Raw genomic sequence first — 72,089 nt, forward strand, 5'->3', positions numbered from 1 at the left:
TGTGTAACTAATAGCTCAAAAAACTAGTTTGTTAGTAGAAGACCAAAAAATTAAGTGAACAAGACATTGCAGAAAATACAAAGGGAAAACTTTTGAATCAAATATTTAAGGAAAGTATTTTAGAAGAACATTAACAGTCAGCTTTTCTGACCAAGGGAAATCCAGGTTTCTGCTGTTAGATAATGGAAGTCCTGCTCCATTCATCTGAGACTTAGGATCTAGACAAAACTAGGTATTAGGACTCACTCTAACATCAACAAAAGCGGCTGGGTGCCACAACAGTTATTCACCTGACTTTAATTATCCAAAAGTTATAAGTTTAGACTTTTTATATAGTAATTTATTCTCAAGGGAAAGAAGTAGAAGCTACTTAAAGTAAGTATCCAGGACTCACTGAGATATGTTTTGCCAGTAAATTCATTCTATTTAAGTCTCTTGTTAAGAATCTGAGAACAGATCAGACAACAGTAATTCTAGTTTAAAATTAAATTATATGACCTCTGTTATACAGGAGCTTAGATTAGCATTTCAGAGTAGCCTCTTCTGCCCTTAAAGTAGATGAACATATTAATTTTAATATTCTTTAATACAGCCTGTGGTTGTAGGACACTATAAGTTAGTCTTGTTCTCTCAACATTACCTTGCAGGGGTAGAAAATTTTCATTGCCCTGCCAGCTTCAGATTTTAAAAACCTTGGTGATTGTGAATTGTTTATGTTGGTGATTATGAATTTATATCTCTAGTTTTGATCAGAAGCCTGACCCCCACGTGCTTAAAAAAATATATATATATTAAGCAGATATTTTCAGATATACATTCTTGTAGTAGAGTAGATATCTGATAGATCAGCCAAAATGGTTATTTCTGTTCTTGCTGTTTCTTTAGTCCTTTTATGTTGCTATTGGAACCTCAAATGGCATTAATCACTTAAAAAAACCCAATAAAGCAGGTATAGAGTATGGATCAGTGTTAGTGTCATGACTATATTTTGAGACTTCCAGGCCATTGGGACCAATAGGACAGGTAACACAAGCTTGGCATCAAACATACATACACTTAAAAGTGCAAACAATTTTTCATAGATTTTTTCTCTTGAAAAATTAGCATGTTTCTTATCTGTCCATAATTCTGACTAGTTTAATTAAAAAAAGAAAGGCAAGAAAACATTTAAATACTTCATTCAATCCAGAGGTTACTCGGGGTTATGGATGTGTCACTCCATGTACTGTTATAGACAATATCACACGACTCGCTTTGGCATAACGTAATTCAATAAAGACCCTCAAGGATTTATCTTTTTTGGAACTTGATATATTAGGGGACTTAATACTTGCCCCCAAAGCAAGGGACTTGCTCAAGTAGGCTCGTAGAGCTGCTGGGGTGCAACAAAATTCCAGTTATTAAAAGAAAGAGGACATTTCCTGGAACACAGAAAACACAGACAACAGAGACAGAAAATGATAATTAAAATAGACTGGAATCAGAATTTAGGCCATAATTCCTAGTCCAAGATGCCACAAAGGCCATAAATCCAGTTCCTGAGGTTGTAGTCTCAGGTTGGCATAGATTTATCAGGAAAAGTTACGTTGGGATGACAGTGGGAGATGTAGGCATTCTGTAAAATCTAACATTGCAGATGTTTTCCTTGGTAGATCCTGAACTGAAAAAATGAGCCAGAGTAGTAAGTTAAAAAGTTTAGAGGAGAAGAGAAAGAATATTGGAAGCAGTGTTTAGATATTTGAGAGGAAATGAAGACAGTAATGAAGAAGAATCATTCACAGCTTTGTGAAGATAAACTTTTTTGACGTTTTTATTTGTATCCTAACAGTCACCACAAAGATGTCTAGTGCGTTACACATACATTTAAACTGGTATAAATTTGGCTATCTGGTCTTTCAAGAGGAGAACTAAATCTGGTGGAAAGATATAAAAGTTTCGAAAGCTGGATCAATAAATTCAGAATTCTGTACATCCTTCAAAAGGACAATCATGCAGAAGAAAACTGCATAGGCCAAATGTAAGACAGGATAGGAAAGAATGATAAGTAAAGATGGCATGCAGAATATAGTCCCTACGTATGTGCATCTCCTTTTGAGATTTGTGTAAAAAGCAGCCCAAAATGTCCAAAGTCTACTCTCAACTAAGAAAACCTCCAAGTTAATGTCTGCCTTTTCTACTTTTGGTCCAGCTAAGTTTACCTTTTGGAATAAGAAAGCAGTTTTAAACGTTTCAGTTCAAGTACCTTGATGTGCTCAACATAAAGCATTCAGCAGTTCCGTGAGATAGTGTCACTTTGAAAAATGCTAGCTTCTGGTTGAAACACATAAGAATAAGAAACAAAAGCAAACAAATATCTAGTTATGTGAAGTCTTGAAAGAAGACCCAAGAAGAAAAAGAAACTTCAATTTCATATAAAGAGGGGAAGTGCCAGAGGAACTCAGATTACAGTTTCTTAGTGATACTATCAGAGTGTTGAATAAATGAGGTGACATTAAGCATCTTCATGTTGCTCAGCCCTGAGGGAGAATAATGTATGTGTGTTTTGTGTAGAAGAAAGATACCAAGAAAGAGAGGGCGACATATAAAAAACAAAACAAAACATACAACAACAAGAAACAAATTATTATAGATGGAACAAGACTTTTGAGTATCTAGACAGAAAACAAAGATCAACTATTATTCCAGATTGTGATGGACGGAAAGTCATTACAGCAAATTTGGATACAGCAAATTCAAATACAAGGAGTTGAAGACTTACACCAGGCTCTAGGCTTATTTGACAAAGAATTCAGTGATGTCAGTGTTGAATATAGGAAATCTGTGTTAACTTTTGCAAAATTCTGATTTTTTTAAAACCCACTATTTCACAGTATATGTTTTTTCTCTTCTTTGGAACATAGTTGAGGATGAGGAACTAAAAAAAAGTTCTTCCTTATATCTGTCTGTTTTAATGTTCTCCATCTTTTCTTTCTTTCTTACAGTTTTTCAGGGGCAAAAGACATTCCTTAAAATGCATTGCATTTTTTTTATCAATGCCTCCTTCTTTCCTTTCTTGCCTTCAGCAGGGTCTTTAATCTCCCCAGTCCCACATGCATATTGAAAACATTTTATATGCAATCTTGATGCCCAGATCATGTTGCTCTGAACTGTTGCTGACATTTAGATAGTTTTCTTACATTCACTGGCTGTTAAATTTGATTTTTTTTTCTGCCTCTGTGGCACCAATTTTAATTATAGTTTTGTGAAGCTCATCTGTATGTGGTTAGCCTGGTCTGCACCTTCCAGTTTGTGACAAAAATGAAATCAACTAGATAAATGACATGTGGTCTGGGGTGCTAAGAGCTAGTTATCTAGCTAGTTATAAGTACTACTAGGGAGGAGGGTATGCACTCCTCTACTGTTGTTTAATTGAATAATTTTATCCCTTTTAAAATTAGCAATACTTCTTTTCCCCCTACCAAAGCAATATAATTAATAAGAAGGGCAGAAGCTAAACAAGATCTCCAGGTTTCTTGTTTCCACCCTGTGCACTTAAGTTAAAAAAAAAAAGCATGAATTTTTGCTTACACAAGCTGTGTGATGTGCATAGTAATATGGCTAGAGTTCTCCATTTATATGTAGCAACCTTATACTAAATCACCTTATACTAAATCTTGTCTCCTTTCTTTTTTTCATCTTCATCTGTCCCTTTTTGGCTTGACCACCAATAAACACCTCAAAAGAAATGTGATGGAAAAAAAGAATCTTTCATGCAACTTGTGCACATTTTCTTTTTATAAGGAAAAACATTTATCTCCATGTTTCTGATACCTGTAGTTATTTATGAATATTCTTAAGTTTCTGCTTGTCTTAAGGTAAAATCTAAAGATCCAGCAGCATATTTTAATAACAGTAATTTTTGAAGTTCCTCCTACACCTTTTATTTTCTGCTATATCACTAACATTTTTTTTTGTAAAGAATTATTCCATATGCTGATATGCCACTTCTTTCCTTGCACTATCAACATTCATTTCTAATTAATATTAAAAGTGCTTGCTTGCTTATACAACATAATTAGACAAAACAACAACAACAGCAAAGGTTGAAATAAATCTGGCTTCCCTAGCTAGTTCTGTAGTGTTTTACACAAGTTGAGAATCTGATTCATATACTTAAAAGGAAAGTCCATTGTGGATTGGAAAGAGAGAGTAAACTTCTTCATGAAAAAGATTTTTATAATAGCCTTTGTCTCACAGTGATGTTTCACTTGAAAGGCTTTGATAACCAGCACTTTCTTCCAAACCTATTGTAACCCTTTTTCCAGGCTTACATGATATTTTAGAAGTTTGCATGGATTCTGCTTCTGAAAAGGGCAAGGGGGGAAATAGACTATGCAGTCTGAGGCCCACCTGTCATTACTGACCTTTTCATGGAAGAAGAGAATGAAACACCCTATAATGACAGAGCTGTTTCTTTCCTCAGAGTATCACATTTCTAGAATCTAGCATCCAGACTACCTAGGATGGGAAAGTAATGATGGTAGGTATGCTCATGTTAGACAGGTCAGATGATAATGTTGCACATGTATATTCCTGCTTGAAGTGTGAAATACTAATCAATCCATTATATAGGATATGTCTCTCTCTTTTTTTTTTTTTTTTTTCTTTTCCACCTTCACATTCACATAGTATGGAATTAGCATCATAAGAGTGCTACAGTAAATGTTAAAATCTCAACCTTTTCTCTCTGACTTCATAACACAGATGAAAAAAAATGGAGGAAATTTGAAAAACATACAAAGAAAACTGATAGTTTGTGCATTTTTAATTCATGGGACTTATATCAATAAACACACAGTGAACCCTACCAAATCTTGACAGCAGATTCTTTTTTAGTTTAAGATATTATCCATTTTCACATTTGATACGGGCAGTGCTTGCATATGGACATTACTTGCAGTAACGACTGTAATACAAGAGTAGATATCTACGATGCAGATCTACGATTATTTTAGACAACAATTGTTATTCTGAAACACACAGCTAAGTAAGGCTGAAAGAGCTCGAAAGAAGTAGGAGGCAGAAGTAATAAAGTCTGAAATGGATTCCAAGAAATATATCTGTTCTCTTTTGAAGGTGTGGTAAGGGCGCGATGGCATAGAAGGAAGATAGAATGAAAGCAATGAGCATATGAGATAACAGCAAGGAAAAACAAAGAGCAAAGAACTTAGATATGATCATATGGTCTCATCCATGTGTCTTATGTCAAGGCATACTGCAGTCACTGTGTTTGCATACATAACATATGTACATCACACAGATACAACTAGTTTTAAGGCAGCTAATTTAAGCATTGATTTTATGTAATATTATTGGCATAATCATAAAAGAGGGTAATGGAGAGTCTGGAAAAAACAGAAGAAAATGAGCTCAGCTGAGTAAAATTATAAATGTGATCTTGAGAAATGATAAGAAGGCTAACAGTATATTTGGAGGTCTTCTCCTCCAGAGCAAAGAAAACATAAACATAATTTACATTTATTAATATATTTTAAAGTAAAATGAGATAATAGTTTCCATCCTAGAGTTGGTATTTTGGGAGTTAGCCACCGAGGTTGAATTAGACTCCTAAATTTGATCCTGGATAAAATACAGCACTCTGTTTACCTATATTATTATGATTGATTGGAGTCATCTAACTTAGAATAAAACATACATTAATCAAATATATATGATACATGATATTAAGAATACAGTAAGGTGAATACAAGTGCCACAGCTATACAAAATCTACTTCCATGACTGTCTTTGTGACTGTGCATTTTGCAGAGTTGCTGTACACAGACATCTTTATCTCCCAGAACAGCTTCATGCTATATTCCTTTCCACACATTACTTCAAGAAACACACCAGGAAAAAAATAATGGTGTCTATGAGCCTTGTATCGGTAATGCTTTGTGCCCCATCTGCTTACAGTAAGTCATAGTTATCTAACGACAATGTTCCCATAGAAGTGCTGATCTTGTGCCTGATGAGCATCACTCAAAGATTGTTTTGCCTTGAGCTGCTGTATAATTTGGAATTTGTTAATTTTTTAAACAAAAAGTTTCATTTTAATTTCAGTTTCTTTTTGAATTCTGGAAAAAACAAAGCTAAGGAAAAGAGGATTGTTTATTCACAATATTTAATCTGTAGGAGGTCATTACAAGATGAAGAGGAGAACAAAAATTCTAAACAAGGCAACTTAACATTTCCAGTAGAATTACATCAAGTAAGTAAGCTCAAACTTGCACAATTAAATAAAGTGTGGGATGTGAGAGATGTGCTGTGAAAGAGAATATGTTAAATTATCCCCCTTTTATAAAAGTAAATGCACTAATTAAAGATAATTCAGAATAAATGTTGGCTGAGAAGAACAGTGTTAATGGAAGCCTCTTTTGTGGTTGAGGTAGCAATGAAGGCAGAAGTTATGCAGGACACGGTCTGGTGTGCCAGGTCACTTAGAAAGATAGGCAACTTGAATACTTGGCTTATTCTCAGCAGATATGATAAATGTTATAAAAATATGCCTTTTGATCAAATCAGTGTCTCCTGGTCTAACTTGTCTATGAATCCTCGTTACAGGATGTTCTTCAGGCAGTTGATGGATTAGGTCTAGCAAAAATGTTGGCTAAAGGATTGTCTTTCTTATTTTATCTTTGTGCTTCAGATAACCCAGGATTTTAAGATAAACTCAGGGACAACTCTTTTAGGAGGGAATGCAAATATTAAACAACTTCATTGTAACCTTAAAACAGAATTGGGTCTCTTGTGATGCCTTTCTTCAGAAAAAAAAAAAAAAAAAGCATCAACTATTCAGAAAATAGTGGGGAAAGAACTATTCAGGAAAACAAATAGTTCAATTCCTCAGTGTTTCAGTATTTTTTTTAGCTGTCAGACTTGCAGTTTTCTGCACAAATTTCTAGATGGATAGACTATTTAGAAAACTTTAAATGCAAATAAATATGGAAATTAATTTCCTTCTATGAAAAGATTGAATACAATGTATAAATAAACCCTATGAAGGCAGAAATCATAAATCAAATCCAATTCGAAAATAGTATTTTAGAAAGTCCTATGTGTTCTTAAGGAAATTTTGAGATTTTTAAGGTCCGTCTTATAACTTCCAAATGTCTGAAAGGGGAAAAATGGAATTAAAAAAATTACCTGGTGAAAACCAAAGTCCAGAAGTAAATGACTGGGGGCCCTTCCAGATGTCCATGCTTTATATAGGATAGATTCCATCGTGTGCTAGTAGAATAAATAAGGTAATTGTGTTTCTCAGCTTTATAAAAAGCCTTGATTAAATTCCTTTATCTTTTGAACTTATTTTGCACACAGTACTTTCTTCTTGGTTCTTGTAAAACTCAGATATGTTATACAAAAAGGTCTGTTGCTACCTGAAATTCCCTTGTGCCAGGTACTATGAAAGTACTTTGATGTGGCTCAAACAGTGTTTTGATTAAAAAAAAAAAAAACAAAAACAAAAACAACAAAAAAAACACTCAGCTACCATGTGTTGTTCTTCTGAAGAGACATGATACACTTACGCCATCATAAATTGAGAGGAACACTGTGACACTGCCTGAGACCTAGCTGTTGCTATCAAAAAAAGGCTTTGCTTTTTAGATCTCACAAGAAAATGGAGAAGAAAGAGAGGAGAGAAAGAGAGAGAGAGAGAGAGAGAGAAAGAGAGAGAGAGAGAGAGAAAGAGAGAGAGAGAGAAAGAAAGAAAGAAAGAAAGAAAGAAAGAAAGAAAGAAAGAAAGAAAGAAAGAAAGAAAGAAAGAAAGAAAGAAAGAAAGAAAGAAAGAAAGAAAGAAAGAAAGAAAGAAAGAAAGAAAGAAAGAAAGAAAGAAAGAAAGAAAGAAAGAAAGAAAGAAAGGAAGGAAGGAAGGAAGGAGGGAGGGAGAAAGGAAGGAAGGAAAGAAGGAAAGGAATTATATGATATGTCACAGACTTTTTGTGAATTCACTATTGTAACGAAATTTTAACTTAAGCTTTTCACTACGCTTGCATTATAAGCAATCTGCTCCCTATTCCTTCTGTTATTGCAGTCTTTAGATCAGTTTAGTGATTAATATTTTCATCGGCTGAGTATGTTCAAGGACTTTTAGAGTATCAACAAGGAGAGTCCTGGGTGATATCCACCCATGAATTTATTCCATTGTCTCCAGTGCATGGCAATAGGGGCCAAATTCAGGGGATAATTCTGCATCTGTGTATGCAGGTCACTTACTCAAGAGAGGTTGTGCTTGGCAAGCTATACGTAGTCCTCAAGATATGACATCTGAAACTGAAAATTTTGCTTTGTGTAGTTTGGGGGGGCAGTTAGAAGTGGGCCATGGAGAGTGGCAGGGCAAATTTCACTGTGATGTTGTCCTCAGCCTGCTGTTAAGCTGAAGTGATGTTGTAAAAGCTGAAGCAGGTTGTGTGGGATGTCTCTGCAACCACTTTAGAAACTCTGCAATGTGGATTCTGGAATCTGTGCAGAAAATGTGCTTGTGCAAATATAAAGGAGATTCATTATTTCTGCAACTTTTTAATCTTCATAATACTCAGACTATTATGTGAAACTTATCCTCACCCTGCCCCAACAAGGTATGAATCTAACTTCGGATGAGTTGCTGATGGCAGCATCCATTGTAATCATGCAGCTACATGATTCTTCAAACAGGGCACCTGTGCTATAGACCTTATAGACTTCTAGCAGCTTCTGATTATGTACAGTGTGGCTTTCTTTCACAGTCGTATGCCTGCAAATGTTTGATTCAGTGAAAGACAAAAAGATATTTACTTGTATTGAAAGGGTCTGGATCAAGCCTGAAGGCTGTTGTCATTTCGGCCAGCAGTAATTTTTGTGTTTAGTAGTATATCTTGTAAATTCTTCATTAACTCTATACTAAAAGTTAGACTTTTCTTCTATAGAAAAATTTTAAGAAACTAAAGTTTTGCCTGCACTTTTTACAAGGTCTAAGCTGGAGCTTAGAATAAAAATAGGAAAACAGAAATATTTTGAGTTTAATTCCATATGATTACTGGCTGGCTGTGACCTTGCAAAGGACTGAGCTTCCCTATACCAGCTGTGTCACTAAATCTAAATTGAAAGTAAATAGGGCACAAATGTCCACTTTTATTATCTTATATGACAAGTGTGACAACCTTTCCCCCTACTAATTTTCACTATTAACTGGTTATTTCTGAAATGTATAATATTTTTATACCAGTGTCCTTTTTGCTTCTCACACTATCAGATCCCTGAGCATAGGTTTTATTCCTGGGAATGCAGCCAGTCTTCTGGCAAATCACTCCAATGTACTTCAATATGAAATTGCCATAGCAAATAATATGGCCTCAAGTCCTTAGTTCTCCTAATTGGGCCATATGAGATGGTAATGCCTTTTTTTGTCAGGGCTTATTATTTTAAAATGTGAATATAAGGGGAAAGTCATCAGGATTCATTTTGATTTTATTTAATTTGTCTTGAGTGTTGTCAGAGAGCACTGAATAATTCAGTTTTAAGTCCTGAGGGAACAGACCTTATCATCTACATAAGCAAAAAGTAATTTTTCAGACACTTATGATATTAAGCATTAAGAACTATGGAAAAGAAATGTGAATATTAAGGTGTACAGAATTTATAAAAGACTTCTAATTTTTATAACACGTGTAATTAATATTTCCCTTTATTTCCAGTTAGTCACAATTAACCTTTGATTTCTTATGTGAATTAAAAGAACAGCTCTTTAAAATCTACCACGTAATTCTAGCTATTGAATGTTTGGATGACATACAACATATATTTCTGTTAAATGGATTAATTGGGATCTATACTCCACTAAAGAATACTATGTGAGTCAGTAGCAATTGCCTGCTTAATGCTTAAAGTACCAATACAAATAACGTCATGCAGCGTGTTCATTGTTGTACAAATAAGCTGTGAATCAATAAGGCAACGATTGTGTTTTATTTAGCCAAAGGTAGCTGTTTTATTTTCTTCTCCCACTCTGTTTATGAAAATGCATGCTTCTCGGAGCATAAACTAAAATATATCAGTGTTAAAAGTACCTGAACCATAAACAGCTATCAGATTACTGGACCAAAATGCAGTCAATATTTCTTTTTAAAGTGACAAGTCTTTAAATATATTTCACAACAGAAACAGATTCCATGCCACCCATGACTAAGAAAGGTGGGACTCAGATCATTGCCTGGATTATCAGTCATCATTGGTCTTTCTTTCCTTTGCGAGCCCTCAATTATAGGTAAAATGAACTATTTTTTTCCGAGGAGTTTTGCTATGTTGAACCATGTTGTCTGTAATGAACTAGATATATAAAATGCAAACTTATTCTACTTCTTACACCTACAGTGACTTGACCACCTAAAGAATATGTTTCTACTGATGGTAGTGGAGTTTTTCAAGGAACAACTTTTCTTCTAGTGCTGCAGATTCATTGCTATAATTTTATTTTGGCCCTGATATCTTGCACCTCAGTAAACAGTAGCATGTTCCTGTCTATGCCTGTGATATTGTCCTAAATCTCATAATAATACATGCTTTATTCTAAAAGCTTTTGGAAGCAAGATGCTGTCTGGGCGCCTCAGTTGTATTAAATAACAATAAAAATATTATAGTATTTGCCAATGTAAAGAAAAATTATATTTCTTTCTAATTTTTTTTAATGTATTATTTTAAAAGAATGTCAAGTGAAGGAATTGTTAAGAGGAAAGGGAGTAAAGGGAGAATTTAAGGATTAAAAGCTTATCTTTAATTTGAAAAATAAGTCCTCTTTTTGGGGACTTAAAGACTGAAGAGAGTGGCTATTGTGTTAATTAATGCAGCTAAATTAAATCATAAGTATTAAATACAAATTGCCCTTGTTTTAACAAGAACTTCACAGAGAATATGGAGGGATGCACAGTTCTTCTGCAGGAGTGGCAAGCAGTGAACACTAAGAGGTGACAGTTAGCAAGTGAGAAAGTTGAGAAGAGAAAAATTATCCAATGTAGAATAGAGATGCTTTAGCCTTGCACTTACCCAAGCTTATCAGTGTGCATCTATCTACATAAAATGATAAAGGAGAACCATGATGATTTATTTTAGATTGCATTAAATAGTAAAGGTCATAGGGAGATGGAGGGGCTTTTTCACCTGCTCAGTTGTACTCCAGTCTTTCAACTCCAGGCATGGGAGCCCCTTGCCCAGTGTATTTTCTGCACGTGGCAGCTCTACGTCTGTTGACAAGCATTCAGAGACATTACAAATAGCATCATTAACATTCATGGTGATTATGGCTCAGACAATATAAAGGTGTGTCTTTTACAAGTGTTATAGGAAATATTTTCATTCTATGAAAATATTGACTGTATGAGTACAGTTGCAGTCCCCCGAAACTTGCAAGACTGTTACATCTCCTAAAATATAGAAAATTACTGATGACATATGCATTTCATTTGGATTAAATCAGTATGCTTATAACTAAGTATTCCTACTAGAGCAACTTTTGTAACCAGTTATATAAGGATAATATTTTCACAAATCATGATTAAATTCATAATAAACAGCTACATTTCAGTAAGACAAAAAAAAAAGCCTTGAAAGTGATGGAATAATTTCACATCTAATGAGATGCACAATTGAAATTATGATTTTGAGGTATTCCACATTAAACAGTATTCATAAATGAATGCTGGAATATTTTTAATTTATTCCTAATTATTTTTTTTAATGTTTAACTGTAATTGAAGTTATTTAATGATTTAACAGAACTATGTTTTATACTGTGTGATTGCACACAGTATAATCAGGTGTAGGGGGACGTTGTACAGGGGGGTGCCTCTGACCGTTCTTAACCTGGACTGAAAAGGCTGACGTGCAGAATCACTGAATTTCGGTAAACAACTTTTAAGGAAGTGTCTCCTGTACTTGAGGAAGTTCCTAGGACTGAGATGCTGTTTTTAAATCTTGCGGTTAGACGCTTGGATATGGCTTAGCAACCTATGATATGTTAGCACATTAATGCTTGTAACCAATTACTGATGCTCTGCAGAGATGTTGCTATGCTAATTGCTATATATTGTGATATGTAACGCGGAATAAACGAAGTCAGTTCCAGCTTCTATGAAGTTGCTGTCTGGCATTCCTGACCCGCTCCAAGCTGCAACAATCAGGTGATTATATTGCACTATAATCAGGTGATTTCATGGAAAATCCTTCAAAATAACAACACATCTACAAACAAAGAAATGCCTCAAAATAACTTAATATGTTCAAGTTGCCTATGATATCTATATGTATGAACATGAATTGTGAATCCTTGAGTTCTGTTCAAATTTTATATTTTTTAACAAAGTTTTAATAAAAAAGATATATGGAAGTATTTTAGTAAAAGGACTGAGCTAAGATTGTTCTTTATTTTGTGTGACAGTTTTATTATTACTTGTTGCCATGCCATTGGAATCGAACGTATACCTTCCATTTTCCTCAGCATTACTTCCCAAACTTGGAAAGAGTGGCCATAAACATCCTCAAAAATATTTTTCATTTTTTTCCTGATAGATTGCTCCTTGGAAAAGTATACAAAAATCCCCATGTGTTGTTTTGCTGACTGATGTCTTGACAATCAGTATTGTCTATATTTGCCTTGTGATTTTTGCTTTCTTTTATATGAATGCTACACTGGTGTACTTTTTAATGCTGATAATATAGGATATTTAATGGTCTTAAGTACTCATTTGTTCTGTTTGTGTAGAATTCAACACATTGGGAGCCTATTCAATGTGTTATGTAAAAAAAGGTAAGAACTAACAATGTAATTGTATCTGTTGGAATTCATCTTTTGCCCATTCTTTACTGTTATGTCAGCAGATTTCTGAAGAGAAATAAAGTTGAGCAAATAAGACTTAAGAATCTTCCATTCCTTGTTTCAGTGCCCTTTCAGGTTCTTATCTGTAGAAACAAGAAAGCAGATCTCTTGAATTTTCTTTAATTATTACGCCATAAGCAAATTCAAGTTTAGGCAACCATCTTTGCACATTTCCAATGTATTTTACTGTAATATGCAATGGAAAAAAAATCCCTGCTCTTTGCTTTTGTAGTAATATAAAACTTAACCTGTACTTCTCTTTCAGCTCAGGTATGATACACATGGAATATAGTAAGGTATTTGACATAAACTCACAGAGCACAGAACATGCATCTCTGACAGTTTTGAAATTCTTGTTTTTTCTGTAAGAGTTGATACCTGAAATGAAAAATTCAATTCATGTACATTTGAATATTAATGAAAGCCAAGTGCAGTGGGGCTATGTATCAACTTTATAAGAGAAAATGATTAAAAAAAATCCCAGTTTGGAACTCTATTTTTCTCTTTCATTCATTTAGCTAACTTTGTCATTCATATACTTGAAACAAACTGAAAACATAGAATGAACTCTATTTAATACTTAAGTTAAAGCCTCCACCATGCTAGCTAAAGCTTGGACTGTATTAGAAAACTAATGCAATACTCTTTTGCTAGGGACAACATTTTAGTTTTGCTATTCTCTTGTCCATCCCTTTAGGTTTCTCAGAAATTTTTTGAAAAACCACTATTTACATGCTCTAACACAATACATTTAATCTAATATTTTTGCAGTTATTCTTTGCAAAGTATTTCTCACTTTCTCTAACAAGCCAATATCAGAGGTGACAAAGGTTGCTACCTGTTTACTCTTTCATTGTAAACTAATGGGAATATAAAATCAAAGAGGGAGAAACACAGAATCGCAGAATGCTTGAGGTTGGAAGGCACCTCTAGAGATCATTTAATCCAACCCCCCTGCTCAAGCAAGAAGGCTGGAAAAGAGAGCTGGACTGTGGTTATCAAATTAGGAGAAGGAAGGCTTTGTAAAGGAAGCGGAGGTCATTGTAATTATTCATATGCTTCACTATCAACACAGAATGTCATTGTTTTATTTGGAGACCCAGGACGAATGCTGAACCTCTTTTTTAGCCATATCAGCATATACATTCTCTCAGATTTGATTTAATGAAATAGATTCCAAGCTGACAACGAATTGGTCAAGATTACAGCCTGCTACAATATATAGTATATTATTAGGTCTATTACAATGCTATTATCTCCAGACCAGACCCTTGGACTAGTGTGAAGGTTAAAGGTTTTTGAATACTGCATTGTCACTGTCTTTCCTGAATAGGCCCTTGTAAGGGCCCTGGTGTGACTGCAGTCATCTGTCCACAGTGCCGAGCTCATTCTATCCCTATGGCCAAACAAAACCGAGAACAAAAAAGTCCTTTCTATTCAAATTTGGTAATTTCTCTTTTATTATTATTGCAGAGGAATGGAAAGGAAGCTGTGAATCACAAAAAAAAGGGAAGCAAGACAGCATGAGATGTGCTTGGCAAAGCATCACTTGTCCACAGCAGCTGCGTATGTAATTGTACTAAAGATGCCACCAGCTTCATAAAAAGAGAATAGACATTTTTTTATTGTTGCCAGCTGAAATCCACTTATGGGGAAACTAACTAAGATACCAACAATAGCAGCCATTTAGCACGGGGGACATTGTGGGGACAGAGTTTTGGCACACAAGACATCTCCCCATCAGTTATTTGAAAAAATATTGCCAGGTGATAACAGGCTTTCTCCCAATTGTTTTTTTTTTTTTCCTTTGCTTTAGCTCTGAATAAATCTTGCTGACATTATTTGCACTACTGTGTTCTTTGCATTTTTTTAATATCTAACAACTTTACCTGTAGAGAAACTTATGTACATACCACCCCATGATTGAATTTGCATATGTGCCTATATATGACACACACAATCTGTTTCTTATGCACTTCCTACTGAAGAGATGAGGAGGTTCCTATTGACTTGTAGGGACTTGGAGAAGCTAGATGCATACACATCCAGAAAAGGTCAGTGAGAATATTGGCTGATGTGATTATATTGTCAATCGTTTATGAACTGTCAATCTTTTATGAAAAACCATGGTGATTAGGAGTTTTTTGAGGAAAAAAGTCTAATACTAATTCATCTTTAAAAAGTTTGAAAGGAGGGCTGGGGAAACCTCACCTGAGTCCCTAGAAAGTTCTTGGAGTATGTCCTCTTGTAATAGACTTCCAGGCATGTAGAGGTCAAAAGGAGGTAGACTAGATGTTGTGACCAGGTCCCTTACAAGGAACATACCTTTTGTTCATTGATTGTGATTTCAGTAAACAGTAAGTTCAGTATAGAATATATATTAAAGCTTTCACATAAAGGGTTGTATTTCCTTTACGCAAGGTCTGCACACATAAAGGATTGTACTTCCTCAGAAAGTGGCTTTTTATGAGAAATTCTAAATAGAAATGAGTGGTGGAGTTCACTCATCTGTCTTAGATCACTTTAACTTGTTTATTACTCCCTAGGTCTTTCTAATTGAATTTTCATTTCAGTTCCTGAAATACATTTGGGAGTAAGAATCTAACACGAGAAGGAATAAAAACTCATTTTGTTTGAGCAAAATGAGCAAGCTCATTTTTTGAGCTTTACAGATGGGCACATCATCTGTGACATTAAATAGTGATTTCAATGGGAATGCAAGTGCCTAAGTAGGACTCACATTTATAAATACATTTATTGATTTGAATCCTCAATAAGTTTCTACCTCAAGTTGCAGAATATATTCTTAAACAATATATTCCATCTTAAAGAAAGAAATTTGTTTACCATCAGTTTGGTTTTAGGATATAATTTCACGGTGGAACTTTTCTAATGTATTGAATACTGTCTAGCTTTGTAAGCTTTATAAAAGATAATTACAAAGCTACTTGTGGCCAATTTTTCCCTTTATTACATTTTGACCAGAAGCATGAGCCTACACAGCATATTTTCCTCTATGTTAAAAGCTGACTTTAACTCTAGAAACAGGACATTCCCTAACATGATTGAGACAGCCCAATAGAATGTTTCTCTTCCAGTAGTAACCTCAGGAGGTGTTTGCTTCACCAAAGTGCTCCAACAGCATAATATTCCTGGGAGTATTTCATATCTCTTAAAGAATGTCGCTATAATGCTGATTCCAATATAAATCACTCATGTCTACTGATTCTACCTGTTCCCTGACAGAGAAGAATTGCTCTTCTCCGGCAATTTTTGTTACCTTAAGCAAATTTCTCTTTTAAGAGGCAGGATGTCTGCTTGGGAAAGCACAAGAAGTAGTAGTTAACAGTAGTAGTGTGTGTGGATGTCTTCATCTCACATATTTCCTGGAAAAGTAAAGATTCTTAGAGCTGAACTGAGGAATAATTGCATTGAAGTGTAATTTTTAGATGTGAAGCTGAATATCTGAAGAATTTACACCTATACCTACCAACAGGTTGAAGAAGTATGAAGGAAACTCCTGCATATTAGGTTTTATTCTAATATATACCTGTTTGCTTTTTCAGAAATAGACCTTATTTATAGACTTATTTACCTTATATATAGACCTTATCAGATTTATTTACCTTCTATATAGAAAGTTTAGAAATGGGAATGGAAGATTGTAGCAAATATTCATAAATAGCATTAACATTTAGCGCAACATGAAAAATGAACTATTGATAAGCAAACCCATAAAAACCTATAAAAAGTATAACAGCTACTTTAGAATCCAACAGAACAATAGAAGATTTCATAAAGAATAATTATGATACGATGTAAGGCTTTTAGCCTTACATTACCCTTTAATATCACAGTAAATAAAATATTTGGTCACAGATTTTGCTTTGTTAATAATATCTCAGTTATATTAAATATAATAAAATAGTTTATTAATAAAAATATTTATATTTGTAAAACAAAATAATGTAACAATATAATAACAGTATAAGATGCACACCAAAACACTCCAGTTCATTGTTGAGTATATTTTTTTGGACTAAATCCTGCTCCTACTTAGTTAAATGTGGCATTACTGTTTATGTCTTTGAGAGCAATATCAAGAATAACCTTTTATGTGGGGGGAGATGCGACAGAAAAAAAACAAAACAAAACAAACAAACAAACAAAAAAAAAAAACAAAAAAAGATTGAGTAAAAATTTTGTCCAGGAATTAATTGAATCATGGTTATGAAACCAGCCTCCTATTTCTTGCTAGCTAATTTGGTGAAGAGAACAGATTCTTATAATCTGGAGAAATCCTGAAATGAAAACATGTGCCGTCCTAGCATCAGAACAGCAGCAAGGCTCCTTGCACTCTGCAGACATAACAGCCGCCACACACAGAACTCCACAGTCATTTTCACCACAGGAGCATTTTTGCTTAACTAGAACAACAAGAACTTCAGCTATTTTGCACACAGCATATTCTGGAGAGGGATCTCATTTTTTGATTAAGTGCAGAAGACATTCGGTCCTGACTCTGACCTGAACATAAATGTTTTACTCGTATGTATCATAGCCACTTCCGTACTGTACAACTAGGATTAATTAAATGGGTCATTCGTATTCTTTAAGAGGGACCCAACACCAACTGAAGTAAAGGAAGAGTGTGAACCTTTACTCACTCTAATATGCTCTGATGAAGTACTTTCTGACATTATTGACTTGCGTGAATAATTGCCGAGGTAAAGGTGCCATGGTTCAGCTTTTAAGGTATGTTAATTGCATTTATCCTACTTTTGCCCACTGGAACTGAGAAATGTTAAAGTTTGAAGAAAGGATATCTTATGGGTTGCCAGTTCTCTTTGTATTGGCCATAGCCCATTACAAACAATCCTTACTAGAATCCTTTGTTTGATTTTGAAATATCACTGTCAACTAATTAAACAGATATGGAGAAAAAAGGAACATGTTTATTCATGAAAGTCATTTCTATACCTGAAGTGATTTTTTAAGCTGGTTCTGGATCAACAGAGAAGAATACAAAAACCTGAAAATACAGTACTATTATGTGACATCTTTCTGATGAGGACAATGTAGCCCACAATATCAGAATATATAAATCCAAGTTTGAACTCTTGTAAATAGAGCTATTCTGCTCTTATTCAGGCAATAGATTTTTCTTGTAGTGTAATTTATGGCATTCTTTCAATGAACTATAATCAACACAACAAAAACATGCTAAATCAGCAATCAATTTATTATGCACAGATTTTTAAGAAAGATCCAAAAGGGCATAGGAATCCCACTTTCTGGGACTTTCTCTAAAGATGAATATAAATCATTATTTCAATTCATATCTAAAAAAAAGAGTATTAAGAAGCCTAGTGAATAGGCATCTTCTAAAAAAATAAAGAGGTGAAATTGTTCAGTGCCACCTCAGAATAAAGTATGGCAGAGTGAGCATCACTGTTCTCATTTAAATTGCAACAAGCAGCTGAAACTAAATATCCAGACTAGGAGCTTCCCTAAAAAGATTAGGAATTTGAAAAGTGTTGATTTCCTAACGACAGTAGTTTTAGGTATAAACAGGAACATCAATATTATAGTTGACTATTGGCTTAACCATTGTGAACAGAGAAGAATGTGAAATTTTCTTTTGTTACTGTTTTGATTTTCTTATCATCTGGTCTTGCAGTGGTAAAGTTGAAATATTTGTGGCAAACACCTGTGGTGCTGCAATCCTTAAATTAACATTGACGTAAACCAGTAAGCAAAGCATAGTGTCATGCAGAGCGACAGAAGAAAAACAACCTCCTTAGCACATTTTGCTAACCTGGTTTCAGCACAGTCACACTTTGCCAGCGTGACTACGTCACTCACAGAGACTTGGCTTTCTTACCTCCTCTAAATTTCCTAAAGGGTTTGGCCTTAGGTTAACATGGAAATGGCCAGTTTGATTGCTTGTGATGCATTCCCTATTATTGAGAAATATGCCAGATAAATACAATTTTCTAGTGGAAGTTGCCTATAGGGTCCTCTGCAGTGACAGGAGAGTATGACTATAAAGTGTGTGAATGAAAATCTCCTTGAAAAGTGCTTATCTTAGTACACTAGATCCACAGAATTCCTCCAAGTAAACTTGAGAATTTTTATGCCTTTGCAAACTGATAGTACTGATTAATGATCAGCATTCATCTGACTTCTGCAAAATTTGTTCAGAGGTTTGCTTGTGATTTTTCTGGCCTAATATTAGAAGTTTAAAACACAAAGACCTACCTTTGAGCCAACTGCACTAGTGGCAATTTCTAGTCAATTAAACATACTAAAATGGGAGGAATTGTAGTCCAGATGGACACATTTCTCTCCATTGTATGAATAAAATATATTAATACCTAATTCAAATGCAGACATCTACATTAAAGATTTCTAAAGCTAGTCAGAATTAGTCTTACTTTGTTTATTTTTAAGAATAACTTTGACATATTCTTAAATTTCTGTTGAAGTATCTACAGATGTCTATAAACAGAGCTCCTCTGAAGAAAGCCATTACCTCTACAGCAATTTGTCTCAGAAGAAGATTTATCTTAAATTAATGGCAGAATTTCTTTCCAATGTCTCGATTCTTGATATATATTTTCTTGTGCTGTAACTCTTACTTTCAAGCAAATTCAAAAATAAAAAGTTAAATGGAACTAAGACTTCTGTGCTTCACTTTTTAGTTCTTTTTTTTGTTTGGGTCTATTTTACCAAATCACCAAAGCATTAGCCACTATGCTCTGTTAATAAAATTATGATAATTTTCTGTCAATTAAAGGTAATAAAGCAGTAAAGCATCTAAGTGCAATAATTACTGTTATTTTAACAGGAACACTGAATCGTACCAAAACACAAAGTTAAATCTTTCAAAGAAGAAAAAATGAATTAGAGTACACAAATTCAATAACCCTTTCTAATAAAATTATGGGTTAATAGTGTATATTTACTATTGAACTTTGAAATGATTAATATTGTTAAATGGAATACATTTTAGTAACTCAAAGAAAAAAAAAAAAAAAAAAAAACATAATGTCCTAATCAGGCCACCTATAACAATGCTGAAGGTGGAATAGTCTGATAAACAGTCACTCCCCAGCTCTTGTCTTCTGCCTAAGGCAGACGCACTTTATAATATGTGTAGTACAAAGGTATCTAAAATTATATTAATAAATATATATGAGGAATCCTGAAGTCATAGACACACAACATACTCCAGTGGTTATGAGCATTTGTGCTCCCTTTTGCCACCATATATGACATATCCCACATTCTTTTATTGAAGGAAACTGATCAAAATAACTATATTGAAAGAAAAAAATATGTTCAAAGAACACACTGACTGCGTTACTGTGATGCCACCACAAAGCTTATTTCTCAGAGCAGAAGTGTTAATCTTTATGAAAGTACAGTATTGCCTTCAACCTTTCTGTAAAAGAAATATCTCAAAGACTTGAATGAATGAGTAGCCTTTAAGGACTGAGTGCTTCTGTAAAAACTGAAACCAACTACGATGAAATAAACACGTCAGCAGGAAGATTAAAAAAAGTTAAAATGTAGCAATCATTTTGCATTTCTTTAGAATGAAGTTCTCCAGCCCTTCTTTTCACTGGTTTATCTAAAGTTCCTGTAGGCAAAGAGGAATGTAATGCAAGTTACTCACATTCAAGACAAACATAGGATTTGACATCATTTATCTTCTTAAGAGCTCACAATATTATGCTCCAGTCTTATACAGATGCAGTGTATCCACGTGGCACTGATAACAAGATAATATTTTATGATACTGGATCCTTTGACATGTTTTTTTTCATAATATTCCCTATAAGCAAGAAAACTTTAGCCATTTCTTCTGTGATTTTGTACTGGAGTAGAATTTACAGTGTAGTTATTCCAACAGTGCAAGAACAACAACTGTAGGGTAGATGCTCAGAAGTGTTATGATGTATAATTTTGATATGCTTTGATATGTTACTATACAAAGTAATGGAGAATCTATTGAGAGTGTTGGGTGTTTACAAGAAGAATTCTCAAAAGATGGCTAGCTGAGTACAATTCCAGAAATGCTGGTCAGTGGGAAGTGAAAGGAATAATTTTTTGAGAATATTAACTTTCAGTACATAGAAGGGTACCAAATTCATGTTTTCCTATATATTTTGGGGAGTGAGCTACTTAATGGTATACTCAGGAATTAGACAATTCAAGCTTTCACAGCATTAAGTGGCAGGATTCTAGGATCTTGATGGTAGCCTACAACTGTGCCAGCAAGATATGCATCCAGAGATGAATAAAATATACATGATGTAACAGTGAGTTGCAGACTAAAACCACAGGAGTTTTTGGCTTACCAAATTGTTTTCTTCACAGCTTTCTAACATGCAGAAAAGTGCTGAATAAAGAGCTGTTACTTTTGATTTTGAAATGAAAGAAAGATTCATATGAAATGTAAATATATTTCCTGTTTATGGATGCCTACTGTGAAGAACACAGCATCATTACTGTAAAGTGATTTCTGTGTTCTAAGAAAAGATACAGAGTAACAGACAAATACACTGTTATATAACAGATGAAGACATGGACAAATAGAAAGAAATGGTCACTGGATTGCACAACTGCCTGCAAAGAACCTTTAGTGTAAGGTGAAGTCATTGCATCATATGATAGATGCAATAAACTGAAACATGAAATAACACAAAGATGGGAAATGAAGCAAAGTAGTGGAATTTTATGTCATAGATGTAGGAAAAGGAACAGAAAAAAATATACTGTAATCTGAACTCGATATTTTTAACCTTTATCTAACCATTTGCTTTTTTTTGTATTCAGAAATAATTCTATCCTGGAAAGTAAATAGTTAAACAAAATAAAAGCAAAATCAGTGAACTTAGGAAAACAACAATTGACAGAACGAACATTTAAAGTCATGAAATGAAGAAAAGAGGGACAAGTAACCTTGACTGAAGTTAGATGTCTGAATCTCAGGTTAAGGAAACAAAATGATATAATGTGATATGCATTTTAGCTAAATAATATCACAGTAATACTGCTAGATATCTGAAAAAAAAATGTCATATGAATGATGACCTACCTGATATGATTATAAAACCTCTTCTGGATCCAAGGAGGCAGCTCGTGCTGGGGGCAATGCCAGTGACCTTCACAGAGAGGCTTGTAGTGTTTAAGAAGAACACAGAGTGACATGAGAGCTTTTCTGGTTATTATACTGATATTGTAGAGAGAATAATTTTTTCTTCTTCAAAGAACAGCAAACATTTCTCACATTATATCTTCCTTCTTTTCAACTGCTTCCCCATAAGAAGTTGCATACATTTTTATATTAAATACAAAAATAGTAGGATCAATGCCTGGGCTTTAAATTGCTGACAGAAAGAGACAAAAGAATATTGTGTTTAAAAGAAACCCTGGAAGCTATGTGCAATTCATAATGTAACACAGAATGTTTTGGTAAACAAAAGATACAGTTAAAGAGGCAAGATACAGATGCATTTGTAAATAAAAACAGAAATGTAACAAAACTAAATTTGTAATAAAATAAATTATTATTTTGAAGTAGGAGAATTAGCTGAAATACAGTAACCAAGCTTCTATACTTTGATTTTTTAGGATAGTAAAGTTCATGGATAAAATGGAAAATTAAAAAAAAAAAAAAGGCAGAAATGTAGGTGCCAGAAATTAAGCATCATTGAGATATGAAACAAAAAGGGATGGGATTACTAAAATTCCAAAGGTAGGGAGAGGAATTATGTCTTCTCCTTATTCAGACATGGATATCTACTAGAGGCCATCAAAACTATCAGGTAAGCTAAAGAAGAATTTATTAACAATAGACGATAAACAATATTGAAACAGAAAAGCATAGCGAGTGAGAAAGAACATGCTTACTAAGGAGGAAATACTCCATTTCTTAATTTAGGTTGCCTGAGTATTTCGACTGAAAAAGAATTCTGAGAACATAAGTGGCTCAGTTGTGCAGTAGGTGTTGACACTTGCAAAAGAGAGTCCTCAGGCCAAAGAAGGATTTTCTTTTGTCCTGTAACAGTATGTTCCAAGTTTATGAACCACATTATTTGCTTGCATTATTCAAAAAGACTTTGAAGTAGCAACATAGCAAAAGTAGCAACAAAAGGACAAATTTAATTTTCTAGGTTCTCTCTGTAACCAAAGCAAAAGGAACTAACAGAGACCATGCAAGATATAGCTCTGCAAAGAGAGTTAGTGATTAGATTGAAATAAAGCAGATACCTCTGCTTTACATTCACAATTGTAACCTCTATCCTGGATCTGGTTTCATGGTTTCATAACATACCTTGGTTTTCTTTGCCTTACAAAATGAGGAAGAAGTTTCTGGGTCTTTTGAGAATCATGATGGAAGGTAGTGTTAGTCACCTGAGAGGCTGGCTCTATATCACCTTCAGTTCAAGATTTTTGTAATACAAACAAAATATTATTGACAGTAAAGAAACAGAAAACTCTTTTGGTAATATTCTGGACATCCCAGTAGCTATCAGACTTTCATGGAAGGAAACATATTTAACCTTCTCCTCCAAACTGGGTCAAACCATGTACAGAGAGCATCTATGGGATCATATGGACAAAATAATAGTTGATGATTACATTTGTTTTAAGAGCCTAAATATCTTTGATGATTCTGCTCCTTTCATCACAGTTGTTTTCTTCTTTCCCTTACCTCGTCTGTGGTCTACAGGCTAATGCTACAGTACCTAACTTTTCAGTCAATGAGGGGCACACAACTTTTTTGGATTTCTATTAGTAATTACTTATGATAACACTTAGCTAAGCTGAGCTGTATTTTTTTTTTACCTCTTCCAATTTCCTAGCTATTACTACAGAGCCAGCTCTACTGTGGAATTTATGACTCTGGTGGCTATTGCAGGTGAATGAGCATCGATACTACTCTTCTCTATTCAACCTTAATAGAAGATGACAACATTCTTAAAAATAGCCAAAATACTTTTAAGTATTGTACATGATTAATTTTAAAGTGTCAGTGGAAAACAGGAAGATAGCACATGACTGAGTGCTTCTGATGCAGAAACCTTAGCAAGAATGGTAAAAAGCAGCAAACAAAATAGTGTAAGAGAAACCAGACTACCAGCTACCCAATATGACATTTTGCCTCCTATTCATGCACTAATAAAAAAAGATGAGTTTGAAGAGCATGCATTTGAAGAGAAATTCATTTTGGAAGTAGCTATGAAAATATAATTTGTCCTTTTCAACTTTTGATGCATTGTTTATCATTTCAAAACAGTATGTCATACAATGAGAAAATTATTTTAAGCCTAAGATGGAAAAGAACTACAATATTTTTTCTATTGTCCCAATTTAGAACTCTGTCTGTATTCTTGTGTATCCTACGCCATACAGAATGAATAAATGAATGGATTTTAACTCCTTGAAATAGTGCCATTGCCATCAGTTTCAATAGCCTGGACAATTTGTATACTTTTTTGTTGTAGTTAGCCGAGTTTTTCTGCGTTTAGTTTCTTTTTAACAGCTAGGGTAACTTATTTCTACTAATCTTTGCACCAGTCTTGGAAATTTATATCATTCCACAAAGACAGAAGAGGAGAGAGGAAAGATATCCTTATCAATAGGCATCAATCAAACGAAATGCCACAATTTGGTTGTAAATGGTCTCTCAGCAAAACTTTGGAAAATCTTTTTTTTTTTTTTTTCCCCTTTTGCATCTTTTTTTTTAATACAGCATGACTTCTCCAGTAAGTCTCTTTACATTTTCATCTATGTTTATTGTTGCTTCTTTGGTCATCCATTAGCCTGGCTTAATGTCACTACGGCATTTTAATTAGTTCCTGCCTCCTCTTTCAATACCTTCCAGTTTGTTAGTTTGTTTCTGGTACTAAACTGAGTTGAATGTTGTTCTGAACCTTAGTGGTATCTTAGGAGTGAGAAGATATTTTCTGCTTGGCTCCCCATTTCTTCATAAACTGATGAAAATGAATTGAACTCTTTATCTGAGACAAAGTATTACAAACAGAGAACACATTTTCGCTTGCAGATGAAATGTCTCCAAATTATCCCCCATTTTTTGCAAGCTAAGAAGATGCAGCTGTGCAATTACTGTGAACCAGCTGATTGGAGAATCATTATTTCACAACATCTTGTTTACACAGTTTAGTCACAGTTGTGCCGGCATCCTTTCTCCCTTCCTAACCTACTCGCCTCAGCATGTTCAGCTTTTCACAAGAACCAGGCAACTGCCTCTACTCTTAGCAGGTTCCTGAGAGCAGTGTCTGGACTGAAATGAGCAGATTCCTCTAAAAGGGGACTGCTATATTGTAGGGATGAGAAAACTGAGAAGCATTTACTTGCAGGAGCATAATTCTGAGACATATTAATATTCTGAGTCATGGAGGGGAGAGTATGCAGTCACCATAAAATCCTGCTCTAAGGAAAGGCGATAACAAATGTTAAGGGGGATAAATAATGCCTTTCTGTCTTTAAGAAAGTGTTCATTATCTATTTTCATTTTGCTGATTTGCTAGGATTTTCAAACATTAAGTTAAGAAGGTGGTGTCTCAAACACTTGATTTCAGGCCTTAAAAATTAACCATCAAACTATGAGAGCTACTTTTAAAGAAAATGTTGACCTATATACTTAAATACTTTTAAAGAAAATGTTGACCTATATTCTTAAATACTTTATCAAATATTTTGATATCAAATAGTATCTTCTTTAGATAAAAATAGCTTTTGAAATACATATATTATATATATACGTATATAGCTGTGGAGAATGGTGACATTAAAAGCAGGACAAAACTTGTTTTTAGGAGAATAAGTTATTCTGGTAATTAGTCTTATTAATTTGCATTCACTTATTAAATAAACACCAGTGTCCAGCATGGGTCACATGTTGTATTTATATATGAGTGTCTGTATAAAAGGATGGCAGACATATACTTTGATGAACAGTGTGGAAGACAGTTCCATTCTGGGTTAAGTTTTTTTCATTACAGGTATACCATTTTTTCATTTCACTGTTTCACAGTAATATTGCATTTGTCCATCCCATGCCAGGTGCCCATGACAGAAGCATACAATGAATTCAGGTCTGCCAGGTCTTTTTTTCTAAAAGAAATTGAACTGTGACTTGTGCCTTTAACTCTGCTGCAGTTTCTATTCCAGAGAAATTAAAACAAAATTCCCTTACCCACTTTTATATGTGTTTCTTGGCCACCAGTATGCCCAACCCCTCGCATAGAGGAATTTTAAAGAAGAAGGAAAAGGGAAACAAAATAAAACAGATATGTAAGTCTCTTAAATATATTTGCAATTTGCTGTGCAATTTGGATGCTAATAGAATGAGGTGCTTCAGATCTAGCTCACAAGAAAGCCCTGTTAAATGTCAAAGACCATGCAACTTTCCTCATGTAGTTCTGATAATGTAAGTCCACCCAAATTGTACCAAGACCGGGACCTACTTCGAGTAAGGACTGGTAATCATATTTAGGTGTTTTGTGATTCTGACAGGTGGAAATTGCCCAAGTACTATTTCTAAATTTCCTAGCTGAGGTGCTGTGTTTTTCAGTGCATCATGTCATGTCATTTTGTATCACACAGGCTAACACAATGTGACTGATGGCGTGCCTCAGAAATAGAAATAACTGACAATGCCTAATCTAATTCATGAAAACACGACTTTCAAAAGATGTGCTCTGAGACATGTGTCATGCAATATTTTCATATACCTGTCCCTTTAACTTCTGCCCACTTGAATTCGGACTTTTCCCAGTGGCTTGTTCCTTGTGACAATGAGTTTGTTGTCACTTCTTTTTAGAAAACTTCTGCTGGTTTCTATGGCATCTGAACTAGACTTTGGATCTTTTTAGTCTGGTGATCACTGGTAACAGATTATCCATCACTATTCCCAGAAATTTAAAAGTGGACATCTTAGTTTTATCTTTGATAAAAATTTATGCTTCTATAACTATTAAAATACAAATATATGCTCAGCACAAAGATTTTTTTTTTTTCTTAAAGATGTTACATCTTGAGTGTAGTAAATCAATTCATAATCTGTAAATTGTTCATATGGGGCTTCAAAGTGAAACATAATGAAAAATGTCTTTTGGATAATCTGTCTGATTCAGGTATGTTATCCTTCTCTATTATCATCTTAATAAACTCTGTTATCAAAAAAAGAAAAAAAGAAAAAAGAAAATACTTTCAAAGGTAATCATGTGCTAATAGTTTATATCAACATCTGATCAACGGGTAAATAATGGGGTAATAAGCACACAAATACTTCACTTATACTTAAATTAGTCTTTGAGAGAAGTTTATCTGTGTATCTGACTGATGAGATTATTATTAGGCTTTTTATTATAATTACAAATACCAACATTCAAAAACTTAGGAAATTTTCCTAATGAATAATAATATTCATATATTTTGGTCTGTAATATGAGGTATTTAATCTGAACATCAGCAGTGTTAAGAAACTGATGGCTTTTTACGGTCCATAGAAAGCTTTTTTTTTTTTTTACAGATGAACAGAAATACTAGATTTGAGAGCAAAGAGGAAGTCATAGTTGTTTTGTTGATCTTTCTATTAGAGAATTATTTTGGTACTTTGCTATATCTGATATTGTACATTAGTTAGAACTAAGCCTTGTGAAACATCACCCTGGAGGTCAAAAATAACTCAGTTATGAATTTAAACCAAGTGTTTGAAGGGAGGAAAGCAGGTTTGCAAACACACAGCCCTATCTCCTGCACATCTCTTGGGGATTCTTAACAGCTGACTCCTATCTTAACATGTAACATAATAACCAATTACTGTCAAAGTTACCAGATCCATCGGTCTCCTATTGCATTAACCTTATGCCCTGGTTCAAGAGAAACACAATCAATCCACTGCTAAATTAATTAGTAATTTTAAAGTTATCATTAAATAATGTGATCCCAAAATTGGCATAAATCATGTGGTTAACTATCAAATTAGTTACCAAGAAAGGCAAAGGAGTGGCAAGTCCTATTCAAAGGATTTCATTATATTAATTTGCTTAGAGCACTGAGAGGTCATAATTTTAACCTTGAATGGGTCCAAACCATACGAAAATTATTCATGTCACTATAGGCCAGCAATAATTCTTTTAATTCCATGGCATATTAATGACCAACAACGAATGAGCCCCTTAAGTGTCTCATTTATTGTCTTAAATATGAAAATGTTTTAGAGATTAGAGAGGAAATTGTTTGAATTAATTAACTGAACTGACGCTCAAGGGAGATGGTACAAGATTTTCAGACAAAGGCTAAGAATTTACAATAATGACATTTCTTTCATGGTTAGAAAATATAGTACCAGAGGGACTTTGAGGCACTCTTAACATTTTAGCTGATGTCTGTTGAGAGCTTGAGATTCCTCTGAAAGCATTTATTTTATTCATCGGAGACTCCTCTCAATTACAGCATGAAAGGCATCACATTAAAATAGCCATGAGGCCCACAAATTTCACTGTTTAAATGGGATCGGATAACTGACATAATGAAAATTCAGAATGTAAATGGAGACTATTAAAGTAATAGGATCATTTATATTAAAAAAAACCCTTTTTCAAGAAAGGTAATATGCAAAAAGATAAAAAAAAATAGAACTGTGTTGAACAGGACCAACTTAATCACTTTTTTTTTTTTTTTTTTCCTTTTTGTGACATCCTTTTTGTGATGTATTAAGGAAAAATCCTTGATTCATAAATGCAGACTTACACTTCAGAGTGACCCAAGTGCTGGGTAGGACCCCAGAGAATTCTTTGAATTAGTTTGAGGTTCTGGCTCGTGTTGTCACAGCTTTTGAACATGACAAGCTGTCAGACAGTGTGTTGTTCCATCCTTCTTAGTTAAAAAGTCATAACGAACAGAGATTTTACCCATAAATGAGTTAGGGAAAAGATAAAAAGCTAAGGCAGAGGTTTGCCTATGGTGTTTTCAAATTCTATTATGTTCAGTTATAAATTAGAATGTCAAGCAAAGAATCTACAGGGATTTTTTTTCTTCTTCTTTTTAAATTCAACTAAAGGGACCAGTGGTATTACAATATCACATAATAAAAACACATTTTTTCTCATATAATTTCTTTTTCTTTTATAGTTATTCAACATTTTTACTTAGTTTTTTTTAAAAATGTGTCGAAGTAGAGGCTAGTCTGAAGGTCAGCAAAATCCTTTCAATTTTGATGGTTTCTCTACAGTTCTTGAGTTTCAAGGTGTTCAGTCTAAAAATCTATTACACTCAAATCTCAAAAAAATGGCTGTTTGAAATTATCTATCATGATTCACACCTGAAAATGTGCAGCTACTGCAGTCTTTTTTAATTTTAATTAACTTGTAATAAGTTTAGCCTGCAAGTATTTATTTCAGTGTTAATTTTTATAAATTATATTATTTTCTGGCACTCAGACTTGGTAGTAAAAATAAAGTTTTCAAAATTTTTGCAATGAACAGAGAGATACTAGGCACTATTCTTCATTTTAGCCTGTCTTCAGAGTGATTATATTTTCTAAAGGGTACACAGAAATGAACTAATGGATCATATGTAGCAGCCCTCATTCTGTATAAGACAGGTGCTAACGACAACAGAAGCTTTATGCCATTAGGTAGTCATCAGAACAGAGAGCAAAAGGGTGCCTCTTCAGGACTGCAATTATATTTAATGGTGTCCCTCCTACTCAGTAAGAGGCAGAAGAAAAAGTTTAGCTTTTTTAACTGTGAAAATGTGAAAACATTTTTCACAGAGTGATTTAAACACGCAAGACAAGACTTGGCAGAAGTATGTTTCCGCTCTCTCCATTCTCTTACTGCCCTCCTCAGCCTGGACTATCTCCCATCTGACTGGCTAATGTGGTAAAAGCCAGTACCCTGAATTAGATGTCTACACTGCACACGCAATTAACAGGCACACACGTACATCAAAATGATCCCATCGAATTGCTGCTCTGAGGGCCTGAATTCAGCTAATATGGAAAGCATTAAAGTTTGTAAGGAAGCACAAATCTCTCAGAAGGCTAGAAACCTAAGCAAAGAGCTCTACAGACTTCACTGCTTACCTTGAGGGACCAGAGCTTGGAAATCTCTTCCTTCTTTTCCAAAAGAACTAACTCACTGTCATGTCCTGTTCATCCTGAAAAGGCCTTTCAACACTCACACGTCAGGCCGAGTGGTCTATTACGCCTCAGGGGAAGTCTTCATGGTCTAGGAACCTTTCTTACAACTTGGACATTAAGTTAAAGGAAGTCTGAGATGATTTTTGTTGCTGCTATTGTTGAGAATCAACATTTACTTTGTGGATATTGATTATCCCACATAGAGGTCATCGCACTTAAGAAGATACATAAAATTCTTGAATGGCCAACAATTTCTGTGTTGAAAGAGCTACACTGCATAAATGTCTCCATTAGGCAGAGAAACACTTATTTTTTATTGCTTTATGAAATTGTCACATGCTTCCACGTGCTCTGCTTTTCAAACAGCAAGACGTTGCTCACTTTGCTAACCTACTAACGCGCTTTCTGTGTATTGTGTACTTGCTTTAAGAATATGTAAACATTTCTACAAAGTGCATTATATGAAGATTTCTTTGACAAGTATGTCTGCTTACTTTCTAAATTTTACTTAGGAAGAAAATAGTTTCTCCTCACTGTTTGCAAACACATTTTTAATAAAAAGAGCAATATTTTATAGAAAGTCCACATTAATCATTGGCTGACACCTTTGGCTTTTGTTATGTTTCTTACTATGTCTTATTTATTTTGGCTAACTTTACTTCATATTTTCAATTGATAGTGTGACCTAAGGTAACCTAAATTTTCTTTCATTGTCAAACTTCAACCTCTTGAAGAGCATAACTTGCAATTCAGCACTTCCACATCCTACAAAACAAAAGGGGGAGAAGAAAACATCAAGTAACAACAAAATCATTCTCTAGCTTAAAGTTTGGTTCAAACCTTTTTAATGAGCTGTTTATGTGCTGTAGCTTGTAACTACTGTAGCTACCTACAAGGGCACCAAAGGAAAAGAAACAGTTAATCATTATTATACATACAGACTTCCTTCAAACTGCTAGGTATTGTAGCTAGATAACACTGTATTTCTGTGTATTTCAAAATATTTCAGGACTGTATGAGATTTTTTTTTGAAGAAGTCTTCTAAAGTTCATCAGAACAACGGTGCTTTCATAAATCCAGAAGGACCTGATGTGGCTGCTGTAACCAGACACAAATGGAGAATAGCTCTCACTCATCACTCCCAAACCATCTGTTTGAGGTTAATATGTAACTGTCACTTTGATTTATCTGACCAAATAAGAAAGGATGTAAACCTAAATGTTAACTTTCTTGTAGTGGCCATATAAAAGTATAAAAGAAGGATTCCTCATCCCGTGTGTACGTGTCAGTGGGTGCTGTCATCAACTAAAATACATGTAATGGTTATCTGTGCAACTAAGCACAGATATTTAAGCATATGCCAGTGAAATAATGCTATGTGAGCATTTAAAAACTGATGGAAAGGCAGGTCTATATAAAGTATGGCTGTTGGCAAAACATAAATCTTACATAATATCATGTAATGTAATGATGTTATGTAAATTTTATTATGAGAAAATACACTTAACTCTTGACCTGCCTTCATTCCTTTCATTGATTGATAGGTTTAGCTATCAATCTAGGACTGCCATGCTAGATTTTCTGGGAGGGACCCGATGGTCACATTGCTAGCTATTGCTAGCTAATCTTTTTAGCATTTATTTGTATCAGTATTTTGTGTAAAGTACAAAACATTATCAACATTGAAGTAAACTAGGGAGTCTTGAAAGAAAACTGTAAGTGATTTTCTTTCTAGCTGTCTTTCCAGGTTTTTGTGGGAAGAGAGAGAGGAAAAAAATATTAAAAGTCTCAGACAAAAGGGAGCTATACCCTGTGAAAACATTTAATGTATCTATCTGAAAAGCTGTGGCAGTATTGCTAAGTCTCAAGAGGTAAAGATATAGAAGTCTTTTAGGGAGAAAATGCATGAAGTTTTGGAATATAAATTATATTTAATTTGCTAATTTTATTTGATTTCTTATGCATTACCTGAAATATATGCCCCTTTTAGGGACATAGAAGATCTGGATATAAAAGGAAAAACAAATTTGGATGTAAGACCTGTCTCCTGTAAAGTATTATCCAAGGATGATACATAACAAAAAATTGAATTATTTCATTGTGAGCAGAGATCAGCATGGATAAATATGTGTTCTTTCTAAAACAAAACAGAAACTGCAGCTCAACAAGAAGATACATATTGACTATTAAAGGTCTGCTGTGAAAGAAGTCAGAAATAAAAAAAAGGAAAAAGACAGGAAGTGAGAAGCTTAAAACCCCTTGACAATGCTGTCATAATATGGATTTTGAGGGTGAGGGCTCTTTGCTTTGGTTTCATCTAGAAAATTTCTCTACAGTATCTTTTTTTTGCCGGGGGTGAAAAACACTGTATTCTCCTGTAGACTTTTCTATTTCCTATTCTGCTGAAAAGCTGTTACCATTTTTTTTTCTGAATTAAACCTTGTTTAACACCACAACATTGCTCAGGTGTTTGGAGGGTATTTTTTTCAGTAATGAAAATTACTTTAAATCAGCTTTTCTCAATTTAAATTACAGATAGTAAAAATAACCTAATACTCATTTTGTGAATCCGTCTTTCACAGGTTAAACTATGCTTCAAAACAGCATGAAGTATCAGATACAAATGATGAGAGAGACATCACGATCACATTTAAACGAGGAAAACCAGTTCTTCTGTGTAGGTTGCCAATCAGTAGCATCTTGGCAAGTTTAGACCAACTCCTACACCTGTGAATGCAATACTGAGCTACAGACAAGCTCTTGAGAACACAGTTTTGTTCTTAAATTACTTTTCAAACAAAAAATAAGCCTAAACGCTTCCAAAAGAAGAGAGGAAACAGCAGTAATCTGAGTCCTGGATAGTGGAAACAGACACTATTCAGATTTCTGACAGGTCTCTGTGAATTCCCAACACAGCAGCCTGCTACTTTTTCTCAGCCTTCCATGGAGAAGAGGCTCACAAAAGTCCCGAAGTGTGACCACATATCTGGTGTGAACATGTCAGAATTTAAGTCATTTAGGTCTTAGTACAGACTGACTCACGGTGGTTTTTGAACTGATGACTCCAAAAGTAAAGGGCTTCACTACATGCAGGCTCTTGTATTTAGTGACATCAGCAGTTGTAATAGCATGAAATGGTTATAATAGGAAAAGAAGAAGAAGAAAAAAAAACCTACATCACATTAAAGAATGTAAAAAAAAAAAAAAAGAATATAAAAGCGTTCTAGCTTTGTGGCCATCCTATCAGGCCTCCTCCTCTTTTTTTTTTTTTTTTTTTTTTAACTCTTATTCATTCCTCTATTGCGGATTGCTCTTGCTTTTTTTCTCCTTTTCACCTGTCTCCTTTTTAATAAGAACATACCCACTGGCCACCATGGTCAGCTGTCCAAATCAGTATTTGTTAGCAATAGTTACCGAAACTGCAGAAAGGTTTGCTTCTGCCATACTCTTTTGCCTGCAGGAAATCCAAGGCAGCTAAAAAATAGATAAAAACTTTAGAATAAATTTGGCCCATATGTGCTAGCAAATTTGATAGGCTGAGAGGGCATGTGATTTGTCTGGGAGAAGTATTAGTCATATACAATTTATATTCCAAAGAGTTCAATGTATCACCATTTTAATTTCTATTATCATCTTTCTGATGACCTGAATATTCCAGGGGGCTATCTAGTTTTACCCTGTTTTATACTGAAAAATGATTAATAGTAGGGAATAGGTGCATAATAAAAATAAATGAAAACACTACCTTACTATAAAGAACATAACTTTTGCAGTGCTTGGTAGAAGCATATGTTTAGCATCCAAGCACTTTTTTACAATAAACTGTAGTCATGTATTGTCTTTATTTCTGTAATGATGCATTATATCAGAAATCTTCTGCTATTCTCCTCATTTGTTTTTCTGTCTTTCTCTGTATTTGAGGTGGTCCAGGAAACTAAAATAGAGTTTATTCAAGCAGCAGTCTGTTGAATTATCACTGCTTGCACAAAGCTGTTGACTGTAAAGACTTATGAGTATGGTAGCTGTTTCCATGCACGTAGTAGATAGTGAGGAATCCTGCTGAACATTATGCACAATGCAGAACATTATGCACAAACTACAGATGAGTTTGAATAGCGAATATATTTTTATGAGGCGTTTCAATCTGTTTGTAAGATATAACTTAGTAAATAAAAATCCACTGTTGTATGAGAGAAAGCAGTGAAAGAGAATTCAGAAGAAGGTAGAAGTTGCTATCTATAAAAATTAATCTTTTTGTAGTAAATAATATTAGTATAGACAACCAGTAAATCAATTAAAAATAATTAATCTGGTATTGTCAGTACACAGATTAATGCATCAATATACAGGTTGGTGTTTTTATATATTAAATACTTGCATATACTAACAAGTTAACAATTATTTTGCTTTAGTCTTTATGAAATTTTTTGATATATATACAGAGCATTAGGAGAATCATGCTTTCAGAGACTGAATGTGTAACTGTCAAACAAAAAAAGTGAGCAAAGAGCTCTTTCTTAGCCATGAATTTGATATTGTCATCATGATTAACTTGATATCATTTTCATTCCCATCATTCTTTCAAGTTTCTACATACTATGCGGAGAGTCTTGAAAGTGTCATGATTAATATCCACTTATTATCCCAGAAGTCTGCCTTTCATTTGCTTTCAAAACAGTTTTTCCTCAATGGAGCAAAACTTCTTCATATAAAGTTCAAATGTGATAAATAAACTCATAGATATGCCTTTGGAATTATATGTGCAAAAGATTGCTTAGGCTTTCTGGGTTTTCCATGTTTTTCTATGTCAAACTATTTCTTTTTCCTACTTTTTTTTTTTTTTTTTTTTTTCTGTTAGCTCTGGCTACAAGGTTTGGGCTTTTTTTTTTTTTCCTTTTTTTTTTCAGCCACCATGAGTGTTTGGAACATTATTCAAACTCCATCTAAACAAAAGCAAAATAAAGATTTTATAGAGTATGGGAATATCCACAGCTGGATATTTCTAATGATTCTTGTTTTTCACTAACAACATGTTGTATCTGAGAAAGGTGATGTGACTGAAATTGTAACTAGGAAGATTCCATTTCTGTTATATTTTTATAGATAGTATAGAATTAGATAAAAAAGAGGTCTTAGAGATTTTATGGCATATGTATTTTTTAACAGGAGAATATGGAGAAATGTAATGCAAAGAAATGTTTTCTAACCTGCTTTCTTGTTTCATCTTGCCTTAAAAATGGTCCTTAGCAGCAAGAACGAATAACTCATGGCCCATTTTATGCAACTAAGAAGTGTATAGAAAATGCCAATATATAGAAAATTATATAAAAGGTCACTTTTAAACAAGATATTTTTCTGATTTCCTTTTTCTTTAAGGCACTGATTACCAAAAACATTTGTATAGAACAAGCAATTACTTGAGTACAGACATAGCTCATCTGCAGAGATCCAGTTCTGTCATAAAAGTGTAAAAGTATGAAGGCTTGAACCAAATTTAAATTTTCTGCAATATGGTCTTCACACCCTACTTTTATAAAATGAATTAATTCATTTATACACCATCCATCTCTGAATGAATTATCTTGGACACAGTATTCTTTTTATCAAAATCAATCAAAAGTGAAGCACAATAAACAACATAATTCTGTCAGAATATTCATATATATTTATATATATATTATTTATATTTATATTTTTCATATATTTATACTGCTTATGCAGTCTATATGTTTATTTATGCAATCAAGGAAATTGAGGTTTTGTGTACGTTTCACAGTTGTATGTAAAGCCTAAATTACAGAAATATTTTTTTTTGTAGACCATGTAATCATCTTGTATCTATTTGGTGTTAGAAGCAACTGTGCTAAACATATGTTGTTTTCTAGTGATCTACTTATGTTAAAAATAACATGCTCTGAGTTCTAAGTGAAGTCATTAAGGTCATAAGATAGGCATATAAAGCTATTCATATATGTTTAGCTAAAGATTAATAATAATAACAAATAAATAGAATATGAGGGTGTATCTACGACTTCACAGAATGACAGAATGGTTGAGGTTGGAAAGGACCTCTAGATATCTTCTAGTCCAACTGTTGCCGTTCGCCATCTCCGGCTGCGCAGTCTCCGGTCTCAGCTCTCGGCAACGTAACGTGTTCACCCGGAGGTCGGGCTCTCCGGGGCCATCCTACTCCGCTAGGGGACAAACCACGTAACACCAATATGGTTGGAGTGCCGTTTATTGCTTGCTGCTCACTACAGTTATACTCCTTTTGAATGTGGAAGCTTGCTCTGCCACCAATTAGCAATGTTACCTTATATGTCTATGTACTGATTCTTCGAAGTAAGACAGCTGACTCGCCTTAATCTCTGCTGACCCTTTCCTTTCCGTAACATCGCGAGATCTTCTGAGCACCAGGCCCTAAGCCTAAGTTTGGCCAAGTCAGCTTATGTCAGGCACGAAGCCATATTGCTATATCTATATATCCATCCACATCCAACCCCACTGCTCCAGCAGGGTCACCTCGAGCACATGGCACAAGTTCACATCCAGGCCGGTTTGGAAGATCTCCAGAGAAAGAGGCTCCACAACCTCTCTGGGCAGCCTGTTCAGGGCTCTGTCATCCTCACAGGAAAGAAGTTCTTCCTCATATGGAGATGAAACATCCTGTGTTTCAATTTGTACCCATTACCCCTTGTCCTGTCACTGACCACCACGGAGAAGAGCCTGGCCCCATCCTCCCTACAATCACCCCCCTGTGATTTGATCACATTTGATCAAATCTCCTCTCAGTCTTCTCTTCTTCAGCTTAAACAGGCCCAGCTCGCTTAGTCTTTCCTCATACGATAGATGCTCCAGTCCCTTATTCATCTTTATGTCTCTCTCTAGAAGCTCAATGTCCCTCTTGTACTGGGGAGCCCAGAACTGTACATAGTATTCCAGGTGCAGCCTCACCAGAGCTGAGTAGAGGGGGAGAATCCCTCAACCTGCTGGCAACGCTCCTTCTGATGCAGGCCAGGATCCCATTAGCCTTCTTGGCCACAAGGGCACATAGCTGACTCATGGAAGTCAGTTAACAGAGCTCACAGAAGTAATTATTTTAGTTAAATAGCTATTATGAGGAAAGATCTTAACTGCCTGGTAACAAGAGACTAGAATACCTTCTGTCAGTCTGTGTTTAGACTTGCTTTAAAATGAGAGTGACATTAAAAATACTGGTATGACAGCAGCCGCAAACATTGTACATTCCCAGTCAACTGAGCCAGTTCCTTGTCTTGAAACTTTCTTCTAATCCCACCCAGAAGAGCCTGCCATGCAAATAAATGTGGCTGCTTTTTGTCAGTGGAGCTTTTTCTGTATTTTACCAGACTCATTTCCAGAAGGCAAGGCTCAAGACTCTGCAGCCACCTTGGTGTAAGCGGATATATTTAGGGATAAAGTGGGATTTGGTCAATATAACAATATTATAACAAGCTTGTGAATACCATGGCATACTACTGAAATTTGTTGATAAGATACAACAGGAAGAAAAAGGACAATTTATATAAGCTACCTTTCGTAATTTATATGTATATATGTGAAATCAGGGAACTTGAGACCCTGTGTCGTTTCTCAGTTCAAAGCTTCAATTACACAGAGTAGGTTCTTCAGCTCCATGTTTTTCCAATAGGCAGGAAGGGTGCTCAGATTTTTTTAAGCTAATTCAATTGCTCTTGGGTAAATTGACTGATGATTCAGGGTCAAATTCTTATTTAAAATGCTTTTTAGTGCTACTTTAAGGAAAACTGCTGGACCACAATTCTAAATGCTAGCTAAAAGCTGAAAACTGCTCTCAGGGTTTTGCCTTCAGCTGATTTTTCATTTAAAGTACAGCAGTCTCACAAGTCTATATTTCATAGCATCTGCTATTTGTTGGAAGTAAAAATAAGAAAATTGGGCATCACTAATATTTGAAAGTGGAATCTAATGGAAATCAAATCATCCCACAAAATCCATTTTGTGCTTATTTATAGAACTGGCCATGAGTTTATTGACACTTAGGAAAAAAGGATTTTCTCATTGCCCTCAAATGAGGACTGAATGGGGATTTGCCAGTCCACGCACACATCTCTAGTGGCACCTGTAGTTTGAACATGCTAGATAAGGGACTCATAATTTATAACATCACTTTCCCTCTCCTCAAAAAATCTATTTAGTACTTGATGTGGGGCGGGAGGGGAGGGGGGGAAAGGAGAGAGGGAGGAAATAGGATTAGTGTTTGCTTTCTCTCTTGCCTGATTTAGGCTTGGCAAGTGAAAGAATGAAAATCTGCCAAGTGTAACAGGCTTGCCAGGCTCTTGAGGCATTTGGCACTTACCAAGTTGAAGCTGGCATTTACCCTATGGATCAATAAGTAGTCAGAAAAGACCCCAGCCCTACTACCTGATAAGAAATAATTCAGATCCACTTAAATTCACATTGTTTTATTTTCTAACTTGTACTTCTGGGATAGCTTCAAGGTTTTAAAATCTCTGGAAAACATATGAGATTACTATAAATGGATGGTGAAGCCCTGGCTCCACTCTCATAACTAGGATCTCTTCACTGGCTCCAGGATTTCTCAAGTAACGTGAACAAGGCTTTTTATTTATGCACAAAGTTTTTCTGTCCTGAGGACTGGCTTGAAATTATGCAGGGAATCTGAAGTCTTCTAAACCATACATTTGCTATGGAAAAAAAAATGGTCTAGATCTGAGCTCTAGTATAAGGAAAAGGTTTTAAATGCATACTAGAATAGTGCAGTAGAAACAGACATTCCCCTCCCCTGAATTGTCTGGTATCAAACAAATGTGCTACCTTAAATCTCATTTTTAAAAAAATCTTTCCATTTAATGTTTCTATCCATTACAGTTTCATTTTCTTCTTTAAGGATTCAAATTTTATGGTGCATCATAGACATGCTATACAGAATAGCTGATGACATACTCTTATGCTACCTATGATGCTATAATTTTGATTTTTTTTCCATTGTTTCTAGTTTTTCTGTGGCAAAACTATGAATAACAGGAATCAATTATTCTTGTCAGTCATCATGAAAGAAAATTATGTTTCTAGGTTCTTCATGAATATATGAGCAGCTTTCTTCAGACAAGCTGCAGGATATCATTTTTCATGTATCAGTCATAATAATTTGTATGTATTTTCTTAATGGATGTGAAACTACACATGTTGTTACAGCTTTGAGGAGGAAGATAGATATAGGAAGCAATATTTTTACTGTGGAGATAGGAACCAAGAAACTGAATGTTTTTGGTACTTTTTCTTCATCCTTCAGATCAGCAGGACATTGACCAAGGTCTTCCAGACATAAAGTTGCAGGGAATTTACCCATACCCATTCCAGCAACAAAACTCAGATTTTCAGTACAGCAGTCTATTGCCCTAACCATATCTTGCCTCCTTTCTCTCACATGAATCTTTTGATGGCATATTTTCATCTGTCTCATCCTCCATACTTTAGCCCTCATTTTTATTTTCTGTCTTGCAAAACATTGCCATTATTCCGGCTCTCTACCAGACAGTAGACTGGTTTCTGCCTCTCAGTTATGACTGTGTATCCCACTGAAATTTCAAATAGTGATTTCTGTTAGGAGTAATGTGTTTTTCACATCCTTTTGTTCTACAGTTGCTGGAGTTTTGCAAGGTGCTATACATAAACCATTGATTACTTTTTCATCATGAGCTGTCAGAATTTTGTTGATATCTTTTATAACTTAATGTCCCCTCTTTTTTTCTGTCTCTGCTTTCAGAATCTTGCTCCTGTGGATGAATGCCATGAAAGACCAAGTATGGAACTGCTACAGAATAGTTGGGTACTTTTTTCTATGAGAAAATAGTCTAGATAGGAAAAAGATAGACCTTAACTGGTCTTCTTTAAAGACCTATAAATGCAAACAATTTGTCAGGAACATACTCATGCATGATTAGTTTGTGCCAATAAATCTTGACCTGCCAAGTGCTCTATATCTTTAATAACGCTTTTACATTTGAGATTTTTGGGATCATACTCACTTCTGGGCTTTGCTTTTTACTGTTTTATATCTCTTCTTGGTCCAAAATTAAGTTGTTGTACTATGTAAAAAGATGACAGAATTCACTACTCAGAATTATCTTCTCTGTAAATAAAGAATATATATATATATATATATACATGTATTTCTCAACAGTATTTGTCAGAGATTCACAGAAAATGTGTTACCCTTCAACAATGCTGCCTTGTGTTTTAGAATTATACCTTCAATTCAGAATTAGAGAGCTTCTTCTCTGCTGTGGTATGCTAGATGGTTCAGGATGTCTGATAGAGAATTATAGTCATTCATCAGCTAAGGCTAGGGAGTCATCTTTTATTATAAAACCTTCAGTTTCTGGATGATTGCAAAGTACAACAGACAGAAATACTCCCATTGTACTCCTAAGGGGCATTTTGCTTCTTAGGAAAGAAAAACAGTGACAGTAAAGTTGTCTTTTGTTTCTCTTTTTTTGTTTCTTTTTTTTTTCCTTTTCTTTAAACCACAGTGTTCCTGGATGCTTTAAATCAATAAGCATATCAAACATATTCCAGAATATAATCTGTGCTTGTTCAGTGCATTTTTAATTCTGAAGAATCTGGCAATTAACACAGGCTTCCAAATGTTGAGGTAGATTGGAAGCTGTGTCCTCTCTATTGATTTCTTTGGACAGAGACTGAGAAAGCAGCTGACTATCGCTGATTCCCAGGGAGAGGGTGAGAAAACAGAGAACTGTTTTTTGACAGAACTCTTTGGCTCTCTGCAGGACAACCAGAGAGGTCTGATGTCTGACAGCTGCAATAATACATATTTCACCAATCTTCCCACATGGTGTGAGAAGATTGCTATTATCTTTGCTAGCTCTTTCTGGGATTAATCTATTTCTTTCATTTCTTTACATTATGGGGAATATAGCATAGCCATAGCAGACTTTCACGAAGTCCAACAGCAGTTATTTTCAACCTTTGTTGGTAATTTTGTTATCACATTAAGGAGCCTGTCAAAGCATTTAGAGAAGGATTTTAAAAATTTTAAGCAACTAGAATGTTCTTTGGATAGGATCTGGGATAGGAATTCATAATCTAGACCTTATGCTGCACAAGACTGTGAGTACTCAAGTATGAATGTTGAATTCACAAAACTGAAGTCAGTGGGGTAGGTGGTCTTATAATCTGGGGTTAAACCTAGATTTTTAAATTTCTTGCACAAATTGCCACCACCTTCTTTAAGGTCTAATGTGGGCGTATTAAAGAGCAGGTTCTTTGTGATGGTGAGCCAAATAAATACCTTTATTTAGCGTTAAACTCCATTTATACAGCTTCCGACTCCGGAGCAGTCCTCACTCTGCCCGGGCAGCACGTGGAGCCCAGCCACCCACCAGCCATCAGCCGGATCACGCACCGACCACATGCGAGGCTGTCCAATGAGCTTCGTAGTCATGCGCTGGCCGCGTGGCTGCAGCTCCCCCCTCTCCTGCTCAGTGTCCCCATCTGCTGAGGAGGCATTGCCCGTCACCGGCCCCAGGCTGACCCCAACGTCTCCCCCTTCTTTGTTTTTTGGGCACCGTCATTATGGTTCCAGTGAGGACAATGAAGAAAGGGAGGAGGAGGCCGCCACTAGTGCCAGTCGGACCCATTGGGCAGGAATCCACTGTGGGCCTTGATCTGTGGAGACACAAGCATGTCCTTGTCCCCATGTTATCAGTTGTACTGCTTTTCCCCATTGGCCCATCCCTGGGTCCCGTACCTCCACCATGGCTTTACTAGGTTGGGTTGGTTCTTTTCCACCAGAATGGCACAGTATTGGCAGGCCCTTGTCCGCTTTCCTTATCCTCATGGTAACGTATTTGCCATAGCAGAATTCATACTTCCACCAACCAACCCTGCCATGGAAGCAGTATGAACAACTGGAAACTCCTTTATAAGTTGGTCATCAGTCAGTTTGGAGATATGGGTTGTTTCCACAGTCAGTATTGGTGGTTTCCAAGAGCAACTGCTTTATGTGTGGAAGAAAATTTCTCTTCTTTTGTTGAACGCATTTCTTGGTCCTTAGTTCTTCTAAAAGGCATATACATCAATTCTTGCTGTTTCTCCAGCTGTTCCAGGTTATGGGGTTTAAGTGGTGATCCTGGTAGTGGCTGGCAAAAGATGTCAGTCACAGGGGAAGTCCTGAATGTATATTTAGGAAGGCTACATAACAGAGGTGTCGGTATAACCACTTCATATTCACAAGGTGTGATTTCGGCTACGGAGAGGATCTCATGCTTAGCTTCTGGATGGCAGATGTACATCACTGTGCTTGATAGGGGTAGGCTTTGTCCCAGGCTACAAGGTGTGCCATTTCCCATTTCTAAAAGATAGTATAGGGTCATCTGCTCTTCTATATTTTTTGTAGGTTATCTCTTTTGCACTCTCTTTGGGATTTTCCTTTTCTTCTTGATCTGTTTCTGACAGTGGGTTCTTTATCATCATATTCCCAAGATAGTATTCTTGGATGTTTATTTTCTGAACAGTTTCTTTCTCTTCTTAAAAAGGACTTCCAACAATTCTCCTGGAGAAGGACCTTTGTAGTCCTTTTCTTCTTCCTCAATGCCACTGGATGTGAGCGGAAGTATATCCACAGTGATCATGATGATGTAGTTACATAGAACACAACTCATGGGCAGGCTGAGCTCGGTGCTGGGCCAACTCACCCTGAACAGGGAGCTGCGGCACTGCCCACCCGCCACCCGCATCAGGATCCCACTGAGCAGTGTGGCCACCACCAGCACCAGCCCGCGCCCCGCGCCGCCGCTGTCCTGGTCTTGGCGCCCAAGGGTCGCACCGGGCTGAGCTAGCCGAGGCGGCCAGGGAGCCACTGCCACTGGCCCCTGCCACTGGCCATGTCTGTTGTTGCCCTATCCCGTAGTATCACCCCGACCTTATCCCATACGGAGATACACTGCATGAATATTTAGATGCAGTTCTTGCTGATGCACCTGTATCAAGAGGCATTTCAAATCAGCCACCTCTCCAGCTTTCTTCTGCTCCTGTGTCATGGAGTTCCTCATCGTTCTGGACTGCTTACCTCCCTCTTACAGGAGGAAACTGTGTGCTTTCAGACTTTGTTCAGTCGAGCTACGCCCTGGTGTGACAAGTGCGTCTGTCGCCTATCTCTGCCCCTGTTCGGGCACCATTTGTTGCACCTTGTGAAGGAATGGACTCAATCCGGGCTGTTCCTTCGTTAGGTATAAACCCGTAGTTCCCATCTGTTTACTTCTTTCAAGAGGCTTTTAGTACATGCACAAAGGACTCTTCCTTTCAGCGTGAACCCTGGAGTTCAGCTGGGCGGTGCGACCGGAGAGACAGCTAGTCTTTGAGCCCTACATTGGGCGCCATTTGCAGGCATATTGAGGAGCAGGGTCTCTGTGATGGTGAGCCAAAGACCTTTATTTAGGGTTAAAAACAACTTATAGAGCTTCCGAGCCCAGAGCAGCCTCCGCCCTGCCCAGGTAGCACGCAGAGCCCAGCAACCCAACCAATCATCACTCAGGTGATCACGCGCTGACCATGCGCGAGGCCGTGCAATGAGCTGCTTGGTCACGCACTGGCTGTGTGGGTGCGTCTCCTGCCTCTCCTGCTCAGTCCCGCCATCTGTCGAGGAGACACTGCCCATCACTGGCCCTACATTCTAATCTCCATGCAAATTGTCCACAAGCCATATGAGGAAAAACTAAGAGAGCTGGGCCTGTTTAGTCTGGAGAAAAGAAGACTGAGAGGAGATTTGATCAACATGTTCAAGTACCTGAGGGGTGATTGTAGGGTGGATGGGGCCAGGCTCTTCTTCGTGGTGGCCGGTGACAGGACGAGAGGTGACGAGTGTAAGTTGAAACACAGGATGTTCCACCTCCATATGAGGAAGAACTTCTTTCCTGTGAAGGTGACAGAGCCCTGGAACAGGCTGCCCAGAGAGGTTGTGGAGTCTCCTTCTCTGGAGATCTTCCAAACCTGCCTGGATGTGACCCTGTGCTACGTGCTGTAGGTGTCCCTGCTGGAGCAGGTGGGTTGTACTAGATGATCTCTAGAGGTCCCTTCCAATGTTAAGCATTCTGTGATTCTGTGTAAGTAAGATTGTACAGGTCTTCCTTGGCTTCAGTGCATCATGTGGGGTTCATGCTCCATCCCTCTTGTTGAAAATAGGCTGGTCCTTGAGGCCTACTATAGGGAAGACTTTTATAAAGTAACCTACTTCCCTGGACTAAATTTTAGCATGCTTGGTTTGGAGTAAAAAGTCCTAAGTCCTAGAGATAATTCCTTCCTCCTGTTAGAGAGTCTTTGTAGAAAGATCTACAAAAGATCTAGAAAGAATAAAATTCAAAAAGGAGAAACTAAAATAGGATATGCAAAACATATTTATCATTATGTATGTGTTAAAGTCTGTGGAAGCAAAAGTAAATGTGAAGCCTGAGGTGTAAAGTAGGAAAAATACATTGTTTGCAAAAATACAGAATGTACATTTGATAGTGGTTGTGGGTCAGATAGATATACATGTAATGGAACTTAGCTCAGAATTTGCCCAGGAGTAAATTTGCCAGTGTTGGAGTAGGAAACCTGTCTTTTCAGGTTTGTGTCATGCTTGTGAAAGCTTTAACAAGAGATCCTAGTTGATTCACTACGGATTAATTTGTACAGTGAATTTTTTGGCCTAAAAATGCTCCTGCTGTCATGGAGCACACTGAAAGAATTTGCTTAAGGGAAGAATCCTTAAATTCCTCTCTCTACAGGATGTATGTATCTGGGACTAGCACTTCCTTGGCATTTCATAGGCTTGTCTACTCTGATAATACATAAATGACCTGCTGCTCTAGACAATGTATTGAATTTAGTTTCCATCTTGCCATTTTGGATAGTGTCTTATGCAGAACTCAAGAAAGCCACGCTCACATTCTGTTCAAAGCATAGTGAGCATTTTGCCATGCTCTTGCTTTTCATGATCCCAGAGCTGGGCATGTGCTTTCTTACAAAAGCCAGACAGGGTGGGAGGGACTGTAACTGGAAGCATGGAGGCAAGTGTACATGACTAGTCTTCAATAGATGAATTACTCTTTTGCCAGAACACACTGTCTGGATCTAGTCTTGTTGCCACTCAACACTTTATAGCGAAATGTTAGTGATGTAGGAACAAAAATCTCCTCAGTTCGTTGAGGATTTTTACAACTGGCTAATGAAGACACTCTTCAAAGAAACTGAATTGTGATGCTCAGCCCCCAAAGGATGAGGTTTTTAATGAAAGGGAAAGGAAAAAAAAAAACTTACTTCAAATGGCAGAATGGTTAAAGCAGAAAAAGACAGTTGCTGGGAACTTTTTCCCAAGAGCCAGGAGGTTGTTATCTTGAACAGCTCTGTAGAGATGAGAAAAATATCTTCTAATTTACTTGTTCTATATACCTATTATAAAGGTCAGTGAATATGTTGCTATGTATATCTCTTTGGAAGATCCCCATGGCAAGGAAAGGATAAAACCTTTTCAATGTTTTGGAGCTTTGGGGGTTTATTTTTCCTTTTTTTTTTCAGACAAAGAAAAATTACTTCAATGCTAGGTCAGCACATTAATGAGGTAGATTCACTTCAGAGCTGTTATAATTATCCTCTAATTGAGCATATAAATTAAGGAAATCCAGATTTAAGCTATGCTTATGAGAAATCCTAATATCTTGATGTAGGAAAACACACTCTTAAGGTCCTGCTTGCATGACACCATCCAATTCCAAAGCTATATAATTATAATGAACACTTAGGCTCTTTGGAAAAGCCACATAGTCTGATCATTGAGTTTCTAGTGCCTATGTTTTCCCCATTAGGTTCACAAATTTAACTTTTATCCAGTAATAGTTGCTAGTTATATTTTATTTGAAGTGCAAAGACTGTGTAAGAAAAGTCTGCTTGTGTGAGTGAAAAAAAAGAGATATGATTTTCTTTTTTCTTTCTCTCTTTTTTTTTTTTTTTCCCCTCCTAACAGAGGGAACTATGTAAAGGTAAAATTCACTTTTCCGTGTAAGACATTTTTTAGCACACATTGCACTCACAGCTTTAGTCAATAACTGTTCTTTTCTGATGTCACACAAAATGTTAGAAGAAAGAACTAGAACAATAAAAAAAGTCCCCTGAAGCTTTCCATGGGACTTCTTTGAAATAAAAACTTCAGCTGAAAGGCTCTCCTAGACTTACAGTAAAGCTGCTTTTGTTACTTTGTGCTTATAAACTGTGTATCTCTCTTGTTTAGATGAAATGAAGATGCTTACAATTTTTATCTGCATCTCCAAAATAAAGTCAATCATCTAATATAAATTAAAGATCTTTCTTCTTTCAAAAGTCTGAAGTTGTTTTTCCCCTCAAAAGCATGACAGTTTTAAAACAAGGAAAAAAAAAGACTGAGATACATAAATATAGTTATTATACTATTTTTATTAGTTGGTATGTAGAAGGATATTTATCTTCATCTTTACTAATGGTACTTTTTTATCTATGAGCTGTTACACTCAAAATTGTGTTTATGTGTTTACTATAGAAGACACACTGTCTATAGGTGAGTAAAGTATTTATTGGTGGTATAACTGAAATATTAATAGTCTTACAATATTAATCCAGATCTAATTGCTATGGAAAAAAAAAAAGAATAATAATTCAGTTCAGAGTTAGACCAAATAAAACACATTTGGAGACAGGTCAAGAAAAGTTCAGATAGAACAAGTCTATGGCTTATGGCTTGATACTAGCAATGACAATGGTGAAATACATCTATTTTTTGTGTATAAGTCAGCACCTATCCTATGGTATATGAAGATCAAGCATATAGAGTACAAAGCAAATATAATAATCCCTTCTAATGAAACTACAGGGGAGCAAAGGCAAAATATAATTTTCCTCAGTGGAATTAATATTTTTGCTTTTGGAAGCAATATAATAATTCTTGAAATTCTTACAAATGGATGAAAGCCATATTTTGTAGGTGCTTGGAAAAGACAGGAATCTTGCAAAAAGGAGTGATCCTAATGCCATTATAGGGAATGGATTGTTGCTGAATGAAACAAAAAAAATTATCGGTAGCCTCATAGCATATACATTCAATACCCATCTTGAAATATTGTCAGATGAGCACCTACTCAAATATGTTTAATAAAATAGGTGTGCTAAGTCTGACAAGATATAGCACACTCTAAAGGATGCGGAAACAGGAAAAATCCTATAGGATAAGCAGATCTTTTGAAGGTTGAGGATAGGTGGAAGGTAATCTGGGGCTTCCCCATTGTAATAAAAATAAAAAAAAAAGTAGAAATATATACATTGCTTTTGTCAAGACATCCAGCAAATAAATAAGAAAATAGAAAGCAAATTTCTTTTTTATATTAGCTCTAATCTAGTGCATTCTTAAGGACATGGTCCTCAAGTTATACCTTGCTGTGATGTACACAGCAAGTGCACAGGAGAAAGAAAGAAAGGCACATTCTAACAGCAACAGTTTTGTAAACCTAAGAAAACTAAACTAGGTGAGTTACATTGATCCTGATGATTCATACTTAACCTTAGTGGTTTGCTTGCTTGCCATATGCCAGCATGACTAACTCAAGGCTGCCAAAAATTACCATTGATCAATAGTTTGAAATTGCAGTGCTTGAACTCTCACCTTTAATTCTGCTGTGTTGTAGTATGTGTTCAAACATCAGCTTTTTAGAATTATTCATTCTGGCTGTAAATCAGCTTTGCATAGACAGCTGCAGAATGTTAAACATACATACATTTTTTCAAGTACAGAATAGCAAAACCAATTTCAGTATAGAATTGTGGTGGATCTCATAAGCAGATAAGATCGGGTGAGATTTAGTATCTCCACACAGTTAATTTTTTCTTAACTCCTGGTATTACATAACTCTTTTTGGAATGTATATAGTTACATATTTGTGAGGTGAAGAGTATATGATTTGATCCAAAGACCTTTGAAGTCCTTGGAAAGATTTCCAGTGACCCTTGTGGTTTCTGGAGAGGTGTCACTAGACTGTTTTCAAAAGTTTTTAAGCCTACAGAGCCTCTAAAACTTCTCCCTGCGATACTGAAGTGTAGTGTTGAGCTTCTGCAAAGCCCTGCCTTATGGGTGAACAAGATTAGTGAGTACCAAAGGACTTTGTAAAGGCAAATCAGAATCTGATTTTCTCAGTGTGTAAATGTGAACCACACTCAAAGCATACTTCTCATCTAACTATGTCATCCTAACTTTACTGTTACAAGAAATAATGGATGAAATCAAAAGGACATGATAAAATAACAGTGGTGTTCACTTTTTTTTAAACATTTGACAGATATGCAAGAGGGGCCTGGCTGATAAAATTTCCACTAAATTTAAGCAAATTCGGTCAGAGCCAAACCAATTCTTAGCATTTCCTGTTTAGTGCAGATACTCAGTATGGCATTTATATTACCTAAATAACTTTTAACTGTCTAAAAATTTGGCATCTGGTGTAAGCTACTTGATTCCTTCTATTGTTTTTTGAGAGAGGTAGGCATTTGTAGCTGGTAATTTATTCTCCCTATGTTAGACATCTACACTAGAAGGACTAACGCCCTGACTCATTTATAGTGGCACTCCTCTTCCCATAAACATAGATATATTAATTCAGAAGGAGCTTTGCAATACCAGGATTCAAGCATCACTTAATGTAGAGATACTTATCTTTCTAGACCTGCTCTAGGTAGGCTAAACATATAGAACTCTCTTCCTTAGTTATTTAGAACAACATAGAGAACAAAGGTGGGCTAGCACTGTTTTAGCAATAACCTGCAACTGATTGATCAGAGGTGGCACGGTTAATCGCAGTATAAATTAATACAGCCATTATTTCAGTTTAAAATGCCTGAAATAGAGCAATGCTGTACTAAAAGCACACCTTCCACTTCTAATGGGAAGATGCCAATATAGCTGGATATATAGGGCATTTTCCTGCCTTAATTCTTAATCTGACAAGGATACCCACAACCTATTGATAGAATAGAAAGGAAATGAAGGAATAGAATAAATGTTAAGATATCCACAAACCCCTAAGTGACGCTGTGGCTGTTGGTTTTTAGAGCAGATATTTTCAAATTGAGTTCTTCAGGTGGCATAGTATGATTGCCTCAAAAACAAGATCCAGATATTTTCAGCTTAAACATATTTTTGTGTTAAGACATTTTCTAGTGAGAAATTAGAAATTGTTTACAGTCTAAATTTTATGGTATTAGCCATTATGGTGTTTTGTCTGTTTTACTACTCCTTGATGAAGTTATACTAACAGGGAGGGATGAATGCTGGAAGGCAGAAGTTGTGTTGTTCTGGAAGAAATGTGTGGCAGCTATGGTATACCAGAGTTTTCACAGAGGGCCCTAGGGCTTCCTATTCAGCAATGAGGCCTTCCTCGAAACGCTGGATTTCTATATACTTTAGGAATAAGTTATATAAGTCTGTGAGGCAGTGAGGGTTTTTTTGTTTGCTTGTTTTGTTTTGTTTTATTCTGATTTATAATAACTTAGAATGGTTGTTTTGAAAAATACGATATGGGGTCCAAACCATATGGGTCCAAACTTCTGTCTAATCCTTCATATCATTAATTTTCTGTTATTATTTTGTTACTACTACTTTGGAGTAACATTTTAAATAAATGCTTATTTATTTTCTTTTAAGAAAAGAGGGAGAAAGGGAGAGAGAGAGACAGAGAAGTAGAGGAAGAAGCTACTAACTTTGTGAGCACTCTAGACTGCATATGTTGCCTCTAACCCAAACCAAGCCATTTCTTTATGTGTTTAGCAGGGCTATCTGGAAAAAGTTTTCCACAGCTTGATCAAACACCTTGTTTAAAGAAATTTACCAGAAAATAACTAAATTTTTCCAATTCAATATTTTTTTATCAGCGTAAGGCATCGTTGAAAAGAGCTGTATCATAGAGAGTAAAGCAGTGAGTATTAGCCAGAACAAGAACTCTGGGAAAAAGTCATTAGTAGTGCCAATCACAGGAGTCATTAGTCAGGTCCTACCTAGCCTGCAGCTTTGTGGTGCTGGTTGCTAATAGAAGTTGTCTTCTGAAATACCAGCATCTGAAAAGTTCCTATTTCAAAGAAAACAGAATTCTTCACTTCTATAATAAGATTAGATTTACAGACTTTTATGATAGACAGCTCTACTACCGGCTTTCTGAAAGGCAAATAGTTAGGAGTATTTGAAGCATACCACATATTTTTTCAGTGGTGAAATATATAAATAGAAAGTGCACAATAGAAAAGTTAAAAAGACTCTTAAAAGTTAATATTCATCAGCCAGTCTGTCCCCATTAGTTCAATAAAAATAAGTTGTTTAACAGTTATGAATATATATTTACAGTTATGCATAACTACTGTTCTAAAACATTCCTCAAGTTTGAGAAAAAAAAAGGTATTAGGAAGATATATATTTATGAATGTTTATATATGCATATATATATATACATGCACTCTATAAACTATGTCATAATTCAAAATACTCCTAAATACGTACATTCAAAACATCCTAAATGCATGCATAGATGTTTCTGATCATAAGGTCTTCTGCCTCTTAAGTACTAAAGACAAGGAATTCAAATTTTGACATGAGAAATTGAATATTTAACTAAAAAGTGAACATTTTACTTAGGAAATCCTCTGAAATTTAGTCCACATCATAAGTCTTCCAATTTGCTAGGAATCATCTTTTTTTTTTTCCCTCTCCCTAAAGGGAGCTTCTTTATTTGTTCACTTCTGTGTTATTTGGTGATATTCTGGTGATTTCCTGATACCTTTCTAGCATTTAGCATTTCTAGCATTTTGTAGCAGCTAGTGTGGACTGCCTGTCTTTTCCAATAAGGTAAATAGCTTTTGTGCATAAAAACTACAGTGGAAGCATCTGCTGACTACATTCTTTCTTTTCCTTTTTTTTTAGTACTAAAACTGAAGCAACATTCTTCTCCTTGAATGATAATTCATTTAATTTTTTAAAAAGTATTACCTTTGATACAAAAACTGCAACTTCATGACTGTTAAATAAGTTTTTAATAACCTTCTTTTTCACTGTTATCCAAATAAAGAGTCAAATTATCTTAGAGAATGACATTGGAAAAGAAGGAAAAAGAAAAAAAGTAAAAAAGAAAAGAACAGGACATACAAGTTCCTCTTTGTATATTGGTGGATACCATTTTTTTTCATGTTAGTAATCAGCTGGATGTCAGGCTTACTTTCCATTCTATTTATCAGGTACTTTCTCCCCCTCTTCTTTTTGTTTCTTTCATGAAAAAAACAATTGGGACAGCAATGCCTCCTGAAGAGCTTCGGGCAGGTGACATTCACAAGTGTCATTTGTAGCTATTTTTTGGTAAAGGAATAAACATTTTTGTTCATCTACTGTTGTCATCCTTTTTTTTTTCATCTTATGCATTCACATCTAAAATTTCTTCTGTATCTATCTGGACACCATGTGCTACATTTTAAATAAGGACAGTTGGCAATAGAATCCTATGTGATGGTCTGACATTTGGGAACGTTGCCCTTCTCACTGAATGGGTCTGAAAGTAGAGATGATGCTGTGGGCTAGCGAGCAGGCTTCCCTGTGCTGTCAGGTGAAAGAGGTAGAAAAAGAGGGAGACAGAAAGACAACATGCAAATGATACCTCCAGGGTGGCCCCTACTTTGGCAATTAGAGTGAGATGAAAATGCCTCTGTCCCTGTCTTGAGCATAAAGGGAGCTTAGCTAAATATCTTAGACTAAATACCTAATTTTTTAGACAGCTAAGAATGACAGACATTACCTGCTCCCTGTAACTCTCTGGATAATGCTAGAGAAAGGAGCAGAGGAAGTCAGTCTGCTCTTGAGAAGAAAATATTCTGCTCTTTGGGAACATTTATCGCCCATGGAGAGAAAAATAAATACAACTCTCTGCAACCACAGAGATGGGAGACCAAGAGGGCAAGGAAAGCCTAGAAAGTGTTGACTTATTTCCTGGGGAAGCAATCAGAGAGGCTGGGAAATGGGACTTTTTTTTTTTTTTTTTTTTTTTGAGTCCTATGTTAACTAGTGTCTCCACTTTTTTTTTTTTTTTTTTTTTTTTTTTTTTGTCATGCCAGTTCTTATGTTAATATGTATGGTCTTCTGTAGGTCAGCAAGGCCCTGCACCTCCAGAATAAGATCAGGGTATCTGTGGTTATAAGTGATGGTTTACAAGTTACTGATGCTCTTCCAGGGGAATGAGGAATGGAGGAGCTACAAGAGTGAGACAGGATTCCTCAAGAGAAGGTGTGGGCCCTTTCAGATTGGAACAGAAAAACGGAAAAACAACCCAGGAGGCACCTGCTAGACAGAGCATAGCACCTAAATGGATTGTGGAGATTGCAAATAGGCTTTTGTAAGCACACTATGGCTTCTGGATTTTTTTCCTCTTCCACACCACATATAAAACAGACTGATCTCACACTTTGTGGGGGCCTAGTGTGCTTCCCACACTAGGCACACTTTGCCTAGTCATGACTGCATTCAACTTCTCTGAATTTTGTGTATCGTATATGCTCCCTCATTGCAAAATAAAGTGGAAAAAATGGTTAATTATTTTATGTATAAGAAATTATATGTTGTATTGCCAGATTTCAGTTATGATGTCTACAAAGCAGGAAAACAGGGAAAGTTGTAGGCTAGTTTTGTTCTATTTTTCCCATTGTACTGAAGTCTTTATACGGTGAGATTCTTCTCAGAGACCCTCCTACATTCTGCCTCTTTAAATCTTCCTATGCTTCACTCTGTGGGTTTTCAGGAAGTGCTTCAGAGACTAACATGTGTGACTTAGTATATTAAGTTTCTGAGATTCTAAAAAAGGCAAATAGCATACTGTCAATTCCATGCTAATAAATAACACTCAAAGAACTCTGTAGGATTTACCTATTTAGGGAGAATTAATGGAAAACTCCAGGAATTTGTCTATTAGTATGGTAATTTACCTGTGGTACATTAAATAAAAGAAGTGAAATACATCTTTACAATGATCTCAGCCGGAAGTCCAGCTCATAGTTATCTGTTTTATTTCCCCTTTTATTTTACTGACTGGTTGTTTTCTTTAACCTACTGTGTGTGTTTCTGTACTAGCCAATTATTATTTTCGAGGATTAAGGCAAGAATATGCCGATAGTAAAATGTGAGAGAGGTGCTATTACAGGAGAAAAGAGTACCTTTTCACTTAGCTTATCAAATAACAAACTTAAGAGGCAAAGGTGAAGTTCACAGACTGAAAATTCAAAGAACGTTTCCTATTGATCCGTTTTCGTAGGGTAGTAGTCCAGATATATAGATTTAAGTTTAAGTTTGTTATTAAATCTGTCTTGTTAGAGCAGAATAGATTTGTATGCTGGAATACAATACTGTATAGCTGGATTTTGGTACTTTTTTATTGCATTCTCCTCTGTATATTTTCTTCTTTCAAATGCATACTTCTCTTTCTTCTTAATGGCAAGCCTACACTTAGCATCATATATCTTTTTTTTTAGCATGATTTTTTTTTTCTCAATGTAAGTAAAATATAGCTTCTCTTTATAAATCACCAAAAAAGAATAAATAATTAGATATCCCATTTTAACTGACATAATATTTTACAATATTTTCCCTTTTTGTGTTTATAAATATACTATTATTTCACAGTTATTTTTAATAAATATTTAAATATGTCTTTCTGTGTTATCCAACTCTATCCTAACTCCCAAATGCAAATGGGCTCCTAGTCATATGGTTTCATAACTCAAAGATCTTAATTATGTCACTATTTTGAACACTGGCCTATCCTAATCACAATACTCCCGTTAACAAGGTAGACTTGAGCAGGCTCGGAGTTTAATTTTATTTTAGCTTGCTCTTTCTTTCTTTCTTTCTTTCTTTCTTTCTTTCTTTCTTTCTTTCTTTCTTTCTTTCTTTCTTTCTTTCTTTCTTTCTTTTTTCCTTTCTTTCTTCCTTTCTTTCTTCCTTTCTTTCTTCCTTTCTTTCTTTTTCTTTCATAACATCTTTCCTGTCAAACTTTTTTTTTTTCATGAAAATGGGAAATGAATGTCATATTTATGTTCTTGAATGTCATGTTTATGTTCTTCTTTTTCCCTAGCTGTCTGTTCCCTTTTGGTGTTATCTTACAGCGTGGATTTATTTTCATTGCTTCACCATATGTGTTTTTCTTTCTAATTTTTTCCTGTGCCTCTATCCTATTCATGTCCCTCTTTTCTTCTCCTTTCTGAATCTCTTTCACCTCTGAAATCCCCTGAGACTGGATAGTAGGTAATAAGCAGTTTATTTACAATATGTGATACCTTTAGAATTCTTTAAGAGCTCTTTTCTGGCTGCATTACAGTCTAGTTTTTCTGGTGGAATCCCATCCTGATATTCATTGGAATTATCCATTTTCTATGCTTGTAGTTTCAGTGTTTACTGTGTTCCCAGGTTAGGGTGACTAAGACATGTAGTTCTGTAAACGCAATGACAAATGGCTAATTCGGTGATCAAACAGACTTACATGAGAAAAATGCTGTTTATTGAAATATAAAAACAATTAACAATGCTTGGCATGTCTAGATTCCCAGGACTCTATCTTTCACAGGGAGATTTGGAGAGGACTTAACATTTACAAGGCTCTGCTAGCTCAGGGATGTGGACAGTATAATAATGCAAAAACAGTTCAAGTTTGTTTCAGAAAGAATTTTTAACAAAATGCTTTGTCAGTTCCTGTGTTCCTCCTTCCCAGATTATGGTTGCAATTTTTTTTTTTTTTAGATCTTTGACATGCCATTTCCACATCCTGGGAAAGGAGCTGCTCAGTTTAGAGGAGACTGTAAAAATCTCAAAGGTAACAACTTGGAACATTGTCCTTCAAGCATTTCTCAGACATTCTTCACTGGAATCTATTGCTTGTGTCCCTGCTTATTAGCTCTTCATAAATTAGAATTTTTCTTTAAAATTAATATTAATAACTATTAATGATTATTAATAATATTAACAATCATTAATAAACATACTTGAAATTATTTTTTAATGAGTCCGACAGAAAGCAAGCCTACAATTTTTGTATGGCATGTCTGTGTTCCATGTGACGTGAATTTCACTATATTTTTTTGTCCCTGACAATTTTCTGAACATTTTCATCACCTTTTCAGTTCCTCTCTCTAGCCAATAATTTTCTATTTGCAAATGTAGGAGCCTGTTCTCTCTTGCACCTGGCTTTGTGCTCCCAGGTCTCTCAGACTCTCCCCGTGTTCTGGGGTGCTGCCAAATGTCCTTTTAGGCCTCACTCTTAGTAGGGAGGCAAAAGCCGGTGATGACACAGTAGCACAAGAGATCCTTTCTAACAGAGCTAAGCACCAGATGCTGCATTACTCCACTGGGATTTTTAAAAGGTTACCTCTGCTGTAGAGCTCAGAACCTGACCAAAAAATATAGAAAGTGGTGAAGATTCTGTCAGAGTTATAAATTCTCTCCAGTATGAGGAAGTACTGCAAAGAAAATCTTTTTTCTTTATTTACGTATTTTGTCTACCCCAATGACAATGTTTCTTCGTACTAAATAAAATCCTGAACTCACATGAATCACTCTATCAATAAATGATTTGAACAGGAAAGTAGCTACTATGTGGCCATTTGTCTGTATTCTGAGGTCTTGGGATTTTTATATATGAAACTATTACTTTTGCAGCTTTAATTTAATGAATCTACCTAAGAGCTGCCTCCTTTCCATGAAACTTGGTGGTAGGATATTATGGCAGCATCCTTCTAAGTCTCAAAACAAATTTCGTAAGTGTTCAGTGTATGGAAGCTCCCATCGCATTCTGAAAGACAAAACAAGATATTTTAAAGAAATTTTAGGCATGTCCAAAGCTGTAGCCTCAATTTACTCTATTTGTTATTCAGGGATTTTTTTTTTATTTCTACTCACAAATTTATCCTATTGTTTTGTCTAGTTATTTATTTTTCCCCAATGAAAAATCTAACCATACTAGATATTCTAGATGCTGTTTTATGTCCGTTCAGCACACTTCAGAGTCACACATCACTTTTTCTTATTTCTGTCAGGATATAGTTGGAGAAATGAGAGGCTAGTCATGATTGCCTCCATCAAAACCCCCTTATTTGAATGAACAGATTTTGCATAGTGAGAAATTGGAAACTTGTGACCTGGATGGCATTCCTTTTGGATCAAATGTCCAAAGGCTCTTGCCAGCTGATGTGATAAGGAAAGACTGTAGTGTGTATATCTACAGCCAAAGAGAACATGCAATATTTCCCTTCATGTTGTCTCTTGGGGTTGAAACCATTCTGAGCTAAAGAGTTCCTAAGTGCTAAAGGATTGGTTTGATTCTATTTATTTCTCCTGAAGACTCCTCTTCCCATTGCTATACATATAGATTCTGTTATACTTTTCAAAAACACTTTCTTTGTCTTCCTATTTATTTATTAATTTGGAGTGAGATTTTCTACTTCTGTCTCATTGTATTCCAAGAAAAAAAAAACAGTAAAAAATATATATATTATCCAAGAAGTGAAATTCTTTGAGGCATGTTAGCCATGGAATTACATTGATGACTGCACATATAGACATGCTACCACTGACAATTCCAGAAGCTAATAGAATACGGTCCCAGTGTTACAGTTGATCTGTTCATTAATAGCAAGTCCAGGCTATCCAGTGGTGCTATAAAGCCAGTACAGATTGCTCATCATTTAACCTAGTGCAGCAGGTGCCCTTTCAGTGTGGCAGGGAAAAGATTTTCACAAAAAGTCTCAGTCTCCTTCACAATTTAAGGAAGCTGGTAGGTTTTCATATATGCTTTTTCCATTCCCAGTTAGCTCTTTCAGCAAGAGTGGTGGGAGGTGATTCTGGCCATGCTGGGTGCCCTGTGATGGTATGAAATGTAAATATTTCACTCATGCAAAATGTGGAAGTTATAGGAGGAAAAAAAGACGGGCCAGTGTGTTCATTTGAAAACTTATTCTGAAGAGCTGCAGTCACTAAAATATAAATAACTATAAAATATAAATAATTTCTGCTTAGAAGCTTCTCTGTGTATATTTTGTTAATGGCAGTACTCAGGCGATGACCTAATTGGACAAGATGTGTGCCAGAAATGCAACAGCACAGCAGCTAGGCATTAGTATTGTCAAAATAAGAATAATGGTGTGTGATGATGTCCACAGAAGTTAGTCCAGCTGCCACTAATGAGTGGCTGGTGCTCTACATTTCTCTTAAAATGGTCCTCCAGGATCGGAAAGCCACTGAGACTTCAATGGTTTAAGAACTTGCCCTTGTTAAATTCTATTGGAAAAAAGTAGGAATATCCTTAGGTGGCCTTCAACGCAGGTAATGTCATTTAATACAAGAAGGAACTCAGTTAGGAGTTAAATTGCAAAGATTTTAATCCTCCCCATGCTTTCTTCTGGAACTCCTTCCTGACATTTTCCTGACAAAATCTTGTCAGAAGGTACAAGTATTGAATAATAGTTCAGTGACCTAGTTTTCACAGCAATCTCCACCATGTGAGAATAAATTTCTTCTGCTTTGTTAGTGCACATTATTGTAGCCAATAAAAGAAAGTTTTGATGTGCAGGTTAAAAAGCTAATGCACAAGGAGGAGATAAAGAGGGATACGCAGTTCTGTGGTTCAGTTGCTTAGATAAAGCAAAAAAAAATGCTTGTTGAGGATAAATGTACTGATATCATTCAAGAATTTCACTTCTGTGTTTTCCTTGCATGGAAAACTGATTAGCTGAAATGGATGTTAATACAGTTCATCCATGGCAATTCCTAGCTTTTTTTTTTTTTTTTTTTTTTTGAGGTCAAACTCCTTATGCTACTAACAGAAATGTTTAAGATTTTGGCATACAGTGATGGACATTTAACGTTCCTGCTGAGGGATGCAAATGCTTTAAGGATGCGAAGAAAGAGAGGTAAGATCTCTCTCTAAGTCTAAATTACCATGCTTGTCTATAGAAGTAGTAGAGATGCTGAATGGAGAGACAGATCATACCTGAAGAATGGCTCCAGGACGGCAAGGGTGGCTTCAAGATTACCTGTGAATTTTCCAGTTCTGGAAACTTCACTGCTTAAGTATTATCTAATCCATATATTTTTAAGTAATTTAAATGTCTAAAGAAATCCAAGCAAAAAAATAAATAGATAAATAAATAAAAGAGTTTTAAGAAATTAAAAAAATGTAGATACATCAATAGTATATGAGAGAAAAGGCGATTGTTAAAACTGCCACAAGAGAAGGCAAATGTAGTTTGAAGGGATACTAAACAAAATACTTGCAGTGAATGAAAGAACTAATGTTATTGCTGGAAGGAATGATAAGAATTCATATCAATTACTGTTTACATGTCTGGTTACCCAGTCCGGAAAAGCAGAAATTCAACTTGCAGTGTATGGACAAAAGTCATTTTAGAAGACTGTTTTAGAAGACTTTCTAGAAGAAGATTGAAAACTTATATAATACATGCAAAGGGGAATATAACTGTGTTCTACTAACAGGAAAAAAGAACTGGAGAGGCAGAAGAGCTCTTAAAACTGAAGAACAATACTGCTATGACAAAAAAAAAAAGTGAAAATAAGTATAATTTGGGAATAAATTAACATATAAATAAAATTATAGCTATTAATCTTATAGCTATTAATCTTCAAAGGATGAAATTCTAAAAGTAAACATTTTCAGAGAAAAAACTTGACCAGTTTTAAGATGGTATTTGATTCTTTCATCAAAGAAGTTATGTGAAATAGGATTGAATGGGACTGTACCTGATGACGTATAGGGGTGTTAGTCCTGTGTTATCAAGACCCTGAAAATAAAAAGAAATAGAAAATGTTACTTCTTTGAGACAGAGTGGTGGTGAGAATTCCTGTATCTTTCCGAGGCAGGCACTATAGTAATAATTATGTCTTTTGATTGTGATCCCTCTTTCTCCTGCTTTTTTTTTTTAATTCTGGTGAAACTTTTCTTCAAAAATATTCGTATATAATTTATATATATGTATGTATATTCAGGCTTTGATTCTAGCAGCTTACCTGTAACTTCCAGTTCACTCTTTACAATAGTTCTTCGGAGCTCTTGCAGCAGCTCTCATGTCTTTCAGAAGGTCTGTTCTTGGGCAAGCAGGTCTGACAGTTCTGGAGGCAAGAGAAGCATGGCCTGCCATTTAACCAAGCATAAGGTAGACTACTAACATTTTTAACTTAACTAAACATTTAGTAAAGACTCAACTCCCTAAATTTTCTTCTGTTCGTGCTAATTGGCAAACAGCTATGTACTGATTTCGAAGAACTTTGCAAAGGAGGTAAGGGGAAGGGAGTTTGGGGGAGTAGAATATTCCATTCATTCTGCTAAATGCAATGAGAATATAGAGAAGTGACCTGTTCAACATCACAGAGCAGATGTTGAGGAGGGTGTTGACAGGACTGCATAGTTCCCAGAAATACTAGCCTGGCACTCCAGCCACCAGGCTGCATGGTCTTTAACAAATTCAGCGCATACATTGTTTACCTGTATACATAAAATAAGTTTCTTCTGAAGTGTCACTGAACTGAAGAATAAAATTAGGGAATTTCTCACATTTCGCAAAGATTGTTCTGAAGAAAAAATCATTTTGACAAAGCCATTCCAAAGCCGTAACCTCAATTACTAGAACAAGAAGTTATCTATGTACCTACACTGAAGTATGCTAGACAAACTGGACTACAGTAGCTCCCTAAAATTTGGGCTTGCAGCATCTAAATTTCTGTATCAACTATTTATTGCCAAAATTGCTTATAGACTGATGAATTAAAGGGAGATTTTGAGATATTAGTAACCTTAGAAATTACAAAAGTATCTAGATTAATTTTTGTATATATTTCTTTTTCATAACAAAGAGAGCTAACCTGAGAGCAAAAGGAGTTAAATTGACCTTGACTTGAGTTGAGCACTAAAAGTGCTAACACAGTTCACTATGCTCCAGGTAAGGAAGAAACATCACTGGTCTCCCACTACCATTTTTTATTTTGCTTTACTTCATTTCATCATAGAGTGTTTAAAAGGAGAGGCTTTTATATTGCAAGGGAAGGCAATGCTTTATAGCTTGCTTTTACTGCTATTAAGATCTAATCTATCACTCGTTCAGTCGATTGTATTTGACAAGCAGCTTCTTAAACTTGAACTTTGTCATGCGGTGACAGATAACTCTGCCTGTTTGCACGATTTCCTCCTTTGCAGAGGCTTTGCTATGAAGTGTCTCATTATTAATCACCAGCTTTATTTGTGATTTATTATATCATCTAGGCTTTAAAAGAAAAAAAAAAAGAAAAAATCTTACAGCATCACCTTGAACAGGTGGCAAACATTATATTCTGAAGAGATAGAGCAATAGCAATTTGCTGGATACAGGAATACACGGGAAACATTGCTCACTCTTCCCATTTGTTCATTCCTGAGAGCATTTTTGCACATCGTTAAGCTCTGAGCCCTTCTACTGCCGAAGTGCTAACCAAGACCTTTAACAAGATGAGGAGAGCTGCTGGGTGGAATGATCAATACTGGGACAGCTGTGCACTTCATTCCTTGGTAGGGTTATCCGCAATAGACTGCAGTTCAAGCCCAGATGTTGACTAAGAGGGTCAAAGTTACTCCTGCCTTAATAGAACCACTTCTCTGGTAGCTGAAAGCTCCAAGTTCACGTGAAGTATTATAATAAGAACAGAGATCGGAATGAGGGTGGTGGAAGTCTTAGAAGTGGTCCAATAGGCTTAGTTGACTTATGAGCACAAAAAAAGAAAGTTTCCAGAATTGGCTGAATCAAACTGAGGAATAGAGCAGCCTGTGAATGCTGGCTCTGGTATCTGCTTGCCCTTTAAGTAAATAGAAAAGAACAAAATAAGCTCTACATCAGAAGCAATTACAGTTTTTTTTTTTTTTTTTTATCTGTCCACTGTGCCTCATGAGTTGAATTCCGGCTACTGGTGTAGGATAACACGTTTATGTAGTTTGATCCAATTCTGAAGCAGGTTTAACAAAGCAGATTTTTTGTTTGATGAAAATAATGTTAAAAAAAATGCTTAGTGTGTCCATAAGCAACCAACTATCCTGACAGATGACTTCCCTATTTTCTTATTTTTTTTTTAAATTGTGATAAAATAAATATACAAATATCCACAAAATCTGCACAGAATGACATTATTTATGACCTTGCTTATCTCAAATATGACAAGGATATACAAAATACAGCAGGAACTTCTTAGTCATTAAGCACTGAATATAAGAACATTGTCATTATAATTGCAAATATTCCTATAGAAGAGTTGCCATGATAAGATCAGATTTGATTTGACATTGACTGCACATGGATCAGACTCTGACTTACAAAAAGTTGCAAAGACATGAACTATCATAATGCAGTAGTGAATGATACCTGCTGTAAACCTTTGCTATAGAAAACATGGAAAGATATAAGGGCGCATCATGACATGCTAACAGATTTTTATGAGTAAAATCTTTAATGATTTGTATTTTTTCCATGAACAAGGGTTGCCTTATTAATGAAATAGTAGCTTGTCAATGTCACATCTGGACATTCACTAAGAAAATCAAGGAATCTGCCGATTCCGATAAACTACTTTGAAAATCTCCACTCCATATGTAATGATAGGCATGCATGTTGCAGAAATGTCACTACTAGCACTCTTTTCATTTTTAAAGTACATGGCATACACTGGAATTTGTGTTATAGCATACTGACTCTCTTGTCAGACTCCTTAGAAAAATTTCTCTAGTGACTGGAGCTGTGAGAGATCCTGTCCTCCCAGCCACAGATGGAGGCCAGGTAGGGCTCTCTAGGATGTCTCAGTAACAATAGCTACTAACGTAGGGGCAACTGAATCTAGATTTTTTGTCTCGTTCATGGTTAACTGAATTATTCTCTGAAATTTTAATTTTAATTACTTGTATTTTAATGATATACACTAAAGAATACCAGTTAATTTGTAGGCAAAATGCTGAAAAGTTTCTTTGGGCTTATAAGTAGTAGTGTGACATAGCATTACATTAAAGCTGATAACTAAAATTTGAGACCAACACACCCATATGCAACCTGGCTGAACTTTTTTCAGCTGAGATAGCATCAGACTGAAGGGTAAATAAGTATAGGAACCTTCACAATACAACTTTTGTTGAGGTTTAACGAGCTTGATTGGCTAGCAGTCGTGTTTTGGTAAGTGCTTCAACCTCTCTTCCATAGAACAGCCACGTCTTAAAATGTCCGACACTAGCACAAAGGGAAGAATATTGGATGGTAAAAAGAGAAGCACCCAAATGATTCCCTGCGGTCTTTTATGTAAGACTTTCTGTGGAATGAGAGTTCTGCAATTTATCAAAGAAAAGCCAGTGATTCAGCCACTGGTCTGACACGTTTCTACTCTACCTTCTTTTCCTTCCCAGATTTGCAAGGTTTTCTTGCAGGAAATAATGTCCATCTGGCACTATTTTCTGTTGTAAATAACCCTGTCATTAGACCTTTTGGATCGTGCTGTACTAGACTTTTCTATAAATTCTGAATAATTAGATGAAAGCCCTATGAAATAGAATTCTTAAGGGTTAGATACTTGACCTCTCCTGTAGGAAAAAAAAATAGTGAACCATCACTATAGTAACTAATATAGCAATCAGTGGATAACCTGCTCGTGGCAGGTTTTGTCCAAGTTAGGTTCTTAAGATTCTTCCTTTGGAAACATAGTCTCAAGTTGCAGAGGTCCTTTAAGGCACTGAAATCAAACTCTTCCACATTCAGCACAAGGAGATTTAAATTCTTTTATATCTTTTTATATATATATTTTTCCCACAGTCTTTACAAATCAAGGTAATAGTCATGATTTTTTCTTCTCTTCTGATTGTGCCATTGCTTTATACCTCTATAGCGTTAACCATTTTTAGCTTTTCCTAATCCAGTCCCAGGAATACCTGTCCAGACAGATTCTAGGAAATCGCAAAATTAAAAAAATTTGCCTAGGACAGTATCCTACCCATAGTATTTCAAAAGAGAAATTATATTGTAAACAAGTGCTTCACTAACATACATAAGACAAATTTTGACCTTATTTCCAGATAACAATGATAATGACGCCTAATAACCATTTAGGATAATAACAAGGTTGTATTGATTTTCCAGACAATATATTTCACATGTATACTTCAAGGTAAAGGGTGACAGGGGACAATTTGTGTAAAGTCAGGCATTTTATGCGTCTTTCTGGTTCCATAATGCTTAATGTATTTGTTATTTTTGGAAACCAACTAATGCCATCAGATATTTGTAGAGTGGGTCACAAGTTAATTAACAATCTGTAGAAGTGGCAAATTTAATTAACATTAAGGGCTTCCTCCCTCTCCACCCATAAATACAATTATGCAACTTGAGATCTCTACTTAAATAAATGAATGAACTAAATATGTCTATAGGCTAGGAATGGTGTAGTAAATCCTGCTAGACAGTGGCCTATTAGATAACTCTCAACTAAAACTGGAATGAGAAGACATGATACAATGAAATATCTGTAAGTTTTTTTTTTGAAGTGTGTGTATAAGTATGTTCTGTGGCACTTTAATGAGTGAGTTCAGTAGTAACAAACTGAACTGAATCTGAATCTACTTTCTAGAAATGAAGATGCAAGAGGGAAAACGGCTTACCTTGCATATCACAACATTGATCCTCCTTCTGTGAAATTAGCATTTAATGACTCTCCTTCTAAAAAGGAAGATAATAGCTAAGTTGGATGTATATGTGTGTCACATTTTGGTCCTTTTTAATACTCTTGAGGTGATGGGTATGAGAGATCAGAGGGAGATTTAAGTAGCAGATCTTCACTGCGAATTTCCTTTCTTTTTTCTTGCAAACTTCTTTCAATATCACATTTTCTAAGAGGTAAAAAATTATAGATTGGCTAATTTAATGTGCTTGGTAAATAAAAAAGTGAAATTCCACCTTTAAGATTTGAAAGTGTAGGGCTGCAGACTCAAGTTTGACCTGACACTTTTACTATGTATATGCTCGTCGTGTACAGTTGTAGGCATAATCTGATGAAAAGCAACATTTTTTCCATTAAACTGAGATGCCTAAATGAGGTGTATGTTGAAAACTTATAGAAAGCTTCTTTTTTCTCTTTTGCCAGTTAAGCCCTTTGATTCAATATTTTCACCATCAATACAGATGATCATAATAACACTTTGAAACCATGTATTAAATGCTTAATGAGTAGTTTACTAGTTTAACAGCAGCACTGTTCTTATCCCATGAGAAGCATTATGTATGGCAGACAGATGATTTAGCACAGCACAGCGAGTGGGCTAATAGTGCTAATTGTTGTAGAACAGGGGGAAAAGTTAAAAAAAAAACTTTTTCTTTTCTTTGGGCAATACGTGGCAGAGACAGATATGGAGGTTAACAAACAGGTCTGTACCTTTGGGAAATTGTAAGGAATGAAAAGCAAAAGACAACAGGAGGTCAGAAGTCATATCAAGTGTAAACTACCATTTATTAAATGGTATCATGAACAAAACATAAAATTTTATACTCATGTTGCTCAAAATCCTGTTTTCAGCTTTAATGGTAAATGCTTTAGATCTCTTTCTGACAAGCCAAAGACAGATACCTAACCTAATGAAGTTTGATTGCAGTAGCACTCATTAAAATGCAAATGTCAGTGAATTCTTGGGTACTTAAAATGCTCCTCATTGCCTACACTGGATAGTATCTTAGCTTAACAGTCTCACTGACTTAAGTTGGTCTTTCTATGGGGCAAAATGAGTTGCCACAGTCCAGAAGACAGAAAAATTATAGTTCAAAGGAGATGCTTAATATCAACAGATACTCAATTCAAATAATAATAAAATACAAAGTCCTGACCAATATATATACACAAAATATGTTGAGTAAAGTGATTAAGTCTTGTATCATATGAAAGCAGTCTAAGTAACTATAATGTTAGAGCTAAACTTAATAAATGCACTAACTTATATTGCTGCAGACTAAATGAGTACAAATGAGCAGTTTGTACAGCTCAGCTAATATTAAGGTGCAGTAATTTGATCAGTAAACTCATCTCTTAAATTTGTGAGCAATTCCAGGGGTTAAGGCTGGTGTCCGTAGATTGGAAGAAAGAAAAGTGAACAGGCAAGGACCTGAGGACAATGTCATCTTATAAAACTGAATGAGCAAAGTGCCTTCTGTTGAAATAAAGTATGTCAAAACTTGTGTCTTGGTAGGAAGACAATTAAAGGTCAGTTAGAGGCAGAATTTAAATTGTAAAAGTACTGCAAATTGGTTGTGTTAGGAAAAAAACATAGCTCAAAGCTTCAAATTAATTAATGTTGCTGAAGTAAAATGTGACAAGCTTTTCATCAGATTCCAGAAGACATGCATGTGTATTATATGATCATCAAGTTAAAAAAAAAAGTATTCCTAAGGTACTTAAATATTGCCATTATATGTTCTCTGAATACCTCATATTTTTTCTCCAGAACTGCCTCTGGACACACCTTCAAATGGGAGCTCAGCAGTTTCAGGCATCCCTTGAGATGCCTGAAAGGGAATTACAGGCAGGGAACTTTCTTCAGGGTGAGGTGAATTGTTATCAATCTTGCCCCCTTGTCGAAGGCAGTGAAAATAGCCTACAGAGATGTACTGGCTACTATTCCTCTGAAGCGCTTCTACTTAGAATGACATTTCTTCGTGAATTGCAAAGCAAACCCATGCCTGTACCTCTAACCATACTTCTCTACTAGACCTAATAGTTAAATTTACTTCAGTCTGTGTGATTTCTCATCAGGCTGTCTCAGGCTGTTGATGGTTCTCAGATCTATAGTAAAAAGGAACAGTTCTGGAAAAAAAAAAATAAAATTATCAATCATATTTGTTTACTATTTATTCTTCTGTGAGTGTGTCTGGGTGAGATGCTGCATATTACAGTCTTCCAGGTGTTCTGGCAGTTGTTCTTTTTCAGCTCCATCGGAACTTAGTTTACAAATTCTGCTAGGACATCAGGCACAGAAATATCAAATACATCAAAGGGTTTGTGCAGTTGTGCAGTTGCAAGCTATTTTTCATGGGGATTTCCAACTCATCAGTTACAAGTATAGCAAAATCTTAAGAATAGATATTGCCTAACAGTTGCAAGCGAGCAACAGACATCTCTGTTTCATTTTAAAAATGAAAACAATGGCTACGCATATTTTCAAGCATTTTTTGAAGGAATGTTCTTCCATTGCTTTCGTCTTTGAATTAAAACTGTCATTCTGTACCAGGGAGAAGATTTTTTCAAATTCCCAGAAAACAAACTTCAAATGAAAGAACTTCAATCCACAGTTTTAGTATTAAAGGATATTAGATACTAGTTTTGATTTCCAGAGATTGGGTACAGAGTGTCTTGGGAGAGACCCACTATCTGATATCTAGATAGCATAAGAGTGGCAAATGCCAACTAGTCTCTTTTGTCTCATTCACTTTCAAGTATCAAGACCAATATTTATCAGAATAGTGCTGTATTTTGCTTTAACTCCAAATATCCCCTCAAGAGATATCTCACAGAAATTCTGAAGTTAACAAAAGGAGACAATTTAAGGTTGTTTTGGAAAGAGCTGTTGACTGCAGCTTACAGGGACACTGCTGGGATTGCATGATACATGTTTTAGGACACTCACATTTCCTTCAGTCTGAAGTAAGAAGAGGAACTTCCAAATATTTGAATGAATCTTCTTTGCTTTCTGAGTCTTTTTTGAAAGGAGCCTACCTTCAAGAAGCTTATGAAATATGCCATTTCCTATGTCAAAAAAGGCAAATAATTGAAGAATTACTCAGTCATATAAATTAGAACAGTAAATAGCTAGTTCCTAGAGTGGTCACCTTAGTCATGATAAAAACTGAAGCTATTACTTCAGCCTCTCCTACATTTTGCTGCTCTCCTACAATGCTCCTTTCATTTATCTTCTCCCGTACTTAGCCTCTACCAGCTTTGCAAAAGGCAGGCGATTCTGTTTCAGGCACATTGATCTAGTTACACGTGTGCTGACCGATCAGCTGTGATGGGGCCTGAACTCAGACTGCTTTCAGTTGACCCTCTTGCCTCTTTAGAGCACACAGAAGACATTAAAAGGAGTTATTAGCTCTAAGTTAGGTTTTATTTGAAAACAGCCTGAAAAAGGAAGTATTTTAAATAAGGAAAACTTAAAGCCTGTGGTAAGTCAGAAGGGGTTTGAAAAACATTTTCCTGCTTCCCTCCATGTCCTATTTTTCACAGTCCAGTAGCTGCTATCGACTTCCTGCTTTGCAGTAACCATTCCTCAGTCACAGTGGGGTCTTTGGGAAAACCACCTCCTTTCTGTTGGTGTAAAGCTATGTCTGCATGCTTCTGACCCAGCAATCTCCTGCAGGAGGTTGCCACTTAAACTACCTATCCTTCAGAATAGGACAAGCAAGATGACACCTTTCTGCTGCCCAGACAACTGTTTTAAAATGGCACAATTTATCATTCCCTGATGACAAACAGAAGAGCTGTGCTACTGGGCTTACCAGCCAAGACGCAGAGAAGAAAGTCCTTGACTATGCTCTGGGAGAAAAGACTAAGAAATTAGCATCTTTGGATACCTAAATCTCTCTCTCAGATTTGGCTTCAGTGGGTCAGCAAAATTTTTTGAGGAAGGAGACTGAAGACAGGCAGAGAGATAGGTGAACTGCTCCCTGAAAAGAGTGTGGAGTAGCATACTGAAGAGAGAATCACTAAGCACTGCTTCTATTTATTTTCTATATCATATCTATTCATACCTATTGTTATTTTCCTTCTATTAATGCTGCAATGCATTTTATTCAGAATTCACATTGCTTAAATCTCTATTGGGCTCTAATGTATTGCAGGTATATTTTTCTATAAGGAAGAAATTTTCATTACAGCTTTTTTTGTGTTTAGGAAAAAAAATCCTGATAGGTATCCACACACACACCCCAATTATCTTCTTTATTTGTACATACTAGTTAACATACATACAGCCACAGAAGAATCTCTTTAGTTCATATCTGAATCATTCCATTCCCTTTTATTTATAAGACTGCATCCATTTGCAAGGAATAATTACTAGATTTCCTTTTCTGTGTGGAAGCTGTATGCACTTCATTCTCTCACTTTCATTCACACTAGTAGAATTACTAGTAGATTCAAACCAAACTAGTAGAAAACTTCAGTCCATTCCCCTTACATGTTGAAATAGCTAATACGTTGAATGCTGGTCACCTTCGCTCATGAACACCTGAGAACTGCGAGACTGTCAGGGCAGATACAGAGAATGACAGACGCACAAAAAGCATTAGAAGCCCTACACTGGCATTTAACTATTCTACACAGGTGATCTCTGCTATGCCAGTGAAAATCAAATGCTTTCCAACAGGCAGTGTGGTACAGATTTCCTCCAGTGTTAGTCCTCTGGTCCGTTTCTAGGAACAGAGCAAATGCTAACTCTAATACACTGTGAAAGTCTCAGTCAGTTTGTCCACGAGGGTAGAAAGGAAAGGGATGGAAAGGCCTTATGAGGGACTTTCTTGATAGGACCTAGGACCTTTCCTCTCAGCTTGCCATGTCATGGTGTCTCAGAACTTGAGGCTATTAAATATTAGCTCAACAGAAGCTATAATGGGTTTTCTCACACATGCAAGAAGGGCTAAAAGCACCTAAAATATAAGCATCTTTTTTTTGGAAAATTACTGCTTCACTGTGTGACTAGTGGTGAAGAGAGTATTTGCTAAATGATCAGCACCAGATTCAAGCATCAATATCTGTTCAAAACTCCAAAAGTGAAGAGTACAACTCAGTAGGCCCCTGTGCTACTGTTTGCTTTTTAATGTTTACTAAAGGAATAGGAAACAGGCTAGACAAGTGCATCTCAATGACTGGCATTCAGAAACAAGACAGCAATTCTGCTGCTATGCATAGAGACACGGATCAGGAATGTCTCACCTCATTGAAGACACAAAAGTGGGTTTTTTTGGGTGTGTGTACTGTTTTCCTTGCTCATTGATAGATGATTCTTCTGTCATGTGGCAGCAACAACACAGGTAGGTTTATTCTTCTGAAAAATACCATCAGCGGTGGCCTCATTGCCAGATACTTTGTATGAAACAAATGCCCACAACGAAGTGAGGAAGGGTGAGCTGAATATCTTAGTGTTAGTGCTACAATGTTCGCAAATGCACAATCCTAAACATTCTCTAATTCTATATATTCAAGCCAAATAAACTGATTGTCAGATAAGTGTTGTTAAACTGATGTAACTCTGTTTGTGTTCAACCTGTTGGCCTTTTCAGTACAAAGCACTGGAGGAGATTAAGGAAACTGAATCAGAAACACTCCTACGAGATAGCAGGATATAAACTTTATTTAACTCCCAAGACTATGAGTACCGGAAGACATGGGCTTTCTGATCAGCAGCCTTTCAGACTGTGACATAATTTGGCTTTCTCCTCACTGATGAGCCTTAAATGACAGCTTGTCTCCAAGATGTCCAGGATCTTCTCATCCTTTACAAAATAGGTTACTTTATAGACAAAACAAAACAAAACAGCAACAATAACAACCTCATGTGACAATGCAATACTTTTCCCTGAAACACACCATGCAATTCAGCTGATTCAGTCTACAGTCCTTGCTCTGGTCTCTATCATCTCTCCCTGTGAAAAGGGATGTGACCACCTCCCAATATCCCTCTTACTGTGACATTTTCAACTATTCCTCAGAAAAGCATTGGGCTTCCTATCGGTCCTTCCTGTCTTATAGAAAAGAATGTTAACTACCATGCAAACCATGCAAAAACATTCACCTCTAACTGGATGCCTAGCTGATGAGGTGTTTGCAAGCCAGATCTATTAATCCTCTGAGGCGAAAGGAGTCACTCTAGAAGTCTAGAAGCTAGTGTGTTTCTGAGCACGAGTCCCTGAAAAGATGCTTAAAACTTGCACATAATACCAGCAAATAGAATCTCTACATGATTTCAGAACTGTAGATATCTTGCTCTTTTTATCTATCTGTGTCTGGTTATGATGACATGTCCCAAAAGACTGCAGAAGCCCAAGTACAAGACTGCTTTATGGAAGAAAAGTAAATGTTTCTCTGAAATGTGAACTTAAAGATTGACTAAGATAATGAATAGGAACAATTCTTTTTCCTGAACAACGTTTCTTCAAAAACATAAACCTCCTGGGCTTGTAGAGCTTTAGCTTTAAGTGAAACCTTAGCTACATCTTGAAATAAATTATTAATTGAAAAAAGTCCCTTTAACCTCTCTTTAAACTTAGAAAGAACAATAGTTTTGTGAAGAAGCAACTTAAGATAGCATACCAATTGGAAAAGCTGAGATCTTCTACCTCCACTTCTGCCAGTTCTCTGATTTCATTTTAGTAAGTGAAATTCTATTCAGCTCAGCAACCACACTGAGACTCAGTCTTAGGGATTTCTGAAATACTGACTGTGCTAAAAAATGACATAAATTCTGGAATGTTTTCATTCCTTTTAGAAAGCTAATTGACACTTTTTTTTTTCTCTTTAGGATAGGATTAGTCTCTGAAAACTTCACTCCTCATAATCTCTTATGTTACATAACACTGTTCATATATTCATATCCAAGAACAGATAAGTATTAAAAAAATGCCTATATAAATATGTGATTTACAAAAATAAAGTACTGTCAGTGTTTCTTTATAAAAAAATCATAATTTCATTGTACTTCTCAGTGCATGACAAAAAACTAATAAGCCATAACATTTATATTATTCTAGCCACCAGTAGCATTCACCTGGCCTGCTTCACACAGTGGATCTTATTTTTCTTTTGAAAGTTGAGCATATGTTTATGCTTGTACATTTATTATTTCTCTACAATTTTCATTCTTATTTTCTTCCTACCTTCTAGGCATGGTGAATTCCTAGCATCATAGCATTCAACATCTTTAGAAATTGATTTATCAAAGGAAAAAATAACCATGCTAGTTACATATAATTTCTTTCTTCTTCTTTTTTTTTTTTTTTTTTTTTTCCAATTCCATTTTTCCCTCAGGATTTACTTTATGGTTAGGAATATGATAAGGTTTGTGCAATGAGAAATGGAAATATGCTGATTTGAATCATAAATTATATGACAGTTATTTGAAACTTGGCAGCTTTATGAGGCAGACACAGAGATGCCTCACATCTAAAACATGCAACATAACACAGTAGATTAAAATCTCTATACTTACATAAAATTGTAAAACTAGTGACAGACAAAATATTTCAGCAAATGCAGTAGCAGGTTTGTAAAGAGTAAAAACTGTATTATGAAGAAGATAAATGCTGAAGATTGCTGACTTTTCAGAATATTTTATGAGGCTCAACAATGTCCTCAGGTAATTTATCTTGAGTATCCATGACTGAGACATGCCTATAAAGTTGTGTGTTCAGAGCTGACCATCTAGGACAGCATGAACTTTGTGTGATTGTTGTCCTTTCTGGATCACAGTATTGGTCTAGATGGACCCTTTGTCTTGAGCCATTTGCAGCTCTTCTAATTAAAGTTTGGGCATTGGTTTAAGCACGAAATTGCAGAAGCCTATATGTAATATTTACCAATACTAAATATACTAATGGATACATCAACACTGAGAGGCATATATACAGTGTGATATTACATACCAGATCTTCAACGCTAACCAATGCTAGGTGTAATCAGAATAAAGGAGAACTGTAGAAATTCTCTGAATCTCTTTGACAGTAACAGGCACTTCAAAAGTTAACCTGAATCTGTCTTCAATGAGATCAAATGGCTTTACGTAGAGCTTATTGCATTATATATGTATGCACAGATATATAATGTAGTGTATAAATAGTGTCTAATCTGCTTACTATTTCATTCATTGT

General features: G+C 35.6%; 1 long non-coding RNA gene and 1 pseudogene across 1 annotated transcript; both read right to left on the reverse strand.

Annotated features, from left to right (window-relative positions):
* Window positions 1–38,712: 38,712 nt before the first annotated feature.
* LOC148593587 (uncharacterized) lies at window positions 38,713–40,027 on the reverse strand. The gene is made up of 2 exons (XR_015913683.1): window positions 39,977–40,027; window positions 38,713–38,804 (listed from the first exon to the last, which is right to left on the reverse strand). It is a non-coding gene; the product is annotated as an uncharacterized LOC148593587 (long non-coding RNA).
* A 1,854-nt stretch (window positions 40,028–41,881) lies between these two features.
* On the reverse strand, window positions 41,882–43,168 carry LOC104578322 (endoplasmic reticulum lectin 1 pseudogene; annotated as a pseudogene).
* Between the last annotated feature and the right edge of the window lie 28,921 nt (window positions 43,169–72,089).

This window comes from Tinamus guttatus, unplaced genomic scaffold (genome assembly GCF_059628265.1).
Source record: "Tinamus guttatus ecotype Peru unplaced genomic scaffold, ASM5962826v1 Tinamus_guttatus_pri_ptg000368l, whole genome shotgun sequence".
Lineage (NCBI taxonomy): Eukaryota > Metazoa > Chordata > Aves > Tinamiformes > Tinamidae > Tinamus > Tinamus guttatus.